This window comes from Conger conger, chromosome 7 (assembly GCF_963514075.1).
Source record: "Conger conger chromosome 7, fConCon1.1, whole genome shotgun sequence".
In the NCBI taxonomy this organism is placed as follows: domain Eukaryota; kingdom Metazoa; phylum Chordata; class Actinopteri; order Anguilliformes; family Congridae; genus Conger; species Conger conger.
Genome location: NC_083766.1, coordinates 59536445 through 59608533, shown reverse-complemented (window position 1 = coordinate 59608533; position 72089 = coordinate 59536445). Strand labels below are relative to the sequence as shown.

Here is a 72089-nt window from a genome sequence, read left to right as displayed (position 1 = left end):
ATAACAGTTCAGTTTTTATCACTTGCTATGAAGGTGATCTCTTAAAAGTGCAAAAAACCATTCTGAAATGACACTGAATAACTGTGTGTGTGTGTGTCTGCATGTGTGCGTGCCAGTCTACACACCACATGTGTGTTTTACAAATTTAGGCCTATTTCTTGCACATGGTGCATGCGGTCTGTGTCTTCCTGATAGTCTTTTGATCATATTTATGGATTACGGAAGACAGAGGCGTCATGCCAATCAATTTAGGTGCGGACATGCCCACCCAATATGTAAAAATGTATAAATCGCTTATTCAATCAATCAATCAATCAATAACCTGCCTACATTGTTAAGGTTGCAGTCAGTGTAAACAGGCCACACAAAGAGAGAGAGAGGCACACACCCAGGAAATAAATTCTGCAACATGTTCTGTTCTGTTTCTCTCTCAGGGCCCAGAGGAAAAGCAGTCACGTGGAGGTCTTGAAAGCCGGACGCATGCAATGGGAATTCTCGCCACTTCGATCACAAATGACTCCATCATTATTCCAGATGGATTTTACGTAACCGGATTTACGTATTTAAAGTTTGCTGATTTATATTTACTTTTCCTCGGCTTTGTTTATTTTGAAACGGTTTTGTGCAATTCATTTATAATTTCCACTATATGGATGGATCATCGCCTCCACACTCCAAAGTACATTGCGGTGGCTAATTTAGGCGTCGTTGACTTGATATGCAGTACATCCTTTATTCCTAGCACAATAAAGACTGTTGTCGCGAGAGATACCTTCATGTCCTACAATGCATGCTTCGCACAGATTTTTTTTTATTTCACTTCAATTGTACTAGAATCATTTTCCCTCAGTGTACTTGCCTATGACAGATTCATTGCTATATGTTTCCCGCTGAGGCATAGTTCTATCAACACTCCGACAAGCATGATTATTATGCTTGTGAGCGTTTGGCTGTTTTGCGCAAGTAACCTGGTGTTTCTGGTTTCGATCTTGACAAAACTGTCATTTTGTGACTCACTGACTGTGCACCACTTTATCTGTGATTACGCTGGCGTGTTCTTTCTGTCCTGCGATGATCACACCCTGCAGTGGGCTTCTGCCTCTACTGTGGCTGTTGTGCTTCTGTTTGGGCCACTATGTTTAATTGTCTTGTCATATGCCTGTATTTTGAGAGCCGTGTTTAAAATGAAAACTTTGGACAGCAGATACAAAGCACTTGCAACGTGCTCAGAACATCTCATTCTTGTGGCACTATTCTATGTGCCGACCCTAACGCTCTACCTCACTGAACTTTTCTCATTCTACATCGAGCCAAACGTCAAAATGGTCAATTTGTCGTTAGCTGCCTGCATCCCGTCCTGTCTGAACCCCATTGTGTATTCCCTGGCAACCAAAGAAATCAGGAACAGAATACTGGCTATGCTCCAGAGAGCCAAAGTAGCAGTGTGGACAGGGCAGGTGTAGAGGCAATGGTTTCAGGAAATTCATAAAATTATTTTATTACGGAGTGTGTATATGGCCTCAGTCTCATATATAATATGTGATGTACAATTCTTGTCGTTCAATATAGAAGAACCTAAATGAGAGTCTAATGATACCATCGATGTGAATAGCTTTTAAGACCGCATACATCCCCAGCAAGTTTCAGAGCGAGGCAGCATTTAATGAAATATGCCACTTTTTCATACAGAAATAGCCAAAGCAATCCATTAATCGGATTCTCATACCTGCATGAAGGAAGCGATAGAATACACCTGACTATTCAGAAGCAGCTGAGAAGCCAACCGTCCAATTACTTTTGGTCCCCTAAAATGAAGGGGGTCTATGCATAAAAATGGATGTGATTCCTACATGCATCATCTGATATGGATGTAAATACCCTCAGATTAAAGGGGACAGTCTGCACACATACACTCACCGAGCACTTTATGACATATTTATTAGACATATTTTCTAGACTTCTACTGCTGTAGCCTATCCACTTAGAGTTATGATGCGTTGTGTGTTCAGAGATGCTCTTCTGAATACCACTGTTGTAATGTCGCAGAACTGCTCACTGGATTTTTAAAGTTTTTTTCCCACCATTCTTTGCAAACTCTAGAGACTAGTGCGTGTGAAAATCTCAGGAGATCAGCGGTTTCTGAGATACTCAAACCATTCCACAGTCAAAGGCACTTAGATCACATGTTTTCCCCCATTCTGATGGTTGATGTGAACATTAAGTGAAGCTCCTGACCCATATCTACATGATTGTATGCATTGCACAGCTGCCACACAATTGGTTGATTAGATAATCATATGAATAAGTAGGTGTAATAAAGTAATTTAGTAAGTATTTAATAAAGTGTTAGTTCCTAATAAAGTGCTCAGTGAGTGTATATTCTTTTCAGTTGAAGTCCAATGTGCTGTACTACAGAGCCAAAAGAACAGAGCTGGTTCCAACTGTCCAAATACGGACTGCGCTGCATATGCACACACACACACACTCACTGAGCACTTTATTAGGAACACTATACTAATACTGGGTAGGGACTCTCTTTGCTCTCAAAACGGGCTCAATTAATTGTGGCACTGATTCCACAAGATGTTGAAAACATTCCTTTGAGATTCTGCTTCTTGTTGACATGATTGCGTCATGCAATTCAGTTTCTCCAGACTTGTCTGCTGCACAATCATGTTGCGGATATCCCGTTCTACCACATCTACCACAAAGGCGTTCTGAGAAGGTGTTCTGTGACAGAGAAGGCCACTGAAGAACATTGAACTCATTGTCATGTTCATGAAACCAGATGACTTTCAGACATGGTACATTATTGTGGAGGAATTTGCACAATGAGGTGAACTGGAGGCTCCTACATCCTTGGCTAAACACTAATGGTTTCTTATTCTCAGTGACTCCTTTTCTTGTGGAAGGATGTCCACCCTAAACTCCCTTCACCAGCAGAATTGGACCAGGACCAAGAAGTCTGCGTAGGCCTGAATTATTCTGAACTGAATAATTCCTTGACAATTACCATACTGGATGTAGGCCATTAGAAGATGGGCCATGAATCCATGCACATGCTCAGCAACAATACTCAAATAGACTGTGATGATTCTTTGGTATTGTGGGGCCCAAAGTGTACCAAGAAAACATTCCCCACATCATTATACCACTGCCACCAGCCTAGACTCTTGACACAAAGCAGGTGGGGTCCATAGATTCATGCTGTTGGTGGCAAGTTCTGACCCTACCATGTCTATGCATTGAGATTCATCATATGATGCCACGGTCTAAATCACTGAGATAATATTTGTTCCTGATTCCGATGGTTGATGTGAATATCAACAGAAGCTCCTGACCCATATCTGCATCATGCATTGCATGCATTGCACTCCTGACACTCAATTGGCTGATTTAAATAACCCAACGTTTGGAAAAAGATCGTAAGTAGCCTAGTCTTACTGAAAAATAATGATAGACTTTTTAGAATATAAAAATATATTGCGTACAGTCTAACGACAGTACACCGTCTTTTCCTTGATATCGCTATTGAATTGTTTCCAAAAAGTCAGCGCCTTCAACAGACAAACGCAATCATTTCAGCTGGCTATATTCAGGCATAATTGAGACAGTATGTGACAAGAACACAACGGAAAAGTAATAGCAGAATGCGTCTGCTGTCATACGGTTTTGTGCTTGTTGAAAGCATTTTTAGACTTCAATTACGCGTATATTTAGGGCTACATGCAGTCTGGTATTGAGCACAATGAATGGATCATACTTAGACTTTACTCTTAACATTTTCGAGTACCACAATACCATTTGAATATTGCATTTGGTGGTTTGGGTGTGGCTATTTTACACACACACACACACACACACACACACACACACTTTTTGTTTTAAAATATACACAATCATTGTACTTTCATTATTGTCTGGTCCTCATTATTTATACCCAACGCGCTCAACACCTGATCACTAAATGTAGGTTACATACTACCCCCGCACCAATAGAAGCCTGAAGGACGTAACAAATATCTCTATACCAAAAGGGATTATATACATTCGACAGCCAATGGAGGGCAGTTGCGGATTTTAATTGGTGTCCCAGAAGAATTCCCAAGTAGGCGCATTTCACACACGCCAGGACATAAAGTCTGCAGTGTGAGTGTAGAGCACATTAGGCGAACGCGTTTCTACATTGACGCTGAGGAGAACTGGTGAGTAGCGTTTTACTGCTGCGCTATTTCTTCGCCTAAATTCGCTCCGTTTCTTTCACATTTCATTCAGACGCCAGGGCTGACTGTGAATGTTTTCACACTCTTCTCCAAGTATCATGTGAAATGCACACAGCAATGCTTCAATGCAACACTCAAAGGGTATACTGGAACTGGAATATAAGAGCGAGGCCTAAAATATGATACATTGAAGGCGGCCAATAACGGGATGAGTGTCAGCCTAAATATACGCATGATTGAAGTAAAATGTTTTTAATGTAAATGTTTGTTTATAAAATGTGAGCTCAATGAATTTGATTGTAAATAGTCCATGAATGCATTTACCAAAACAATGTGGAATTTATCAAAGTTTTCATGCGCCAGTCTTTTTGTGAGTTGCACAATTATCATTAATATAAATAATTCGATTGTAATTAATGTTTATATTTCAAATTATTACTTTAAAAAAGCACAATTGGATTCAACATTAAAACAAGCTATGCTTCATTTACACTACAGAAAAAAAAAAAAAAAGTCAAAATACATTAAAAAAAAAAAAAAATGTCTTTATCTCTTTCCCAAACAATATAGCAATATAGATAGATATATGGTTAATGCCTGCCAATTACCTCTGCTAGATCACATTTATCAATTACAGAATCATTCGTTTTTGTGAAATTAAACGAGAACTGGGTGGCATAAATCATGAAAACATCATGACACAAACAAGAAGCAAATGTAACTGTAACTGTGTTTACCAGACAGGCTCTGTGTAGGCACTAGTATCAAGTAAAGTTTATAATATCTCTCACTGGCTTCACTCAAGGAGTATCTTATCTTGCAGTAGTGCTTAATAATATTAAGAATTTCACCCAAACCCACAATAACAACAGCAGACCAATCAGCTCATGTGTCAAAGATAAGATTGTATTAACAGCATTGACACATCAAATCAGTGTATTAGAAAAAAAATGTTGAATATGAATATGAACATGTATGTGTGTATGTTGTATTTGAAATATCAATGTGAATCTCAGAGTACCACGAGTAGAACGTGTGGTGTATAATGTGAAATAGCAATACAGATCATAAAATTCAACCTTATCTTGTAGCACACAAAAGTTCAACCTTATTTTGTAGCACACATATAATGAACAACATGAAATATCAATTCAGATCATATAAATCATCACCCTATGTTGGATCCAACAACCCCAAAAAATATATATGAATGTCTTTTTGATATGAGATCTCATTTAAGAAAAATGGAGAGAAAAAAAAAAATATATATATATATATATATATATATATATATATATATATATATATATATATATATATATATAGCTCGAGCTGAGATGAGTACTAAGGGGGAAATTTTTGCGTGTTTCAATATGAAAGTTCTCATCATACAGTCCCGATTAGAACATGTCCCGTCCTACCACACTCTTGTGGGGAAAAGAATCAGTCCATGGGATGACGTCCTACTCTCGAAGGAAACCTCTCAGTCCATCGAACGCAGGCAGGCTAATAGTAGACGGACCACACTTCGAATCCAGCCTGCACACACGCCGTACAACGATTAGCAAAACTACATTTTAGAACTACGCGGTTCAGCGACGTTTGGAACAAATAATTAATTCCCCACATCATTACATCTTAACATGAACATACAGCAAATGTGTACACCAAAAGGCACAGGTATTACTTTTCTTCATTCAAATACGTATCCTAGCTTATTCTGCGATAGCACCATAGCTATGTGGCTAACACAGCTAGCTTACATGAGCGTATAACACCGTATTATATGAGGTTTGCAATTTCCATGACAGTGACACATCACGCTTCTAGTAGTCAGCCTATGTTGACTGGTTTACATTGCAATTAATTTTGTTCAACATGAAATCTGTCGTGAACAAATTAGCTAAGTGTCCACGTTTCAACTTTCAACTCACCAGGATAAGTTCAAAATAAACCAAACTAGCTCTTCTTATGAATCTTCAAGATGTCAGTCAACTTCTACTTCACTCTATGAGTTTTGTGTTGTATTAACCTAAGTGATTATAAGATATTTGTCATAAATCTTATCAAATGTCTCTGTCTAATCTCTGTATCTGGGTGGATGGTGTCAGTCTGGGAAAAAGAAAAAAAGATCGTTTCTCCGCACGAGGAGGGTCTTAGGGAGTGTCTACAAATACCCAACTACTAATACTAGTGCTAAAGTGAGGGACTATTCACTTTAAGTATGTGAAACTAATGAGGGTTACATAACAGTTCAGTTTTTATCACTTGCTATGAAGGTGATCTCTTAAAAGTGCAAAAAACCATTCTGAAATGACACTGAATAACTGTGTGTGTGTGTGTCTGCATGTGTGCGTGCCAGTCTACACACCACATGTGTGTTTTACAAATTTAGGCCTATTTCTTGCACATGGTGCATGCGGTCTGTGTCTTCCTGATAGTCTTTTGATCATATTTATGGATTACGGAAGACAGAGGCGTCATGCCAATCAATTTAGGTGCGGACATGCCCACCCAATATGTAAAAATGTATAAATCGCTTATTCAATCAATCAATCAATCAATAACCTGCCTACATTGTTAAGGTTGCAGTCAGTGTAAACAGGCCACACAAAGAGAGAGAGAGGCACACACCCAGGAAATAAATTCTGCAACATGTTCTGTTCTGTTTCTCTCTCAGGGCCCAGAGGAAAAGCAGTCACGTGGAGGTCTTGAAAGCCGGACGCATGCAATGGGAATTCTCGCCACTTCGATCACAAATGACTCCATCATTATTCCAGATGGATTTTACGTAACCGGATTTACGTATTTAAAGTTTGCTGATTTATATTTACTTTTCCTCGGCTTTGTTTATTTTGAAACGGTTTTGTGCAATTCATTTATAATTTCCACTATATGGATGGATCATCGCCTCCACACTCCAAAGTACATTGCGGTGGCTAATTTAGGCGTCGTTGACTTGATATGCAGTACATCCTTTATTCCTAGCACAATAAAGACTGTTGTCACGAGAGATACCTTCATGTCCTACAATGCATGCTTCGCACAGATTTTTTTTTATTTCACTTCAATTGTACTAGAATCATTTTCCCTCAGTGTACTTGCCTATGACAGATTCATTGCTATATGTTTCCCGCTGAGGCATAGTTCTATCAACACTCCGACAAGCATGATTATTATGCTTGTGAGCGTTTGGCTGTTTTGCGCAAGTAACCTGGTGTTTCTGGTTTCGATCTTGACAAAACTGTCATTTTGTGACTCACTGACTGTGCACCACTTTATCTGTGATTACGCTGGCGTGTTCTTTCTGTCCTGCGATGATCACACCCTGCAGTGGGCTTCTGCCTCTACTGTGGCTGTTGTGCTTCTGTTTGGGCCACTATGTTTAATTGTCTTGTCATATGCCTGTATTTTGAGAGCCGTGTTTAAAATGAAAACTTTGGACAGCAGATACAAAGCACTTGCAACGTGCTCAGAACATCTCATTCTTGTGGCACTATTCTATGTGCCGACCCTAACGCTCTACCTCACTGAACTTTTCTCATTCTACATCGAGCCAAACGTCAAAATGGTCAATTTGTCGTTAGCTGCCTGCATCCCGTCCTGTCTGAACCCCATTGTGTATTCCCTGGCAACCAAAGAAATCAGGAACAGAATACTGGCTATGCTCCAGAGAGCCAAAGTAGCAGTGTGGACAGGGCAGGTGTAGAGGCAATGGTTTCAGGAAATTCATAAAATTATTTTATTACGGAGTGTGTATATGGCCTCAGTCTCATATATAATATGTGATGTACAATTCTTGTCGTTCAATATAGAAGAACCTAAATGAGAGTCTAATGATACCATCGATGTGAATAGCTTTTAAGACCGCATACATCCCCAGCAAGTTTCAGAGCGAGGCAGCATTTAATGAAATATGCCACTTTTTCATACAGAAATAGCCAAAGCAATCCATTAATCGGATTCTCATACCTGCATGAAGGAAGCGATAGAATACACCTGACTATTCAGAAGCAGCTGAGAAGCCAACCGTCCAATTACTTTTGGTCCCCTAAAATGAAGGGGGTCTATGCATAAAAATGGATGTGATTCCTACATGCATCATCTGATATGGATGTAAATACCCTCAGATTAAAGGGGACAGTCTGCACACATACACTCACCGAGCACTTTATGACATATTTATTAGACATATTTTCTAGACTTCTACTGCTGTAGCCTATCCACTTAGAGTTATGATGCGTTGTGTGTTCAGAGATGCTCTTCTGAATACCACTGTTGTAATGTCGCAGAACTGCTCACTGGATTTTTAAAGTTTTTTTCCCACCATTCTTTGCAAACTCTAGAGACTAGTGCGTGTGAAAATCTCAGGAGATCAGCGGTTTCTGAGATACTCAAACCATTCCACAGTCAAAGGCACTTAGATCACATGTTTTCCCCCATTCTGATGGTTGATGTGAACATTAAGTGAAGCTCCTGACCCATATCTACATGATTGTATGCATTGCACAGCTGCCACACAATTGGTTGATTAGATAATCATATGAATAAGTAGGTGTAATAAAGTAATTTAGTAAGTATTTAATAAAGTGTTAGTTCCTAATAAAGTGCTCAGTGAGTGTATATTCTTTTCAGTTGAAGTCCAATGTGCTGTACTACAGAGCCAAAAGAACAGAGCTGGTTCCAACTGTCCAAATACGGACTGCGCTGCATATGCACACACACACACACTCACTGAGCACTTTATTAGGAACACTATACTAATACTGGGTAGGGACTCTCTTTGCTCTCAAAACGGGCTCAATTAATTGTGGCACTGATTCCACAAGATGTTGAAAACATTCCTTTGAGATTCTGCTTCTTGTTGACATGATTGCGTCATGCAATTCAGTTTCTCCAGACTTGTCTGCTGCACAATCATGTTGCGGATATCCCGTTCTACCACATCTACCACAAAGGCGTTCTGAGAAGGTGTTCTGTGACAGAGAAGGCCACTGAAGAACATTGAACTCATTGTCATGTTCATGAAACCAGATGACTTTCAGACATGGTACATTATTGTGGAGGAATTTGCACAATGAGGTGAACTGGAGGCTCCTACATCCTTGGCTAAACACTAATGGTTTCTTATTCTCAGTGACTCCTTTTCTTGTGGAAGGATGTCCACCCTAAACTCCCTTCACCAGCAGAATTGGACCAGGACCAAGAAGTCTGCGTAGGCCTGAATTATTCTGAACTGAATAATTCCTTGACAATTACCATACTGGATGTAGGCCATTAGAAGATGGGCCATGAATCCATGCACATGCTCAGCAACAATACTCAAATAGACTGTGGAATTCAAGTGATGATTCTTTGGTATTGTGGGGCCCAAAGTGTACCAAGAAAACATTCCCCACATCATTATACCACTGCCACCAGCCTAGACTCTTGACACAAAGCAGGTGGGGTCCATAGATTCATGCTGTTGGTGGCAAGTTCTGACCCTACCATGTCTATGCATTGAGATTCATCATATGATGCCACGGTCTAAATCACTGAGATAATATTTGTTCCTGATTCCGATGGTTGATGTGAATATCAACAGAAGCTCCTGACCCATATCTGCATCATGCATTGCATGCATTGCACTCCTGACACTCAATTGGCTGATTTAAATAACCCAACGTTTGGAAAAAGATCGTAAGTAGCCTAGTCTTACTGAAAAATAATGATAGACTTTTTAGAATATAAAAATATATTGCGTACAGTCTAACGACAGTACACCGTCTTTTCCTTGATATCGCTATTGAATTGTTTCCAAAAAGTCAGCGCCTTCAACAGACAAACGCAATCATTTCAGCTGGCTATATTCAGGCATAATTGAGACAGTATGTGACAAGAACACAACGGAAAAGTAATAGCAGAATGCGTCTGCTGTCATACGGTTTTGTGCTTGTTGAAAGCATTTTTAGACTTCAATTACGCGTATATTTAGGGCTACATGCAGTCTGGTATTGAGCACAATGAATGGATCATACTTAGACTTTACTCTTAACATTTTCGAGTACCACAATACCATTTGAATATTGCATTTGGTGGTTTGGGTGTGGCTATTTTACACACACACACACACACACACACACACACACACTTTTTGTTTTAAAATATACACAATCATTGTACTTTCATTATTGTCTGGTCCTCATTATTTATACCCAACGCGCTCAACACCTGATCACTAAATGTAGGTTACATACTACCCCCGCACCAATAGAAGCCTGAAGGACGTAACAAATATCTCTATACCAAAAGGGATTATATACATTCGACAGCCAATGGAGGGCAGTTGCGGATTTTAATTGGTGTCCCAGAAGAATTCCCAAGTAGGCGCATTTCACACACGCCAGGACATAAAGTCTGCAGTGTGAGTGTAGAGCACATTAGGCGAACGCGTTTCTACATTGACGCTGAGGAGCGTCAATGTAAAAATAAACCAAACTAGCTCTTCTTATGAATCTTCAAGATGTCAGTCAACTTCTACTTCACTCTATGAGTTTTGTGTTGTATTAACCTAAGTGATTATAAGATATTTGTCATAAATCTTATCAAATGTCTCTGTCTAATCTCTGTATCTGGGTGGATGGTGTCAGTCTGGGAAAAAGAAAAAAAGATCGTTTCTCCGCACGAGGAGGGTCTTAGGGAGTGTCTACAAATACCCAACTACTAATACTAGTGCTAAAGTGAGGGACTATTCACTTTAAGTATGTGAAACTAATGAGGGTTACATAACAGTTCAGTTTTTATCACTTGCTATGAAGGTGATCTCTTAAAAGTGCAAAAAACCATTCTGAAATGACACTGAATAACTGTGTGTGTGTGTGTCTGCATGTGTGCGTGCCAGTCTACACACCACATGTGTGTTTTACAAATTTAGGCCTATTTCTTGCACATGGTGCATGCGGTCTGTGTCTTCCTGATAGTCTTTTGATCATATTTATGGATTACGGAAGACAGAGGCGTCATGCCAATCAATTTAGGTGCGGACATGCCCACCCAATATGTAAAAATGTGGAAAGGGCAGGTGTAGAGGCAAAGGTTTCAGGAAATTCACAACATAATTTTATTACGTAGTGTGTATATGGCCTCAGTCGCATATATAATATGTGATGTCCAATTCTTGTAGTTGATTATAGAAGAACCTACACCAATCCTACCCCACCAACCCCCATAACACATCAAATCCCTTTGAAAGTTTAAGCATTGAGAGCAGCATGGAAATTTTATTTTGTGCCATTTTCTCCTTTATTTTAATCCTGTAATACTACGAGAGGATGTTCTGACCTGACATGCCCGACTAAATAAAGGTAATTCTATTTTTTTTAAACTTCATTACATTACATGTTATTTGGCTGAAGCTTTAATCCAAAGTGACTTACAGTTGATTAGACTAAACAGGAGACAATCCCCCTGGAGCAATGTGGGGTGAGGGGCCTTGCTCAAGGGTCCTCACTATGCACCCCAGAGTCTAATGACACCATCGATGTGAATAGATTTTAAGACCGCATACATCTCCAGCAAGTTTCAGAGAAATAGACAAAGCAATCAATTAATTACTGGCTTCTCATACCTGCATGAAGGAAGCGATTGAATACACCTGACTATTCAGAAGCAGCTGAGAAGCCAACCGTCCAATTACTTTTGGTCCCCTAAAATGAGGGGGGGTCTCTGTATAAAAATGGATGCGATTCCTACATGCATCATAAATGGTAAATGGCTGGCATTTATATAGCGCCTTTATCCAAAGCGCTGTACAATTGATGCTTCTTATTCACCCATTCATACACACACTCACACACTAACAGCGATTGGCTGCCATGCAAGGCACTGACCAGCTCGTCAGGAGCATTTGGGGGTTAGGTGTCTTGCTCAGGGACACTTTGACACAGCCCGGGCAGGGATCGAACTGGCAACCCTCCGACTGCCAGACGACTGCTCTTACTGCCTGAGCCATGTCACCCCCAGTCTTCTGATATGGATGTAAAATACCCTCAGATTAAAGGGGACAGTCTGCACACATACACTCACTGAGCACTTTATGACATATTTATTAGACTAGACTTCTACTGCTGTAGCCTATCCACTTAGAGTTATGATGCGTTGTGTCTTCAGAGATGCTCTTCTGAATACCACTGTTGTAATGTCGCAGAACTGCTCACTGGATTTTTAATGTTTTTTCTGCACCATTCTTTGCAAACTCTAGAGACTAGTGCGTGTGAAAATCTCAGGAGATCAGCAGTTTCTGAGATACTCAAACCATTCCATGGTCAGTCACTTAGGTGACATGTTTTCCCCCATTCTGATGGTTGATGTGAACATTAAGTGAAGCTCCTGACCCATATCTGCATCATGTTATGCATTGCGCTGCTGCCACTCAATTGGCTGATTAGATAATCACATGAATAAGTAGGTTTCCTAATAAAGTGCTCAGTGAGGTATTTTGTGATAAAATATCCCAGCCAGGCAAAATGCAATGTAAACTTTCAGTCCATCATTATCTTTTGTTCTAGCTTGGTTTGGTTTTGTTTTTTTCATTTATTTGGCAACATCCATGTCCCTTGGCCTTGCAACCTGAATGAGTCTTGGGTTTTGTTTAAATATCTGTAAAAATGGTAAACAGCACTTCACTTGCACGTTTTGTTTTAAAATATACATATTGATTGTACTTTCATTATTGTCTGGTCCTCATTATTTACACCCAACGCGCTCAACACCTGGTCACTAAATTTAGATTACATACTCCACCCGTACCCCTTGAAGCCTGAGGGACGTAACATATACCTCTCCACCAAAAGGGATTATATACATTCGACAGCCAAAGGAGAGCAGTTGCGGATTTTAATTGGTGTCCCAGAAGAATTCCCAAGTTGGCGCATTTCACACACGCCAGGACATAAAGTCTGCAGTATGAGTGGAGAGCACATTAGGCGAACGCGTTTCTACGCTGAGGAGAACTGGTGAGTAGCGTTTTACTGCTGCGCTATTTCTTCGCCTAAATTCGCTCCGTTTCTTTCACATTTCATTCAGACGCCAGGGCTGACTGTGAATGTTTTCACACTCTTCTCCAAGTATCATGTGAAATGCACACAGCAATGCTTCAATGCAACACTCAAAGGGTATACTGGAACTGGAATATAAGAGCGAGGCCTAAAATATGATACATTGAAGGCGGCCAATAACGGGATGAGTGTCAGCCTAAATATACGCATGATTGAAGTAAAATGTTTTTAATGTAAATGTTTGTTTATAAAATGTGAGCTCAATGAATTTGATTGTAAATAGTCCATGAATGCATTTACCAAAACAATGTGGAATTTATCAAAGTTTTCATGCGCCAGTTTGTCCGTAGTATCCAAACAGATTTCAGGAGGGCTCTGCACTATGCACACGAGTCTTTTTGTGAGTTGCACAATTATAATTAACATAAATAATTCGATTGTAATTAATATTTATATTTTAAATTATTACTTTAAAAAAAAATCACAATTGTGATTGAATATAACTTGCATTAAACACGTAAATGACGTTAGATTATTATTATTATTTTTTTTTTTTTACTTTCCTTTATAGTTGATCATTGATCATTAATTTTCATTGCTTGATAAGCGTGCCGCCGATCTCACTCATTAATTAAAATAAGTAACATACTGCTTCTTCGTGTCGTGTTAGGGAGATTAAATGATTCATTCAATTTCGAAAGATCAATTTTAATCACCATGTAGGCTACACTTCAGAAAAAATACCACTCTGTGAACTACCGCGTTAGCAGTTAGGCATCTCTTATACTAATATATCTGTCCTGGCTGTGAAGCACCTGTTGCATGCTCCTTTTTTTAGCTGGCTTGTAGCGCGTTAGCATTCAGCATAACCAGCAACGAAAAAATACTGCGGTTCAAGATTGTTTAAAAGAAGAACCTGTTTACCAGCCATTCTCATTCATTGTTTATCATCCTTTTTTTATTGGAAATTAATGAAAAGAGTTTGAAACCAATGAAGGGAAATTTGAGTTTGCGTTCCAGGTCACAGGATCACGCTGAACAAGGCCCAATATTAAGCAATTTCCCCGCGTATTTTCAATGTTCTATGTTTTAACAGTAAAATGTATTACGTAGCCTATTTCGAAATGTTTTGAATGTTACTTAACCCTTATGTTCTGTTCATTTGTTGGACACGTTGGTCTATTATTTACCGGGTCAAATTGACCCAGGATATTATTGGGATTTTAAAGCACTACAGAAAAAAAAAAGTCAAAATACATTAAAAAAATAAATAAATAATAAAAAATAAAAAATTGTCTTTATCTCTTTCCCAAACAATATAGATAGATATATGGTTAATGCCTGCCAATTACCTCTGCTAGATCACATTTATCAATTACAGAGTCATTCGTTTTTGTGAAATTAAACGAGAACTGGGTGGCATAAATCATGAAAACATCATGACACAAACAAGAAGCAAATGTAACTGTAACTGTGTTTACCAGACATGCTCTGCATAAGCACTAGTATCAAGTAAAGTTTATAATATCTCTCACTGGATTCACTCAAGCGGTATCTTATCTAAGATTCGTACAGGAGGATTGCAGTATTGCTTAATAATATGACGAATTTCACCCAAACCCACAATAACAACAGCAGACCAATCAGCTCATGTGTCAAAGATAAGATTGTATTAACAGTATTGACACATCAAATCAGTGTATTCGGAAAAAAATGTTGAATATGAATATGAACATGTATGTGTGTATGTTGTATATGAAATATCAATGTGAATCTCAGAGTACCACAAGTAGAACGTGTGGTGTATAATGTGAAATAGCAATACAGATCATAAAATTCAACCTTATCTTGTAGCACACAAAAGTTCAACCTTATTTTGTAGCACACATATAATGAACAACATGAAATATCAATTCAGATCATATAAATCACCCTATGTTGGATCCAACAACCCCAAAAAATATATATGAATGTCTTTTTGATATGAGATCTCATTTAAGAAAAATGGAGAGAAAAATATATATATATATATATATATATATATATATATATATATATATATATATATATATAGCTCGAGCTGAGATGAGTACTAAGGGGGAAATTTTTGCGTGTTTCAATATGAAAGTTCTCATCATACAGTCCCGATTAGAACATGTCCCGTCCTACCACACTCTTGTGGGGAAAAGAATCAGTCCATGGGATGACGTCCTACTCTCGAAGGAAACCTCTCAGTCCATCGAACGCAGGCAGGCTAATAGTAGACGGACCACACTTCGAATCCAGCCTGCACACACGCCGTACAACGATTAGCAAAACTACATTTTAGAACTACGCGGTTCAGCGACGTTTGGAACAAATAATTAATTCCCCACATCATTACATCTTAACATGAACATACAGCAAATGTGTACACCAAAAGGCACAGGTATTACTTTTCTTCATTCAAATACGTATCCTAGCTTATTCTGCGATAGCACCATAGCTATGTGGCTAACACAGCTAGCTTACATGAGCGTATAACACCGTATTATATGAGGTTTGCAATTTCCATGACAGTGACACATCACGCTTCTAGTAGTCAGCCTATGTTGACTGGTTTACATTGCAATTAATTTTGTTCAACATGAAATCTGTCGTGAACAAATTAGCTAAGTGTCCACGTTTCAACTTTCAACTCACCAGGATAAGTTCAAAATAAACCAAACTAGCTCTTCTTATGAATCTTCAAGATGTCAGTCAACTTCTACTTCACTCTATGAGTTTTGTGTTGTATTAACCTAAGTGATTATAAGATATTTGTCATAAATCTTATCAAATGTCTCTGTCTAATCTCTGTATCTGGGTGGATGGTGTCAGTCTGGGAAAAAGAAAAAAAGATCGTTTCTCCGCACGAGGAGGGTCTTAGGGAGTGTCTACAAATACCCAACTACTAATACTAGTGCTAAAGTGAGGGACTATTCACTTTAAGTATGTGAAACTAATGAGGGTTACATAACAGTTCAGTTTTTATCACTTGCTATGAAGGTGATCTCTTAAAAGTGCAAAAAACCATTCTGAAATGACACTGAATAACTGTGTGTGTGTGTGTCTGCATGTGTGCGTGCCAGTCTACACACCACATGTGTGTTTTACAAATTTAGGCCTATTTCTTGCACATGGTGCATGCGGTCTGTGTCTTCCTGATAGTCTTTTGATCATATTTATGGATTACGGAAGACAGAGGCGTCATGCCAATCAATTTAGGTGCGGACATGCCCACCCAATATGTAAAAATGTATAAATCGCTTATTCAATCAATCAATCAATCAATAACCTGCCTACATTGTTAAGGTTGCAGTCAGTGTAAACAGGCCACACAAAGAGAGAGAGAGGCACACACCCAGGAAATAAATTCTGCAACATGTTCTGTTCTGTTTCTCTCTCAGGGCCCAGAGGAAAAGCAGTCACGTGGAGGTCTTGAAAGCCGGACGCATGCAATGGGAATTCTCGCCACTTTGATCACAAATGACTCCATCATTATTCCAGATGGATTTTACGTAACCGGATTTACGTATTTAAAGTTTGCTGATTTATATATACTTTTCCTCGGCTTTGTTTATTTTGAAACGGTTTTGTGCAATACATTCATAATTTCCATTATATGGTTGGATCATCGCCTCCACACTCCAAAGTACATTGCGGTGGCTAATTTAGGTTTTGTTGACTTGATGTGCAGTACATGCTTTATTCCTAGCACAATAAAGACTGTTGTCGCGAGAGATACCTTCATGTCCTACAATGCATGCTTCGCACAGATGTTTTTTTATTTCACTTCCACTGTACTAGAATCATTTTCCCTCAGTGTACTTGCCTATGACAGATTCGTTGCTATATGTTTCCCGCTGAGGCATAGTTCTATCAACACTCCAACAAGCATGATCATTATGCTTGTGAGTGTTTGGCTGTTTTGCGCAAGTAACCTGCTGTATCTGGTTTTGATTATGACAAAACTGTCATTTTGTGACTCAGTCACTGTGGACCACTTTATCTGTGATTACGCTGGCGTGTTCTTACTGTCCTGCAATGATCACACACTGCAGTGGGCTTCTGCCTCTACTGCAACTGTTGTGCTTTTTTTTGGGCCACTGTGTTTAATTATCTTGTCATACGCCTGTATTTTGAGAGCCGTGTTTAAAATGAAAACTTTGGACAGCAGGTACAAAGCACTTGCAACGTGCTCAGAACATCTCATTATAGTGGCACTTTTCTATATCCCGACGCTAACGCTCTACCTCACTGAAATTTTCTCATTCTACATTGAGCCAAACGTCAAAATGGTCAATTTGTCGTTAGCTGCCTGCATCCCGTCCTGTCTGAACCCCATTGTGTATTCCCTGGCAACCAAAGAAATCAGGAACAGAATACTGGCTATTCTCCAGAAAGCCAAAGTAGCAGTGTGGAAAGGGCAGGTGTAGAGGCAAAGGTTTCAGGAAATTCACAACATAATTTTATTACGTAGTGTGTATATGGCCTCAGTCGCATATATAATATGTGATGTCCAATTCTTGTAGTTGATTATAGAAGAACCTACACCAATCCTACCCCACCAACCCCCATAACACATCAAATCCCTTTGAAAGTTTAAGCATTGAGAGCAGCATGGAAATTTTATTTTGTGCCATTTTCTCCTTTATTTTAATCCTGTAATACTACGAGAGGATGTTCTGACCTGACATGCCCGACTAAATAAAGGTAATTCTATTTTTTTTAAACTTCATTACATTACATGTTATTTGGCTGAAGCTTTAATCCAAAGTGACTTACAGTTGATTAGACTAAACAGGAGACAATCCCCCTGGAGCAATGTGGGGTGAGGGGCCTTGCTCAAGGGTCCTCACTATGCACCCCAGAGTCTAATGACACCATCGATGTGAATAGATTTTAAGACCGCATACATCTCCAGCAAGTTTCAGAGAAATAGACAAAGCAATCAATTAATTACTGGCTTCTCATACCTGCATGAAGGAAGCGATTGAATACACCTGACTATTCAGAAGCAGCTGAGAAGCCAACCGTCCAATTACTTTTGGTCCCCTAAAATGAGGGGGGGTCTCTGTATAAAAATGGATGCGATTCCTACATGCATCATAAATGGTAAATGGCTGGCATTTATATAGCGCCTTTATCCAAAGCGCTGTACAATTGATGCTTCTTATTCACCCATTCATACACACACTCACACACTAACAGCGATTGGCTGCCATGCAAGGCACTGACCAGCTCGTCAGGAGCATTTGGGGGTTAGGTGTCTTGCTCAGGGACACTTTGACACAGCCCGGGCAGGGATCGAACTGGCAACCCTCCGACTGCCAGACGACTGCTCTTACTGCCTGAGCCATGTCACCCCCAGTCTTCTGATATGGATGTAAAATACCCTCAGATTAAAGGGGACAGTCTGCACACATACACTCACTGAGCACTTTATGACATATTTATTAGACTAGACTTCTACTGCTGTAGCCTATCCACTTAGAGTTATGATGCGTTGTGTCTTCAGAGATGCTCTTCTGAATACCACTGTTGTAATGTCGCAGAACTGCTCACTGGATTTTTAATGTTTTTTCTGCACCATTCTTTGCAAACTCTAGAGACTAGTGCGTGTGAAAATCTCAGGAGATCAGCAGTTTCTGAGATACTCAAACCATTCCATGGTCAGTCACTTAGGTGACATGTTTTCCCCCATTCTGATGGTTGATGTGAACATTAAGTGAAGCTCCTGACCCATATCTGCATCATGTTATGCATTGCGCTGCTGCCACTCAATTGGCTGATTAGATAATCACATGAATAAGTAGGTTTCCTAATAAAGTGCTCAGTGAGGTATTTTGTGATAAAATATCCCAGCCAGGCAAAATGCAATGTAAACTTTCAGTCCATCATTATCTTTTGTTCTAGCTTGGTTTGGTTTTGTTTTTTTCATTTATTTGGCAACATCCATGTCCCTTGGCCTTGCAACCTGAATGAGTCTTGGGTTTTGTTTAAATATCTGTAAAAATGGTAAACAGCACTTCACTTGCACGTTTTGTTTTAAAATATACATATTGATTGTACTTTCATTATTGTCTGGTCCTCATTATTTACACCCAACGCGCTCAACACCTGGTCACTAAATTTAGATTACATACTCCACCCGTACCCCTTGAAGCCTGAGGGACGTAACATATACCTCTCCACCAAAAGGGATTATATACATTCGACAGCCAAAGGAGAGCAGTTGCGGATTTTAATTGGTGTCCCAGAAGAATTCCCAAGTTGGCGCATTTCACACACGCCAGGACATAAAGTCTGCAGTATGAGTGGAGAGCACATTAGGCGAACGCGTTTCTACGCTGAGGAGAACTGGTGAGTAGCGTTTTACTGCTGCGCTATTTCTTCGCCTAAATTCGCTCCGTTTCTTTCACATTTCATTCAGACGCCAGGGCTGACTGTGAATGTTTTCACACTCTTCTAAAAGTATCATGTGAAATGCACACAGCAATGCTTCAATGCAACACTCAACGGGTATACTGGAACTGGAATATAAGAGCGAGGCCTAAAATATGGTACATTGAAGGCGGCCAATATCGGGATGAATGTCAACCTAAATATACGCGTGATTGAAGTAAAATGTTTTTAATGTAAATGTTTGTTTATAAAATGTGAGCTCAATGAATTTGATTGTAAATAGTCTATGAATGCATTTACCAAAACAATTTGGAATTTATCAAAGTTTTCATGCGCCAGTTTGTCCGTAGTATCCAAACAGATTTCAGGAGGGCTCTGCACTATGCACACGAGTCTTTTTGTGAGTTGCACAATTATAATTAACATAAATAATTCGATTGTAATTAATATTTATATTTTAAATTATTACTTTAAAAAAAAATCACAATTGTGATTGAATATAACTTGCATTAAACACGTAAATGACGTTAGATTATTATTATTATTTTTTTTTTTTTACTTTCCTTTATAGTTGATCATTGATCATTAATTTTCATTGCTTGATAAGCGTGCCGCCGATCTCACTCATTAATTAAAATAAGTAACATACTGCTTCTTCGTGTCGTGTTAGGGAGATTAAATGATTCATTCAATTTCGAAAGATCAATTTTAATCACCATGTAGGCTACACTTCAGAAAAAATACCACTCTGTGAACTACCGCGTTAGCAGTTAGGCATCTCTTATACTAATATATCTGTCCTGGCTGTGAAGCACCTGTTGCATGCTCCTTTTTTTAGCTGGCTTGTAGCGCGTTAGCATTCAGCATAACCAGCAACGAAAAAATACTGCGGTTCAAGATTGTTTAAAAGAAGAACCTGTTTACCAGCCATTCTCATTCATTGTTTATCATCCTTTTTTTATTGGAAATTAATGAAAAGAGTTTGAAACCAATGAAGGGAAATTTGAGTTTGCGTTCCAGGTCACAGGATCACGCTGAACAAGGCCCAATATTAAGCAATTTCCCCGCGTATTTTCAATGTTCTATGTTTTAACAGTAAAATGTATTACGTAGCCTATTTCGAAATGTTTTGAATGTTACTTAACCCTTATGTTCTGTTCATTTGTTGGACACGTTGGTCTATTATTTACCGGGTCAAATTGACCCAGGATATTATTGGGATTTTAAAGCACTACAGAAAAAAAAAAGTCAAAATACATTAAAAAAATAAATAAATAATAAAAAATAAAAAATTGTCTTTATCTCTTTCCCAAACAATATAGATAGATATATGGTTAATGCCTGCCAATTACCTCTGCTAGATCACATTTATCAATTACAGAGTCATTCGTTTTTGTGAAATTAAACGAGAACTGGGTGGCATAAATCATGTTTATCTTCAGAAAATGTAAATGGTTTTCATGACAATTGATGTCGTCATGAAAACAAGAAGCAAATGAAACAGTTTTATCACTTGCTATGAAGGTGATCTCTTAAAAATTATCAAGTGCAAAAAACAATTCTGAAATGACACTGAATAACTGAGTGTGTGTGTGCATGCGTGCGTGCGTGCCAGTCTACACACCATGTGTGTTTTACAAATTTAGGCCTATTTCTTGCACATGGTGCATGTGGTCTGTGTCTTCCTGATAGTCTTCTGATCATATTTATGGATTATGGAAGTCAGAGGCGTCATGCCAATCAATTTAGGTGCGGACATGCCCACCCAATATGTAAAAATGTATAAATCACTTATTCAATCAATCAATCAATAACCTGCCTACATTGTTAAGGTTGCAATCAGTGTAAACATGCCTAGGTTTAGCTGAAATGTTACAATTTTACATCATTAGGATAGGATAGGATAGGAACATTTTGCACGTGTTGATGCCAGGAGGCAGAAGCGATACTGCCATCTCAAAATAAAGTAAATTTAAAAAATAAACAAAATAAATAAAATGATTTCAAAATAAAATAATTTTACCTATTGGACAAAGCAATTGTTTGATTGTTAATCAGGAAAAGTATTCAGAAACCGGTTGAGAATAATTAGTACGCTAAAAGGTAAGAAAAGCAATGTGCAAAGGCTGTATATCCTTTTTAACACGAGGTCGGGAAATACCAGGGTTGTTGGAAGTAGTCGAGTCGCAGTGTTGCCTAAACAGTAAACACATTATGCAGTTACATTACTATTTAGTAAACAATCATGACGAGGCATTGCATTTTCATTCTGTCTCATTCATAAAATTAGCCATTGTAGAGCGATATTTTCAATGTAGGCCGACCTTGTTTATTTGGTACCTCTGTGCGCACGTGCATATACTCACTGGCAAGGCTAGAACTCCACCAGAGATCCCAAAACACGCTTCTACCAAAAACATAGCAAACATGGCGTATGTCTACATAATTTGAACTGAAAGCAGATAATAATGCGTCATTAAAACATAAGCTTGCCTACACGCTATGAGCTAACAAACAAACTCCCAACAGCGAATGAAACCAGGCAGTAGCTGTCTAACGCTATGCCTGAACAAATAGCTTATATACAGATATGAAGTGGAAGTGTCAGTGCAATCAACATACAGCTGGTACCACTGGTTACATACTTACATGGTGTGTTTTTGTCGATTTATTTATGAGCCAGATGTATTTTTGGATGTGTAATTGTTCTGCGTGCCTGCCTTGTTCCTTTTTCCAATCTGAACGGTAGCCTATGTAGGCTATGCACAGGGCACAGAATTTGACTGTTGGTAGAAATGAAGCAGACAAAGTTAGAGACATTTTAGGGATCAAGAAAAGGGAAAACAGGACAGGACACGGCAGTTTTGGTCGAAACAGAAGATGCTCCTGAAGTTTCTTGCTCCAGCAAGGGGCAGCTATCTGGTAGGCTATTCAGGTTATGAGATTAATAATAATAATAATAATTTATTTGTATTTTTATTATTATTAATAATATTAATAATACATATTATTTATATTTTATTGTCAATAAAAAAATGAATAATAATAATTATTTTTATTTTTATTATTAAATCGTTGTGTTAGTACAATTAAGTCAAAAAAAACTTTTTGTTTGTTTTTCACACTAGACAAGGATCCAGATTTCATAATTGCTACAGACAGGCTTGCAAGGAATCAGTATATAAGAAAGGGTCCTATACAGCCATATCAATAAGTGTACCCACTTGTTGTATGTGGCAAGAAATGTAGGAGTTTCAAAAGCAGTTGGTTAAAGAGCTATCCATGGCTGGAGTATAGCAAGTTTGCTGATGCAGCATTTGGCTTTTGTTGTCGAGTTTTTGAAGCCAACACAAATAGCAAAATCCCATTTGCTACAGAAGGCTTTACGAATTGGAAACAGGCCTTCGATAAAAATCATGGCTTTCAAAAACATAGTTCCAGCCTGAAGGCATGAAAAAATGGCACATGTACTTAGGCACCACACCAGTTGACCAACAGTTATCAGCACAAATGGCAAAACAAATAGAGCTCAGGACAAAGGAAAAGAGAAAACAGATATGACGCTACTCTCAGACTGACTAACATTTGAAAAACCCTTGCTCGGCTACGTTTACCATTTTGAGGGAAACAGAATATGAAACAGAAAACAGAGGCATATTTAGAGATAGTCTCCTTGGTAGGGCGCTATGATCCAGTACTTAGAGAACTCCTGCAGCAAGCAAGTAAGAACCCAAAAGGTTATCCAAGCTATCTCTCAGCTCAGAGACAAAATGACAGCACAAATCATTGAACAAGTAAAACAGGCAGAATTCTTCTGTGTGTTTAGACACCAGGAACGCCTGGAATACCCAACTTAGCCTACTGCCACCGCGACCCGACTCCGGATAAGCGGATGAAGATGGATGGATGGATGCCCTGGATCTTTGCCTGTAGAGCATAAATGATCGCTTTAGCAAAGAAACTTTACCTTTACTACAGCGTACACATGGCCTGAGCAAACCTGAAGAAGCAAAACTTCAAAATTTGCAGTCCCTCTTGCCTTTCTACAAAGGAGATGTGAATGAAGAACAGGTTGTTCTAGAGTACAGTCTTTTTCTTCAGAGACTGGAAAGGGAGTCTGAGCAGCCAAGCACAGTATCAGGCATCTACAGATTAATTTGCAGTAACTCACTGCTGGAGGTTTATCCACAGATATCAAGATTGTCCCAGCTTGTACTGACATTACCTGTCTCCTCCTGCAGTAATGAGTGAAGCTTTTCAGCACTCAAATTTTTTTTTTAATTAAAGATATTTCTTTAGCCCTTTTTCAGCTTTATTGGACAATATATATTATAGAGAGACCGGTAGAATGGGAGCGAGAGAGAGGGGAAGACATGCGACAAATGTCGGACGGTCGGATTCGAACCGCCGACGTCGCGGCTCGCAATGAGCGTGCGGTCAGGCTGCACCACCGAGACACCCTTCAGCACTCAAATTTGTGAAGAACAGTCTCAGGAGTACCATGAGACAAGACCGCTTGAGTGATCTCCATGGTCAGTGCCATGGAAGCAGACAGGTCCCACTCAGTAAATCTTGAAAGGGTTAGAGATGCCTTTTGGGCATCAGCTGACAGAAGGTGAGTAGCAGTGGATGTCATTTGCTGGACATGTATGAATGTACAAGACTTTGACCCTTTGTGCAGGCCACCTAGTGGTTGGGATGCCTGCGTCTCCAAAACTTACAGCAGTAATGACTAGGCTAGGTATGTAGGTTACCACAGCGTGTCACATGCCTTTGACATTATTTTTCAATGTGATATCAATGTTTCACCATAAGGGGACAACGTATTTTGCTTTATAATGGACAAAAAGCATTCGATTCATTTTTGGTTAGGTTTGAGACCCCTGGATATTTTAAGATCCTTTGCTGTTCAAATGATCATAATTTTCACTTGGAAATTATGCAGAAGTGAGTTTCATGAATCAGAGTTGATTTGTTTATTTTACAATTCACAGCAATGACAAATGTAACCATTTGTATACTATAATATACACCAGGGTGGTACACTGGTTACATTTTGCCTCATAAATATTTGTAGTTCTGTCCATCACCCTCAGAATGTGCAGACTTGTAGTCAAGGAATTTATAATTCAGAAAATGTAGGCTATAGGTTTACCAAATTCTTTTTTTTTTTTTTCACCTACTTTTTTTGTATTCACAGTATTTTATTTATACCTACACAATGAAAAGAAACTAAATTAGGTAGTTTGTAATGGTATTGTAAATGGTACGAGTGTCTTGCTTCATTTAAGCCATTTTTCAAATTATAACACTGCATTGGACTTGGCTTGATAAATTGGGAGTCTGCACAAAAGTAACATTTAAAGATCATTAATATATGCAAATAGGTATTTGTGTATAATATATGTGTACGTTGATTCAAAACAACACACAAGACATAAAACATACACATATAGGAACATGTCTGAAAATGGTGCCCACCCGCAAATTTGGTTTGCATGACACCCCTGATGGAAGTGACCCACAGACTGTCATGCAAAGCAATTTTTCTGTTTTATCCAATATGCAGGTGTGAGGGGTACAGTGCGGGAAAATGTTGAATAATTAAAATGCTTTGAATTAATATTGTGCATGTTCACATACTAAAGAGGGTGAGAAAGTGGGAGCAGGTTGGTTCTTGTTCTTTGGAATGTAACAATGTGGCAACCTTATGGCAGTTGTGTGCATGCGTGTGAGCATGTGTGTGTGTGCACGTGTGTGCATGTGTCAGTGTATGAATTTGTGTGTGTGAGTGTTTGATATCCACAGAGAAACTGAGAGGTGAGTTTGAAAAGATATGCGCTGAGAGAGTCCTTATGGATCAGGAGTTGGGGGAGGGGGCATGTGGGGGTGAAGGTGGATCACTAGGCTAAGGACATTTTCTTTTGGCAATATGTCTATAGCATGGTGGAGAGTGCTGTGTGTACAATCCATGAAATTAGGCAAATCTGATTGAACGAAAGGCAAAAAGAATATACACTATTTTTTATTAGGTACAGCTGTACACCAGCTTGTTTTTTTCCTTGTTTTTTTGTAAACAGCTAGTCTATGTCTCGACACTACACTACACTCGACACTTACACTACTGAAAAAAATTATTTGGTTTGTACTTTCGTGAACCGCATCCAAGATCTCCGGCATTTCATTGATTGCTATTCGTCTGTTTCTCTCTCAGGGCTCAGAGGAAAGCAGTCACCCGCAGGTCCAGAAGGCCACACGCGTGCGATGGGAATTCTCACTGCTTCCATCAGAAATGACTCCTGCATTAGACCAGCGGGATTTTACATTACTGGATTTACAGATTTAAAATTTGCTGAGTTCTATGTCATTTTCCTCTGCTTCATTTATATTGTAACCCTTTTGTTCAACTCTGTTCTTATTTCCGTTATATGTATAGATCATCGGCTGCACACTCCAAAGTACATTGCGGTGGCAAATTTAGGGATTGTTGACTTGATGTGCAGTACATCCTTTATTCCTAGTACGGTCAATACTGTTCTCACGAGAAATACCTTCATGTCCTACAATGCATGTTTGACACAGATTTATTTTTATTGCATTTCGGTAACATTAGGGTCAAGTTCCCTGAGTATACTTGCCTATGACAGATTAATCGCGATATGTTTCCCACTGAGGCATAATTCAATCAACACTCCCACAAGCATGTTCTGTATTTTAGCGATTGTTTGGTTGTTTTGGGGAAGTACTATGTTGTTCTTGGTCGTGATCTTAACAAAACTGTCTTTTTCTGATTCACTGACTGTACACAATTTCGTCTGTGATAATGCAGGCGTGTTCACTCTTTCGTGCGATGATTACACCTTACAGTGGGTCACTGCCTCTGTTATGAGTATACTGTTTTTGTGTGCGCCCCTGAGTTTAATCCTACTGTCATACGCCTGTATTTTGAGAGCCGTCTTTAGAATGAAGACTGTGGAGAGCAGGTACAAAGCGCTTGCAACGTGCACAGAGCATTTAATTCTAGTGGCGATTTTCTACGTGCCGACCATAATTGTGTACATCATTGAACTTTTCTTATTCCACGTCGATCCAAACATAAAAATGGTGAACTTGTCGTTAGCTACCTGCATCCCATCCTGTCTGAACCCCATTGTGTATTCCCTGGCAACAAAAGAAATCAGGAACAGAATACTGACTATGTTCCAGAAAGTCAAAGTAGCAGCGTGGGCAGAGGAGGCATAAAGCCAAAGGTCGCAGGAAATTTTAAATTTTTATTTGGCTTCAGTTGTGCTTGTATGTGATGTCCAATGTTATGACATTAAATTGTATTTTGTTGGAAGTAGAAGACCCCTGAAGCTGAATTTCAAGCACGACAGTCTCTCGGGTTTGCATGGTGCGAAAAACAAAAAACTTCCAGCAGCAGTTCTGCGGAAAAAAACACGTTGTTAATGAGAGAGGTCAGTGGAGAAGAGCCAGACTGGCTGAAAGGAAGGTGACGGTAACGCAAATAACCACACATTACAACAGTGGTATGCAGAAGAGCTTCTCTGAACACACAACGCTTCAAACCACTAAGTGGATAGGCTACATCAGCAGAAGTCTGAAAAATGAGTCTAATACATACCTAATAAAGTGCTCACTGAGTGTATATTTCCTGGATACCACTATTGTGATGGGCTAGTTGTTTGTTTGCTCGATGTATTTAGTTTAATTGTGGTTTTGTTTTCTAATTTGGGTCTGCTTATAATTACATTTATATTTTATATTTTCTGTGATGATATTGTCTTTTGGTTGTTTTCTCATGCAAATACCTTGTTGTGGCAAAAATATGAATAAAAGGCTGTGTGCTGTAAAATACAATGATTTGACTTCAACTTTTTCTCTTTTTTGGGTCTTATTGCAGTTTACACAGATAGTGCAGTCCGTATATTCTGTATATACATATGTACTGTATGTAGTTTCATATTTTCTAAATGTTTATTTTGTAACCCATACATTGTTTAATTAACACATACACTCACTGAGCACTTTATTAGGAACATTTTACTTTATTACATCTACTTATTCAGCCAATTGTGTGGCAGCAGTGCAATGCATACAATCATGTAGATATGGGTCAGGAGCTTCAGCTAATGTTAATCCAGTGAGCAGCAGTTCTGCAGACAGAAACGCCTTGTTAATGAAACACATCAGAGGACAATGACCAGTCTGGTCAAAGCTGACAGGAAGGTGACAGTAACTCAAATGACCACACATTACAATAGTGGTATGCCTGTAGCGGCCTGTAGCGTAGTGGTTAAGGTACATGACTGGGACACACATGGTCAGTAGTTTGGTCAGTGGTTCGATCCCCGGTCTAGCCACACAGCCATTGGACCCTTGAGCAAGGCTTAGTCTGCTTAGTCTGATCAACTGTACGTCACTCTGGATAAGAGCGTCTGCCAAATGCCAATAATGTAATGTAATGTATGCAGAAGAGTAAGTAGATAGGCTACAGCAGTAGAAGTCTAAAAGATAAGTCAAATAAATACCTAATAAAGTGCTCACTCAGTGTATAGTTAAATAGCTTCTTATAAGGTTATAATCTTCCTAAATGAAATATCTGTTTAGCTATTTCACCATATTTCTAAAAGGCCAGCGGAAGTGCACCTATTCAAGTTCAACGGCAAACCACTATGTAAGTCAGTCTGGATAGGAGAGTTTGTTAAATGTCAACTTTTAGTACATCATGAATGCCACTATACCAAAAGGGATTGTATACATTCGACAGCCAATGGAGGGCAGTTGCCGATTTTAATTGATGTCCCAGAAGAATTCCCAGGTAGGCGCATTTCACACACGCCAGGAGATATATCTACTGCATGAGAGCAGAAGCACATTAGACGAACGGGTTTCCACAGTGACGCTGAGGAGAACTGGGCTGCGATTCCCGAACGCTACTTCGTTCGTAAGTTATACCTTAAGCTCTACCTTAACGTTTCAGTGTGTTTCCCGAAACGTTCTTAGCTACGTTTACCTTCTGTACGTCGTACTTTCGTAAGGTTGGATAGTTAACTTTGGTCACTTTTGCTCTGTTTGTTTGTTTCTTTGTTCTCAAAACAATCTTTGTCCTTATCTTTGTTGTACAGGTAGCAGTTGAAATTGTACTTCCCTCTAGGGTCTTTCAGCAAACCTATCCCTGGTTATGGGTATGCACTTTGTTGTACGTCGCTCTGGATAAGAGCGTCTGCCAAATGCCAATAATGTAATGTAATGTAAAAAGGTTGGTCTGGACCACTCTTTGCTATACCTTATCGATGCTGTCAGCTCACTCCGCTAGTGGCCACCACTGTTACGACCGCACACAAAAATACCATATTAATGGGACCGTTTTCATGCAAAGAAAAAAAGTGTACATTACGAAGGATGCATGTTGCACTTTATTGAACATGTTTCCCAATTTCCTTTTAAATGATATTTATAAACCGACGATTTCCCACTCTCTCTGTGGACTGGAGCGATGTTTAACCATATTTCTTTCTTTCTTTTGTTGGACACCGTAGTCCTAAAACTGGAAAATAATTTCCAATATCTCAATTTCTGGCCTGTCTGAAAATGCTCTGAACTGGTTTCGAACATATTTTTTAGAGAGAAAATGTGATGTTAGTCTAGGAGACTATGTGTCAGAGAATTACGACATGGCCTTTGGTGTTGCACAGGGAAGTTGTCTTGGCCCTCTTCCTTTTTCACGATATATGTTTGGGTGATATTATTAGAAAACATAACGTTAATTTTCATAGTTATGCCGACGACACACAATTGTACATCTCTGTTGAGCCGAATGATTCAAGTGCTCTATGCTCCCTAACTACCTGTCTGTCTGCAATCAGTCAATGGCTGAATAATCCTTTTTTTTATTAAATGAGGATAAGACAGAAATTCTTCTGGTTGGCCCTAAAGCAAAAAGGGATGCCTTTTCAATTAGGCTAGGAAATCTAGCCCATCAGATTAAACCAGAAGTAACTAGCCTCTAAAATTTTAGACTCCGACCTAAGTTTTAAAAAGCACATAAAGAAGGTGACTAAAGTAGCATCTAAGAAATATTGCCAAAGTGCGATTGGATTATTGTAATACTCTTTTTACCGGTCTGCCAAAAAAATCAATTGAGAAATTACAGATGATTCAAAACTCTGCAGCCAGAATTTTAACAAAAACACGGAACAGAGAGCATATCACTCCTGTTCTAACTGTACTTCATTGGCTCCTTGTCTCTTTTAGAATCGACTGAAAGTTATTATACTTGTGTATAAGGCCTTAAATGATTTAGCACCATTTTATATCACAAAGTCTCTGCTGTTTTACACCCCTTCGAGAACACTTCGAGTTTTTGTCCCTAAAGTGCCCCACAGAAAAATGGCTTTCATTACGCACCGAAAATGTGATACACTCTCCCGAAAGAAATCAGAGAGGTGGGCTCAGTGGACCTTTTTAAACAGCGTTTGAAAACATCTATTTTTAACATGGCTTTTAACTGTAATTAGTAATGCCTATTGTTTGAACCATTTTTATTTGTATTATGTTACTGTTTTTGCGCTTTATCATTTATTTTATTATTTGTGCTCTTTAATCTGTCTCCTGAGTCCTGCATTTTCTTCTGTCTTATTATCAAAACACTCTAAGCTGCTTCCATTGCATGAAAAAGTGCTTTACAAATAAAGTTTATAATTATTATTGTTATTATTATTATTATTATTATTATTATTATTATTATTATTATTATTATTATTTCGTTTGCTGTGAAGCTGTGGGACCGCTTATTTCTTTATTTTTGTACGCTATAGTTTACGTTATTTTCCTGTTGCGTTTTGCTTGTTGGTGCGCTTTTATTGAAAACGTCATCCAATCAGAGAAAATAGTGAATTACACCAGTCATGTGAGGGTCCTTCATGGCAAATCAACCCTGATTGCAAAGTAATTTAAGGCACCATGACAAAGATATAAAAATAATGTAAATAAAACATGACATGCTAAAGAATGCGGAGCGGGACGCGCTGTAATGCCTCCATTTCCTCTCGAAATTACTCTCGAACAGAGTTTGAGGTGTAACTTACGAACGACGTAGCGTACGTGAACCGCACCTAAATCTCCGGTATTTGATTGACTGCTATTCTTTTGTTTCTCTCTCAGGGCTCAGAGGAAAGGCAGTCACGCGCAGGTCCAGAAGGCCGCACGCGAGCAATGGGAATTCTCGCCACTTCGATCGGAAACGACTCCTCCTTTATACCTGCGGGATTTTACGTTATCGGATTTACATATTTAAAGTTTGCTGATTTATATGTCATTTTTCTTTGCTTCATGTATATTGTAACAGTTTTGTTCAACTCTGTTCTCATTTCCATTATATGGATGGATCATCGCCTACACACTCCGAAGTACATTGCGGTGGCTAATTTAGGCGTTGTTGACTTGATGTGCAGTACATCCTTTATTCCAAGTACGATCAAGACTGTTCTCGGCAGAGATACTTTTATGGCCTACAATGCATGTTTGACACAGATTTTTTTTTATTACTTTTCCGTAATATTAGAGTCAAGTTCCCTCAGTGTACTTGCCTATGACAGGTTAATTGCGATATGTTTCCCACTGAGGCATAATTCAATCAACACTCCCACAAGCATGAGTATTATGTTAGCTCTTGTTTGGCTGTTTTGGGGAATCGCCATGTTGTTCTTGGTCTTGATCTTGACAAACCTGTCTTTTTGTGATTCACTGACTGTGTACAATTTTGTCTGTGATTATGCAGGTGTGTTCACTCTTTCGTGCGATGATTACACCTTACAGTGGGTCACTGCCTCTGTTATGAGTATACTTTTTTTATTCGCGCCCCTTAGTTTAATCGTCCTGTCATACGCCTGTATTTTGAGAGCCGTCTTTAGAATGAAGACTGTGGAGAGCAGGTACAAAGCGCTTGCAACGTGCACAGAGCATTTAATTCTTGTGGCGATTTTCTACGTGCCGACCATAACTGTGTACATCATTGAACTTTTCTTATTCCACGTCGATCCAAACGTCAAAATGGTGAACCTGTCATTAGCTTCCAGCATCCCATCCTGTCTGAACCCCATTGTGTATTCCCTGGCAACAAAAGAAATCAGGAACAGAATACTGGCTATGCTCCAAAAAGTCAAAGTAGCAGCGTGGGTAGAGCAGGCATAGAGCAGGACATTTTCCATTTAAAATTATTAACATCAATTTAATTTTAGTTCTTGGTGTTTATTTGACTTCAGTTATGCATGTATATGTGACGTATAATATTATGAAGTTGAACTGTATTTTCATGGAAATAGATGACGCCCATCACCACTACTGCACCCATACCCTTCACACATTTTTTTGTAACCCTCTAATTTCAACTTGAAAATATAATTTAAAAAATATATGCTCTGTCATTACTATGATGCACTGGCAAGCTGGGTCTGTATTCTTTTGATTATATTTTATTATATTAAAACAAATATCTAAACAATATAAAATGCTGTTCTTTAAAGCTAAATGTAGCAAACAAGACAATGCCTCATTTATCAAAGTCACTTTATAATATTTATTTGTTTATTTATTCGGGACAGTAATCAACATGTTCTAAACATTTAATTATAGCATAATTAGAAGCCATTTTGATTCTTTAGTACCTTAAATCGATACAGTGATATCCGTATCCGTATATATATATACATATATAAATATACAGTGCATCTGGAAAGTATTCACAGCGCTTCACTTTTCCCACATTTTTTTATGTTACAGCCTTATTCCAAAATTGAATAAATTCTTTTTTTCCTCACAATTCTACACACAACACCCCATAATGACAACATGAAATAAGTTTTTTTGAAATTTTTGCTAATTTATTAAAAATAAAAAACTAAGAAATCACATGTACACAAGTATTCACAGCCTTTGCCATGAAGCTCAAAATTGAGGTCAGGTGCATCCTGTTTCCACTGATCAACCTTGAGATGTTTCTACAGCTTAATTGGAGTCCACCTGTGGTAAATTCAGTTGATTGGACATGATTTGGAAAGGCACACACCTGTCTATATAAGGTCCCACAGTTGAGTGCATGTCGGAGCACAAACCAAGCATGAAGTCAAAGGAATTGTCTGTAGACCTCCGAGACAGGATTGTCTCGAGGCACAAATCTGAGGAAGGGTACAGAAAAGGTTCTGCTGCTTTGAAGGTCCCAATGAGCACAGTGGCCTCCATCATCCATAATGGAAGAAGTTCGGAACCACCAGGACTCTTCCTAGAGCTGGCCGCCCGTCTAAACTGAACAATCGGGGGAGAAGGGCCTTAGTCAGGTAGGTGACCAAGAACCTGATGGTCACTCTGTCAGAGCTCCAGCATTCCTCTGTGGAGAGAGGAGAACTTTCCAGCAGTCCACCAATCAGGCCTGTATGGTAGAGTGGCCAGATGGAAGCCACGCCTTAGTAAAAGGCACATGCCAGCCCGCCTGGAGTTTGCCAAAAGGCACCTGAAGGACTCTCAGACCATGAGAGACAAAATTCTCTGGTCTGATGAGACAAAGATTGAACTCTTGGCGTGAATGCCAGGCGTCATGTTTGTAGGAAACCAGGCACCGCTCATCACCTGGCCAATACCATCCCTACAGTGAAGCATGGTGGTGGCAGTATCATGCTGTGGGGATGTTTTTCAGTGGCAGGAACTGGGAGACTAGTCAGGATTGAGGGAAAGATGAATGCAGCAATGTACAGAGACATCCTGGATGAAAACCTGCCTCAGAGCGCTCTTGGCCTCAGACTGGGGCGACGGTTCATCTTTCAGCAGGACAATGACCCGAAGCACACAGCCAAGATATCAAAGGAGTGGCTTCAGGACAACTCCGTGAATGTCCTTGAGTGGCCCAGCCAGAGCCCAGACTTGAATCCGATTGAACATCTCTGGAGAGATCTGAAAATGGCTGTGCACCGACGCTCCCCATCTAACCTGATGGAGCTTGAGAGGTGCTGCAAAGAGGAATGGGCGAAACTGCCCAAAGATAGGTGTGCCAAGCTTGTGGCATCATATTCAAAAAGACTTGAGGCTGTAATTGCTGCCAAAGGTGCATCAACAAAGTATTGAGCAAAGGCTGTGAATACTTATGTACATGTGATTTCTTCGTTTTTTAATTTTTTATAAATTTGCAAAAATAAAAAAAAAACTTCTTTCATGTTGTGTTGTGTGTAGAATTTTGAGGGAAAAAAATGAATTTATTCCATTTTGGAAGAAGGCTGTAACATAACAAAATGTGGGAAAAGTGAAGCGCTGTGAATACTTTCCGGATGCACTGTATATACAGTCAGGTCCATATATTTTGGGACATCGACAAAATTCGCCTCTTTTTGGCTCTATACACCACCACAATGGATTTTACAAGGAGCAGATAAAAGGTTTAGAGTTCATTTCAAGTGTGCTATTTGCATTTGGAATCTGTTGCTGTCAACTCTCAATATGAGATCCAAAGAGCTGTCACTATCAGTGAAGCAAGCCATCATTAGGCTGAAAAATCAAAACAAACCCATCAGAGAGATAGCAAAAACATTAGGTGTGGCCAAATCAACTGTTTGGAACATTCTTAAAAAGAAAGAATGCACTGGTGAGCTCAGCAACACCAAAAGACCCGGAAGACCACGGAAAACAACTGTGGTGGATGACAGAAGAATTCTTTCCCTGGTGAAGAAAAACCCCTTGACAACAGTTGGCCAGATCAAGAACACTCTCCAGGAGGTAGGTGTATGTGTGTCAAAGTCAACAATCAAGAGAAGACTTCACCAGAGTGAATACAGAGGGTTCACCACAAGATGTAAACCATTGGTGAGCCTCAAAAACTGGAAGACCAGATTAGAGTTTGCCAAACAACATCTAAAAAAGCCTTTATAGTTCTGAAACAACATCCTATGGACAGATGAGACAAAGATCAACTTGTACCAGAATGATGGGAAGAGAAGAGTAGGGAGAAGGAAAGGAAAGGCAAAGAAGTGGAATGTTATGCAATGGCCAAGTCAATCAACTGACCTGAAACCGATTGAACATGCATTTCAGTTGCTGAAGACAAAACTGAAGGGAAAATGCCCCAAGAACAAGCAGGAACTGAAGACAGTTGCAGTAGAGGCCTGGCAGAGCATCACCAGGGATGAAGCACAGCGTTTGGTGATGTCTATGCGTTCCAGGCTGTAATTGACTGCAAAGGATTTGCAACCAAGTATTAAAAAGTGAAAGTTTGATTTATGATTGTTAGTTTGTCCCATTACTTTTGGTCCCTTAAAAAGTGGAAGGCACATATACAAACTGTTGTAATTCCTACACCGTTCACCTGATTTGGATGTAAATACCCTCAAATTAAAGCTGAAAGTCTGCAGTTAAAGCACATCTTGTTCGTTTCATTTCAAATCCACTGTGGTGGTGTATAGAGCCAAAAAGATAAGAATTGTGTTGATGTCCCAATATTTATGGACCTGACTGTATATTTTATATATATATATATATATATATATAGAGAGAGAGAGAGAGAGAGAGACTGTTCTATTATTAAAACTTATGTAACATGTATACCAAATAATAAGAATGTATTAACAACAATGATTTATATTAACAAAGATTTATATTATAGTATTAATGAATGATAAATATTCATTCATTCATTCATTATCCTAACCCACTTATCCTGAACAGGGTGACAGGGGGCTGGAGCCTATTCCAGCATACATTGGGCGAAAGGCAGGAATACACCCTGGACAGGTCGCCAGTCCATCGCATGGCACACACACCATTCACTCACACTCTCATACTCACGGGCAATTTAGACTCTCCAATCAGCCTAACCTGCATGTCTTTTGACTGTGGGAGGAAATCGGAGGACCTGAAGGAAACCCACGCAAACACGGGGAGAACATGCAAACTCCACACAGAGAGGCCCTGGCCGACGGGGATCCGAACCCAGGACCTTAAATCTCAAAATTGGGCATTTCAAAATGAGAAACTGTGATCCTGATCCTAAAAATTGGGATAAGGATTTTGTAATCCAATCCTACCTTGAATCTAGACCAAATGTTTGTTGTGGGTATTTCAAAATTCTAGAGATTAGGATAGGTTAGGCTACTAAAAATCAGGATAATCTTCATCCCACTGAAAGGGTGGATTCAGGATGGATTTGGCACACACACCATTCACTCACACTCTCATACTCACGGGCAATTTAGACTCTCCAATCAGCCTAACCTGCATGTCTTTTGACTGTGGGAGGAAACCCACGCAAACACGGGGAGAACATGCAAACTCCGCACAGAGAGGCCCCGGCCAACCGGGATTCAAACCCAGGACCTCCTTGCTGTGAGGTGGCAGTGCTACCCACTGCACCATTCGTGCCACCTGAATGATAAATATGTATCGGCTAATGTAAACACTTATGAATTGTTTACCAAAGAATAAATACACCCTGCAAAGATACCTAACAACTTATCAGCACAACTCAGAACTAGAGAGAGTTGGGAGGCGGCTGAGCCGGCATCTGGTGACTTCTGAGGGGCCGCTGGCATTGTGTAAAACATTTTATTCATGGCCTCTGACAAAACAAGCCCTCTTCCTGTGAAAAATATATAAATATTGAACTGACCAGGAGATGTTTTGCAATGTGTTAAGCTGTGTATTGTGCATTGCTCTTCTGGACTGGAATATAACCATATTTCATATATTCACCAGCCCTGGACTTTGACTCTTTTCCCGAGAACCGACCTGTCAACTGGTAATTTGCTAAATGTATGACTTGATTTAACTTCTTTCATCCCACAATTGTAATTGTCTCTGTTCCCCTCTTCATCAATGCCACACTGCCTGGTGAAACAAAAGCCTCATAATTTCATTTGGGTAACGTTTGCACAAGCTTTACCTGCTCGTCACCAGACAATGGCGCCAGTGCTGGCATAACCAATCACACAGATGTCATATTTAATACAAATACCCTACTTACATAACTTTCGTCGCAAGGTCGTGGTTCTAATCCCGGTGTAGCCACAATAAGATCCGTGCAGCCAATGGGCCCTTGAGCAAGGCCCTTAACCCTGCATTGGTCCAGGGGAGGATTGTCTCCTGCTTAGTCTGATAAACTGTACATAAATCTAGATAAGAGTGTCAGGAGCCTGGCGGCTGGGCTGGATTTGCCAGAGTTGGGTGGGGTTCGGTGTGCACATGGATCCACGCATGTGACGTGCCGGCTGACGGGTTTGGGGATGTGACGCAGCTGTTTCCTGTTTGACTAATAAGTCAGGAGTTTAGCCGTGATTGCCTTTGTGTGTTGTGTGATGGGTTTACGCTCTACCTGTGCCGGGCTCTGGGTACAGGAGGGGGGGAAGTGTTGGTGTAGGAGTAGTGGGGAAGTCGAAGGGGGGTGGGGTTGGTGCGAGTTGTGGCGTGCTCTGTGTTTTTTGAAATAAATAAAATAAAGCTTTTTGCCCTTTACCTGCTTCGTCCTGAGCTCCTTGTGGTGGGTGGGTTCTACATAAGAACAATGGGAACCCGTGGAGGGGGCGGGAGTCAACTGGTGCTTTTCCCGCTCCCGACAAGAGCGTTTGCCAAATGCCAATAATGTAATGTAATGTACCCAGGAGCATCTTCTAAATTGCTCGAAACATTGTACATTAAAGTGCAGTTCTTTGTATGTCGGTCTGAATAAGGCAAACTGTGACGTAATCAACGCCTCTGTATGTACCAAAGGGATTACACATTCGACAGCCAGGGGAGGGCGGATTTTAATTGATGTCCCAGAAGAAGTCGGCGTATTTCAGACGCTACACAGGATATAAATTATGCAGTTTGATCTGAGAAGCACACTAGGCTGACCTTTGCTAAAGAGAACTGGTAAGTAGTCTTAATTGCTCCGTTTGTACGCTATTCTTTCAAAAGCGATGGCTGAGTGTAACTATTTCCACGCGTTTACCTTCGACAATGATACATATAAAGGAAACTTTTGTCCAGTTTAACAATTTAATAATTATTTTGCATATTTAGCGATATGATATTTTAAATTAAACGACTAAAAAAAGTTGCAACGTGAATTAGCCGCCCAACCATGTTCTCTAGTCCAGATTTATCAACTGGTCAGGACAATTTGATCTTGGTTCTCTTATTGTTTGGTGGCACTAGGCTTACAACGCAAAGCTGGTGAGTTCCAAGATGGGCTGCTGACAATAGACGATGAAAAAATATAGGCCACGCGGTTTGAACTGCTTCAGAAAAATAGCTTCAAGTGTGACGTGGTTGCATATTTTCATGAGCGACTCATTTGTTTCTCTCAGGGCTCAGAAGAAAGCAGTCACGCGGAGCTCCTGAACGCCGCACACGTGAAATGGGAATTCTTGCCACTTCGAGCACAAACGACTCGATCATTAGACCTGCGGGATTTTACGTTATTGGATTTACGGATTTGAAGTTTGCTCATTTTCATATCATTTTCCTCGGCTTCGTTTATACAGTAACGGTTTTTTGCAATTCATTACTCCTTTCCGTTATATGGTTGGATCATCGGCTACACACTCCAAAGTACATAGCGGTGGCTAATGTAGGCGTTGTGGACTTGCTGTGCAATACATCCTTTATTCCAAGTTCGATCCACACTGTTCTCACAGGAGATACATTCATGTCCTACAATGAATGTTTGACACAGATGTATTTTAATAACGGTTCTATGGTACTATCGTCGGTAATGCTAACCATACTTGCTTATGACAGGTTAATTACTATTTGTTTCCCACTGAGGCAAAGTTCGATCAACACTCCAAAGCGCATGATCTGGATTTTAGCAATATGTTGGTTGTTTATTGCAAGCATCTTGCTGTTCATGGTCTTGATTTTAACAAAACTGTCTTTTTGTGATTCACTTAACGTGGACCACTTTAACTGTGAAATGACTGCCGTGCTCAGTCTATCGTGCAATGATAATAGACTGCAGTGGACAACTACCACTACGATGGCTTTACTGCTTACGTTTCCGCCCCTTGGTTTTAAAGTCGTATCATACGCCTGTATTTTGAGAGCCGTATTTAAAATGAAAAATATGGACAACAGGTACAAAGCACTTGCAACATGCACAGAACACTTGATTATAGTGTTGATTTTCTACGTGCCGAACACAACTCTGTATATCACTGAATTTTTCTCATTCCACGTCGATCCACGCTACAGAAAGGTGCACTTGTCGTTGGGTGCCTGCCTCCCGCCCTGTCTGAACCCCATTGTGTATTCCCTGGCAACCAAAGAAATGAGGAGCAGAATACTGGCTATGCTCCAGAAAGTGAAAGTAGCAGTGTGGGCAGGACAGGCGTAGAGTGTTTCAATTGTCTTGTAGTGTGCTTGTGTAATACCGTGATATAATACAGTAAAAACTTTCCTCGACTGACCAACCTGGTTAAATAAAGGTAACAAATTATACATTTTATGAAATAAACCATTGACATTTTTTGTTGAAATGGAAGGTATGAATGGTTTGATGTCAATTGAATTGTCTGATACAATTTTATTTTTTACTTCAACCCAAAAGCTATGTTTTAAAGAAGAGTTAATGATTGGCAAAAGCCGAAAAGGACAGGTAATTCACAGAAGCACTGAGAACATTATCTTGACCTATGCACTGACAAGGCTTCCAACACACAAGGCATTGATACCTGCTGTGGGTACTTCAAACAACATCTACCACAGGGCAGGCTGCTGAGAATCAACAACCAAATAGATTATTTTCAGAGGAACGCAGGAGTTCATTAATTTCTAGAAATAAATTAGGGAGGTATTTTGTTGCTAAAATTGACCAATTATGTGTCTTGTTACTTTCTTGTGCTCTGAAGAAGAAAGATTATAGCCTATATCACTGTCACATTCAAGGTATGACAATGAAAATAATAGTCATCGAGGTCATCAAGGAATATCAACATTTGTTTCAGTCAGTATATATCTCCATATCTTAATTTGAAATATACATATGTATTTCTGAATGGTAAACTGTTAAATGTAATCTTGACTTGAATAACACATATGTAGACTTTATTGATTAAGTGAAGTCGTTTCTCTACCATTACGAGTACTCATTAAATAAAGTAAATTCATATTTCACCCCAAAATGAAAATGTCTTAGCTGTTCTATTATCTTGACAATCGCCTAATCGCTAAATTAATCCATATTGCATAGTAGATTCTGTACTAGTCTTCATATCAAAAACAGTGGAAAAAACATGAACCATCTCATTTCAGCCCAAACGCTTTCCTAGCTTCACCATTAATTTGTGATTAAGATTAAGGTAATGTGTGTATGGAAAAGATCCATTTGAATGTGAATTAGACTATTTTCGAGACAAGAAATCAGCTGATGATTGGTGAACTATTGCTTTAAGGCTCCATCTTCAAAATATAAATGCTCGTACAGTTCTGGGTGCATTTATTTATTTTTTTATTTCGACATTATCTCTCACTTTAAACGTAGTTTTTGGGTTGAATTTCCAGACTTTTTTTTTTTTAACCAGAAGGTAATGTAATCATGTCTATATAAACAGTGGTTGCCTTGATTGATGATATCTTGTGTTTTCAGAAAGTAAACCATTTCAAAAATCTGCCTTTTACAATATTCCACTTGCATTCTGAATAAACTGTAAACTTTGCCATAATCACTTGAACTATTAATCAATTATATCATTTGCATTTGACCATTTAAAAAGAAAAGAGAACCGTAAGTAGTTTAAGACTGTTACCTATCAAATAAATTATGGCCCTTACACGTGAACATCACAGCAGCAAGAGATTCAATGAAGTAGCCAACAAGCCCATGAACCACACTCTTTTCCGCCTTTTCCGGACCGAGTCAAAAATGAAAGTTACGGTAATTGTCCGGAAGCACTGCGGCGGCTGATTTTCAGCTACCGTTCAGCTACCGTATGCCATTACAAGGGGACTTTTTAACGTTTGTTTTAAACAAAGTAGTTAGCTAGGTCACTAAATTAGCACAAAAAGTGAAGAGGTTTCATCATGCTCACACCCAAGTGAAGTGTTTACTTTCTATAATTTGATACCCAGGACCATGTAGCTAAATATCATGGGTCAGTCGCAGCTACTGTAGCTTCTCAAATCAGCACCTTTTAATACAACAAAGTAAACCTCAAATATGACCACTGATATGAAGATATCTGTAATAAGTAAATATAGTGTTATATACACCAATCACCAAATGTCTATAAACTTGTCTATAAACACTTACTATTTCATTATATGATATGTGTACTTACAAGCAGATAATCAAGAGAATTGCATTCAAAAGTTTAATTTTCAAATGAAAATAGAAATCTTGTAAACTCATCGGGCCGGGGGGTGCATTGTTTTTTATTTATTTAAATATCTTGGTACGTACTGGTGTTCATGATTAGTCTTACCAGGTGCTCCAGAACATTTAATAAATGTAGCGGTTGGCAGTGAAAGAGAATGAACAGAGAAGATGTCATGCCAGGATGTGCTAGCTGTTGATATCTGTAGGAAACATAAAGCAATGTTGTTTGTAAGTCTGGTGGTTTAATGAATATGCTTTAAACCACCTGCTGTTGTTGGTTTAACGTATATGCTTTAAAGGACTTTATAACATAGCTTGTGTTGCACCCTTAAGCAGACATGACTTCGTCTCATCCATTTGGCAACTTTTATTCTTCTCAGTTCTTTGTTGAAGTTATTTTACACAGAGAAGACTGGCGCGAACATCAGTACACAACAACGTATGTTCAACGTGACTCAATTTTTCTCTCGCTCTACTGCGCTAATTGATGACATGACTGTCAATACTGAACTCTGACCTCTACTTAGTAACATTAATCAGAATCATATTTAGAATATTAGCAATGTCAAAATACAATGAAAATAGAATATATTCTCCTTAAAGAGATTAAATCTATTTCAGCTCATTTCAGTTTAAATGATCAACATGCAAATTCCCCAAATAATTCTAGGTCGCAACACCAGCAAGCTAAAAGTTTTACATTACATTACATTACAAGGCATTTAGCAGATGCTCTTATCCAGAGCGACGTACAACGAAGTGCAGATCAAACACAAGTACAAGCCAGAATACCCCAAATACAACAATAGTTGTCACCGTAGCAAAATTGTCCTATTTTACATAGCTAACTAGCTAACGCAATTACTTAGTAATTTTAACGTTACTTTACCACCAAGCAGATATAGACTAGCTAAGCATAAAGCTAGCCAGCTAACCAGACAAGACACGGCAATAGACATTTGATGGCTAGAATAGCTACAGACTAACCAGAGATGCTGTTTTTTTGTGGTGTAAAGTATGAGTATGTAAAGACATAATAATACATAACGTTAGTTATTTGCGGAAATCAGATCCTAGAGCAGCAGGGCAACTTAAGCCTGAAGTACAGATCGATAGCTAGCTAGCTAAGTAACACATTATTTGGGGTAACACATATATTTGTTCAAGTTCAATAGCTTAATTCCAGCTTTGTCCTGTTGTGTCGCTAGCTACTAGTAACTAACAGGCCAGCTAGCTATCAATAGCCAATGTTAGCTGAGCTAACTGCCATCTTAAAAGAGGTCAGATATAACCTGTCATGACAACGGGTGCGTCCCATTAGCCGGAAATTGCAAACTCCTTAAATCCACAACCAACCTCCTCCACTCCGTGCCCCGGAAGCCGATCTTTGTGGACTCCCTCCATTGCATTGTCCCATTTTTCGAAGTGTAGGAACAAAACGGCTAAAATTCCCCCCTCCTCCACTCTTGCAGAGTAGTATACAACAATGTATGTTTCAGCAGAAGTCTTTTCACATTCCTGGGTGTCTTCATCATGCTCACACCCAAATAGGCTACGATGAAAACCCCACCCACAAAATCTAGATCAAGAAAGCGGAACTTGAATTCCCTTAAATTCCCCAATTAGGCCATGCAAAAAATACTTAGGCACATGTTTGTGTCGGGTGGCACGGATGGTGCAGTGGGTAGCACTGCCGCCTCACAGCAAGGAGGTCCTGGGTTCGAATCCCCGTCGGCCGGGGCCTCTCTGTGCGGAGTTTGCATGTTCTCCCCGTGTCTGCGTGGGTTTCCTCCGGGTACTCCGGTTTCCTCCCACAGTCCAAAGACATGCAGGTTAGGCTGATTGGAGAGTCTAAATTGCCCATAGGTATGAGTGTGTGAGTGAATGGTGTGTGTGCCCTGCGATGGACTGGCGACCTGTCCAGGGTGTATTCCTGCCTTTCGCCCAATGTATGCTGGGATAGGCTCCAGCCCCCCTGCGACCCTGTTCAGGATAAGCGGGTTCAGATAATGGATGGATGTTTGTGTCGTTATTATTACAAATATTATCCTACTCATATTGTGAAATGTCAGATTGTTTTTGTGGGTCATAGGCAACAAATAAATTTTGCAACTTAAAACGGGGGATAAATTATACAGGATAAATGTTTTTACTGCCAGTCAATATGGGAAGGGCCTTGTGTCCCAACATTGTGAGGAAGCCCCGCAGAATTGCGCTCTACCTCTGGTTGTAGCCTACATAAAACCAGCATGTCTGTTGAAGGGCAGGGCAGCTACCATTATTTAAACCGTCAAATGCAATTAATGTATCTTAGACCTTTACTGAGCCTGGCTTCATCATGGCATGTATAGATATTTTTGAAATAATGTAGCATAAATTATTGAAACATGAAACGTGAAATACTTAAGAATAATTAATACCTTGTTACATCTAATTAACACTGGACATTTTTCTTAAAATCATTCAAATGTAGCATTGATTAGCACCATTTTATATCACAGAGTCTCTGCTGTTTTACACCCCTTCGAGAACACTTATATCCACTGAAGCAAGTTTTTTAATTGTCCCTGAAGTGCCCCACAGAAAAATGGCAGAATCAGCCTTCTTTCATTACGCACCGAAAATATTTGCCCTAACGGAGACCTGGATCATACCTGACAACACCGCCACTCCCGCTGCCCTCTCATCCTCCTTCTCCTTCTCGCACACTCCCCGGCCTTCCGGTCGTGGCGGTGGTACTGGTCTTTTAATTTCCCCCTCATGGAAATTCTCTGTTCTCCCCCTCTCTGACCTGTCCATATCCACTTTTGAATTCCATTCTGTTGCAGTATCCTACCCTACTAACCTTTTTATTGCAGTTATCTACCATCCTCCAGGGCCCCTGGGAAACTTCCTTGATGAGCTAGACACCCTTCTCAGCTCCTTCCCTGAGGATGGCACCCCACTGATTCTCCTTGGAGACTTCAACATCCACCTTGAAGGCTGCTGCCTTCCTACCGCTACTCCACTCCTTCGGCCTCTCCTTGCAACACTCTCCTCCAACCCACAAGGCGGGCAATGTCCTAGACCTTGTCTTTGTGAGGAACTGCTCATGATCCGATTTCACGGTTACCCCTCTGCATACATCTGATCACCACTTCATCTCATTCTCCCTCCCTCTTCCTCCCCATCCTCCTCCCCCTCCTCCCACCCACACTTCCTCAGCCTGCTATAACCTCCACTCCCTCTCACCCTCTTCCTTTGCCACCACTGTCACCGCCTCACTCCCCCCTCTCGAATCCTTCTCCAAACTCCCCACTGACTCTCCATCTGCCACCCTCCTTTCATCTCTCTCCTCTGCCTTTGACTCTCTCTGTCCCCCTGTCTCAAAGCCGCCTTGCACATCCCCCCCAGTCCTTGGATATCTGACACCCTCCGTACCTCCAGGACCAGCCTCCGCACAGCGGAGAGGAAGTGGGTAAAATCCAGAGACCCTTCAGACCTCACAACTTACCAGTCTCTCCTGGCGGCATTCTCTTCCGCTGTCACTGCCGCCAAAGCAAAATACTATCAAACACAAATTCAGAACTCCACTTCTAACCCCCGGAAACTTTTCTCCATTTTCTCCTCTCTCCTCAACACACCGCCTCCTCCACCTCAGTCCTCCTTCGCTGCTGATGACTTTGCTGATTTTTTCGATGAGAAGGTCACAGTCATCCGCAGATCCTTTACAACCACCGCCCCCCTTACTGTGCCCTTCCCCCCCCTCTAGGCCCATCCCTTCCTTTTCCACTTTCTCCCCCCTTACAGACTCTGATGTTTCTCAACTCCTGCTCTCCCACCACCCTACAACCTGTGCCCTTGACCCTATCCCCTCTTCTCTTCTCCAGACTATCACACCTGACATTCTCCCATTTGTCACCTCCCTTGTCAACTCCTCCCTGTCTTCCGGCTGTTTTCCAGCATCCTCCAAGAGGGCCCACATCACTCCGCTGCTAAAAAAAAGCCTACTCTGGATCCCTCCATCATCCAGAACTACCGCCCGGTACCTCTTCTTCCTTTTCTTTCTAAAACCATAGAACGAGCCGCTTCTACTCAACTTTCTTCTTTCTTTTCTAACAACAACCTGCTAGACCCCCATCAGTCTGGCTTCAGATCGGGCCACTCGACAGAGACCGCGCTCCTCTCCATCAGTGAGTCGCTTCATGCTGCACGAGCAGCCTCCCTCTCCTCTGTCCTCATTCTTCTAGATCTCTCTGCTGCCTTCAACACTGTGGATCACTCCATCCTCCTGTCTGCCCTGTCAGCAATGGGCATCTGTGGCACAGCCCTGGACTGGATTGAGTCCTACCTCTCTGGTCGCTCCTTCCAGGTTGCCTGGGATGGTACAGTATCGACACCTCGGCCCCTTGCCACAGGAGTTCCCCAGGGCTCAGTCCTAGGCCCGCTTCTTTTTTCTCTTTACACTTGTTCCCTTGGCCCTGTGATCACTGCACATGGGCTATCCTACCACTGCTATGCAGACGATACCCAACTCTTCATCTCATTCCCACCATCTGATACACAGGTTTCAGCCCGTATCTCTGCTTGCCTGAGTGACATCCAGAGCTGGATGGACAACCACCATCTAAAGCTCAACCCAGGTAAGACTGAAATGATATTCATCCCTGCTAATACCTCTCCCCATCTGGATCTCTCCATTTCCCTCGGGGATACCACACTCATGCCATCACCCAGTGCAAGGAACCTCGGCGTGGTGATGGACAGCAAACTGTCCCTTTCCGAGAACATTGCGGCGGTGACCCGGTCATGCAGGTTCTTCCTATACAACGTACAGAGAATCCGCCCCTTTCTCACCCCCTACTCGACCCAGCTCCTGGTCCAAGCGATGGTTCTGTCCCGTCTGGACTACTGCAATTCCCTCTTGGCTGGCCTCCCAGCGTCCGCCATCAGACCCCTCCAACTTATCCAGAATGCAGCAGCTCGTCTGGTCATAAAAACAGAAGTAATAAAAACAGAAGTAAGCATAGTCTTAATTAATTGAACGATATTGAACGAATATATACACATATATATATATATATATATATAGAGAGAGATAGAGAGAGATTGTTCTATTATTAAAACTTATGTAACATGTATACCAAATAATAAAAATGTATTAACAACAATGATTTATATTAGCAAAGACTTATATTATAGTATTAATGAATGATAAATATGTATTGGCTAATGTTAACACTAATGAATTGCTTACACCCTGCAAAGAATAAATACACCCTGCAAAGATACCTAACAACTCAGAACTAGAGAGAGTTGGGAGGCGGCCGAGTCGGTATCTGGTGACTTCTGAGGGGCCAGTGGCATTGTGTCAACATTTTATTTATGGCCTCTGACAGAACAAGCCCTCTTCCTGTGAAAAATGTGTAAAGATTGAACTGACCAGGAGATGTTTTTGCAATGTGTTAAGCTGTGTATTGTGCATTGCTCTTCTGCACTGGAATATAACCATATTTCATATATTCACCAGCCCTGGACTTTGACTCTTTTCCAGAGAACCGACCTGTCAACTGGTAATTTGCTAAATGTATGACTTGATTTAACTTCATTCATCCCACAATTGTAATTGTCTCTGTTCCCCTCTTCATCAATGCCACACTGCCTGGTGAAACAAAAGCCACATAATTTCATTTGGGTAACGTTTGCACAAGCTTTACCTGCTCGTCACCAGACAATGGCGCCAGTGCTGGCATAACCAATCACACAGATGTCATATTTAATACAAATACCCTACTTACATAACTTTGTATTCTCAGATTTCTCTGCAAAATGACAACTGAGCCTGGCATCATCATGGCATATATATGTATTTCTGGAATAATTGAGCATATGAGGGTAAATAACTGAAACATGAAACGTGAAATACTTCAGAAAAATGAACACCTTGTTACATCTAATTAACACTGGACATTTATCTTAAAATCATTCAAGTTTAGCATGTCACAAAACGACAAAGGGGACTTTCAAACAATTGTATATTTATACCCAGGTCGGGGCACTGCCCTTGTACCCAGGAGCAAGGTTATCTTCTAAACTGCTCGATAAATACATGTATTCAGACCGACATTGTATGTCGGTCTGAATAAGGCAAACTGTGACGTAATCAACGCCTCTATATGTACCAAAGGGATTACACATTCGACAGCCAGGGGAGGGCAGTTGCGGATTTTAATTGATGCCCCATACGAAGTAGGCGTATTTCACACACTACACAGGATATAAATTACGCAGTTTGATCTGAGAAGCACACTAGGCTGACCTTTGCCAAAGAGAACTGGTAAGTAGTCTTAATTGCTCCGTTTGTACGCTATTCTTTCAAAAGCGATGGCTGTGTGTAAATATTTCCACGCGTTTACCTTCGACAATGATACGTATACTATTTCCACGCGTTTACCTTCGACAATGATACATATAAAGGAAACTTCTGTAGACCCCCAATTTCAGCTCACCCACCGCTAACTGTATATTATCATACTTGCATTCCGGTATTGCCCAGAAGGAAATCAACGTGCGTTCTTTTTTTTTTTTGTAATGTCAACGATGCTTGGATTAACACATCAAGTTGGTTTGGTAGTTCGAGCAAAAATACACATTTCTCTAACACCCAATGTTTTGTCTGAATGTATTTCCATAGTTAAGCTGAACAGTTTAATAATTATTTGGCATATTTAGCGTGATAGATATGATATTTTAAATTAAACGACTAAAAGTCGTAAATTGCAACGTGTATTAGCCGCCCAACCTTGAAACATGTTCTCTAGTCCAGATTTATCAACTGGTCGGGGCAATTTGGTTCTCTTATTGTTAGGTGGAACTAGGCTTACAACGCAAAGCTGGTGAGTTCCAAGCTGGGCTGCTGACAATATACGATTAAAAAAATATAGGCCACACGTCTGGAACTGTGTGACGTGGTTGTATATTTTCACGAGCGACTCATTTGTTTCTCTCAGGGCCCAGAAGAAAGCAGTCACGCGGAGCTCCTGATCGCCGCACACGTGCAATGGGAATTCATGCCACTTCGATCACAAACGACTCGACACTTAGACCTGCGGGATTTTACGTTATTGGATTTACGGATTTGAAGTTTGCTCATTTTCATATCATTTTCCTAGGCTTCGTTTATATAGTAACGGTTTTTTGCAATTCATTACTCCTTTCCGTTATATGGTTGGATCATCGGCTACACACTCCAAAGTACATAGCGGTGGCTAATGTAGGCCTTGTGGACTTAATGTGCAATACATCCTTTATTCCTCGTTCGATCCACACTGTTCTCACGAAAGATACATTCATGTCCTACAATGAATGTTTGACACAGATGTATTTTAATAACGGTTCTCTGGTACTATCGACGGTAATGCTCACCATACTTGCCTATGACAGGTTAATTACTATTTGTTTCCCACTGAGGCAAAGTTCGATCAACACTCCAAAGCGCATGATCTGGATTTTAGCGATAGGTTGGTTTCTTATTGCAAGCATCATGCTGTTCATGGTCTTGATCTTAACAAAGCTGTCTTTTTGTGATTCACTCACTGTGGACCACTTTAACTGTGAAATGACTGCCGTGCTCAGTCTATCGTGCAATGATAATAGACTGCAGTGGACAACTACGACTACGATGGCTTTACTGTTTACGTTTCCGCCCCTTGGTTTTAAATTCCTATCATACGCCTGTATTTTGAGAGCCGTATTTAAAATGAAAAATATGGACAACAGGTACAAAGCACTTGCAACATGCACAGAACACTTGATTATAGTGTTGATTTTCTACGTGCCGAACACAACTCTGTATATCACTGAATTTTTCTCATTCCACGTCGATCCACGCTACAGAAAGGTGCACTTGTCGTTGGGTGCCAGCCTCCCGCCCTGCCTGAACCCCATTGTGTATTCCCTGGCAACCAAAGAAATGAGGAGCAGAATACTGGCTATGCTCCAGAAAGTCAAAGTAAGGTTGTGGGCAGGACAGGCGTAGAGTGTTTCAATTGTCTTGTAGTGTACTTGTGTAATACCGTGATATAATACAGTAAAAACTTTCCTCAACTGACCAACCTGGTTCGAATGATACATTTTATGTAAAAAAAAAAATCGAATTAAACCATTGACATTTAAATTACCTTTTTTTCCCCCTTATTTTGTTGAAATGGAAGGTATGAATGCTTTGATGTCAATTGAATTGTGTGATACAATTTAATTTTTTACTTCAACCAAAAAACTACGTTTTAAAGAAGAGTTAATGATTGGCAAAAGCCGAAAAGGACAGGAAATTCACAGAAGCACTGAGAACATTACCTTGACCTATGCACTGACAAGGCTTCCAACACACAAGGCATTGATACCTGCTGTGGGTACTTCAAACAACATCTACCACAGGGCAGGCTGCTGAGAATCAACAACCAAATAGATTATTTTCAGAGGAGCGCAGAAATATATAATTTATAGAAATAAATTAGGTAGGTATTTTGTTGCTAAAATTGATCAATTATGTGTCTTGTTACTTTCTAAATTAGACTATTTTCGAGATAAGAAATCAGCTGATAATTGTTTGGTGAACTATTGCTTTAAGGCTCCATCATCAAAATATAAATGCTCGTACAGTTCTGGGTGCATTTATTTATTTTTTTATTTCGGATTTTGCCAACCATTATGACATTATCTCTCACCTTAAACATCGTTTTTGGGTTGAATTTCCAGACTTTCTTTTACCAGAAGGTAATGTAATCATATCTATATAAACAGTTGTTCCCTTGATTGATGATATCTTGTGTTTTCAGAAAGTAAACCATTTCAAAATCTGCCTTTTACAATATTCCACTTGCGTTCTGAATAAACTGTAAACTTTGCTATAATCACTAGAACTATTAATGACTTATATCATTTGTATTTGACCATTTAAAAAAAAAGAGAACCGTAAGTAGTTTAAGACTGTTACCTATCAAATAAATTATGGCCCTTACACGTGAACATCACAGCAGCAAGAGATTCAATGAAGTAGCCAACAAGCCCATGAACCACACTCTTTTCCGCCTTTTCCGGACCGAGTCAAAAATGAAATAGTGGAAGTTACGGTAATTGTCCGGAAGCATTGCGGCGGCTGATTTTGCAGGAGTTCAGCTACCGTATGCCATTGCAAGGGGACTTTTTAACGTTTGTTCATTATATGTAGAAGATGCTCTTATCCAGAGCGACGTACAACGAAGTGCAGATCATACACAAGTACAAGCCAGAATACCCCAAGTACAACAATAGTTGTCATCGTAGCAAAATTGTCCTATTTTACATAGCTAACTAGCTAACGCAATTACTTAGTAATGTTAACGTTACTTTACCACCAAGCAGATATAGACTAGCTCAGCATAAAGCTAGCTAGCTAGCTAATCAGACAAGACACGGCAATAGACATTTGATGGCTAGAATAGCTACAGACTAACCAGAGATGCTGTTTTTTTGTGGTGTAAAGTATGAGTATGTAAAGACATAATGATACTTAAATCAGATCCTAGAGCAGCAGGGCAACTTAAGCCTGAAGTACAGATCGATAGCTAGCTAGCTAAGTAACACATTATTTGGGGTAACAGTAACACATATATTTGTTTAAGTCCAATAGCTTAATTACAGCTTTGTACTGTTGTGTCGCTAGCTACTAGTAACTAACAGGCCAGCTAGCTATCAATAGCCAATGTTAGCTGAGCTAACTGCCATCTTAAAAGAGGTCAGATACTCCGTGCCCCGGAAGCCGATCTTTGTGGAGTCCTTCCATTGGATTGTCCCATTTTTCGAAGTGTAGGAACAAAACGGCTAAAATTCCCCCCCTCCTCCACTCCCGCAGAGTAGTATACAACAATGTATGTTTCAGCAGAAGTCTTTTCACATTCCTGGGTGATATCATCATGCTCACACCCAAATAGGCTACTATGAAAAACCCACCCACAAAATCTAGCACTTTCCAGATCAAGAAAGCGGAACTTGAATTCCCTTAAATTCCCCAATTAGGCCATGCAAAAAATATTTAGGCATATGTTTGTGTCGTTATTATTACAAATATCATCCTACCCATATTGTGAAATGTCAGATTGTTTTTGTGGTTCATATGCAACAAACATATTTTGCAACTTAAAACGGGATAAATTATACAGGATAAATGTTTTTACTGTAAGTCAATATGTCCCAACATTGTGAGGAAGCCCCACAGAATTGTGCTCTACCACTGGTTGTTGCCTACATAAAACCAGTCTGTTAAAAAGCAGGGCAGCTACCATTATTTCAGTTGCCTAAGTAAACATGCATGGATGAATTTATTCAACCAACCGTTTCCAGGTGGCATATTTATTACCAATACATTTCTTACAGATGTTACAGTGGGAAATAATTGTTTATCAATGCGAACACTCTTAGGAAGCGACATACAGCAAAGGCTACGTTTCACAAATGTGCAGAAATGTTTCTGAATTAGTGTATTTGAGATGCAACTGACAATTGCCCATTGGTTTGGGGGTGGAAGCCGTCGAGAACTGTGGTTTGGCTCAGTTTGGCTCCAATGAGCATGCAGAATGCCTTCCAGAACTGACTGGAGAACTGAGGGCCATGGCCCAAGGTCACCTCCAGGGGAAGGCCGTGCAGGCAGAAGACGTGTAGGAACAGAAGTTCAGCAGTTTCTTTAGAGAAAGGGAGCTTGGGCAGGGCGACTAAGTGTACGTACTTAAATGTGTACGTACCTTCAATGATGCTTCGTTGACCGTTCATTTTTTACCAAAAGTTGTAGTTTAGGTTAGTACAGAGCCCACTGCAGGAAAAGCGGACGGACCGCTTCAGGAATGAACAGTCGGTTGGTAGTGTCGTCCGGGACAGGACAGCCCCCCCCCCAGGGCTGTCAAACTGTGTGGCAGCGACCAGGATACAGGGAGGCAGGATGGTGGGAGGCTCTCCATCGATTTGAAGAGGTGCTTCAGGCGTTATGTTCTGGTGGACCCTGCTGCAGATGGCGCCATTCCTTGAATTCCAACTTCATGTAATCTTTCTCATTACATTACATTACATTACATTAATGGCATTTGGCAGACGCTCTTATCCAGAGCGACGTACAACAAAGTGCATACCCATAACCAGGGATAAGTGCGCTGAAAGACCCAAGAGGGAAGTACAATTTCAACTTCTACCTGCACAACAAAGATAAGGACCAGGGCCTATTTTAATTTTTTTAAACAAACAAACAAACAAACAAACAAACAAACAAACAAACAAACAAAGCTAAAGTATGACCAAACCCCTTACCTTACCTAGCCAAACTAAAATATCTCTCCGTGGGTGAGAGGCGGTGAGAGAAGAAGGGACAGGGATGGACCTTGCTATCCAGGGATCTCTGGGCTAAGGAAGCGTTGAAGCTCCTTACAGTGGGTGGGAGGAGGACAATTAGCTACTGCGGAGGTCTTAAGCATTTGGTATTTGCACCTAGATGTGTTAAACTACTTAGAAGATAGCACCTTCGGTATCAGATAACCCAATTTTTAGTATTTGAACAGAGAGTATTTAAGTAAATGAAAGTAAATAACACTTAATATTTGGTAGCATATCCCTTGCCTGCAATAACTGCATCACCAAACCATTGCATTCTTCTTTTGTGATGCATTTCCAAGCTTTTACTGCAGCCTTTTCCAGTTGTTTTTATTTGTATTTATATATATTTTATTTTCATTGTATGTTATTTGGGGGGGGGTTCCCTCCAATCTCCTCTTCAGGAGGTGAAATGCATGTTCACTTGGGTTAAGGTTTTTCTCCCTAATGAAGTCCTTTCTTGTGTTGGCAGTGTGTTTTAGGTCACCTTCTTGCATGATGAAATTCCCCGCAATTTGTTTGGACGCATTCCCCCGTAAGTTGGCAGACATCATTTTCTATGCTCTCTCATTACTATGCAGAATTTTCAACTTGAAAATATTATAAAAATATGCTCTGTCATTACTTTTTTTTTTTTATGCCGCTGCTGGCATAACCAATGCCACTCCTTGTAACACAGATTTCATATTTAATACAAATACCCTATAACTTTATATTAGCAGATTTCTTAATCTGAGAAAAAAAGCACAATGGGTATGCAAAATGTTTATTTTTCAAGTTTATAAACCGTCAAATGCAATTAATGTATCTTAGATCTTTACTGAGCCTGGCTTCATCATGGCATGTATAGATATTTTTGAAATAATGTAGCATAAATAATTGAAACATGAAACGTGGAATACTTAAGAATAATTATCCTTGTTACATCTAATTAACACTGGACATTTTTCTTAAAATCATTCAATTGTAGCATGTCACAAAACCAAAAAGGGGACTGCGTGAGAAAGCACCCTGTTCAAAGTCAATTTGTAAATACATTTTTTATAACGGGCTCTGAGTGAACAGTAGTGTATAATTGTGTTGCAAGATCAATTCATTCAGCTTCAACAATTGTACGTTTATATCGAGGTGGGGGCACTACCCATGAGCACGGTTATCTTCTAAATTGCGCAATAAATGCACTCTCCATTAAACTGCAGTTCTCTGTACGTCGGTCTGAATACGGCGGTCTGCTAAATGGCACATGTGACCTAATCAGCGCCTCCATAGGTAGCAAAGGGATTACACATTCGACAGCCAAGGGAGGGTAGTTGCGGATTTCAATTGACGTCCCTGATGAATTTCCAAGTAGGCGCATTTCACGCACAAGACATAAATTATGCAGTTTGAGCGGAGAAGCACATTAGGCGAACGGCTTTCAACGCTGACCTTTGCTAAAGAGAACTAGTGAGTAGTCTTTAATAACTCTTTAGTCTTTAAGTTTTTACGTTATGCTTTCAAACGCGATGGCTGAGCGTAACTATTTCCACGCGCTGGCCTTTGGAAATGAGGCATTGAAAGGAAACTTTTGTCCACCAACAATTTCAGCTCACCAACCGCTCACTGTATTTTAACATCCACGAATTCCGGTATCACCCAGAAGGAAATAATCGTAGGCTTTTTTTTTTCTTTTCTTTTTTTTATCAATTATGCTTGGATTAACACATCTCATTAGTTTGGCAGTTTCAGCAAAACACACATTTCTGAAAACATTAGCTGAACAGTTATTTTGTATAGTTATGGAGATGATATTTAGAATGATAAATTAAGAGCTAAAAATAAAAGTTGCAGCGTGTATTAGCCGACCAAACTCTAAATATATTCTGTAGTCTAGATTTATGAACTGGCCGAGACAATGTGAGTTTGACTCTAATTGGTTGGGGGAACTGGGCTTCCAGGGGTGAGTTCTATGTTCGGCTGCTCACAATGTACAATTAAAAACATAGGCTACTCGCCTTGAACTGCGTCCGGAAAAATAGGCTTAAACAACTCTATAAATTGATTGCATGACAAAATGCAATATGTGTAAGTGTAGATAACATCGTCTGCTCTACTATAATGCAAATAACCCAGTAGATACAGAACGTTAGCTTCAAGTGTGACGGTGGTTGTATCTTTTCATAAGCGATTCATTTGTTTCTCTTTCAGGGTCCGGAAGAAATCAGTCACGCGGAGGTCCTGAATGCCGAACACGTGCAATGGGAATTCTCGCGACTTCGATCACGAACGACTCCATCATTCGACCAGCGGGATTTTACGTTATTGGATTTACGGATTTAAAGTTTGCTCATTTACATTTAATTTTCCTCGGCTTCGTTTTTACAATAACAGTTTTGTGCAATTCATTTCTCCTTTCCGTGATATGGACAGATCATAGGCTACACACTCCAAAGTACATCGCGGTGGCTAATTTAGGCGTTGTGGACTTGCTGTGCAACACATCATTTATTCCTAGTTCGATCAATACTGTTCTCACGAGAGAAACATTCATGTCCTACAATGCATGTATGACACAGATGTTTTTTAATAACGGTTCTTTGCTATTATCGTCGGTAATGCTCAGTGTACTTGCCTATGACAGGCTAATTGTTATATGTTTCCCCCTGAGGCATAGTTCTATCAACACTCCCGTACGCATGGCCGTGATTTTAGCGATGGTTTGGTTGTTTACTCTAGGCACCATGCTGTTCATGGTCGTGATCTTAACAAAACTGTCTTTTTGTGATTCACTCACTGTGGACCACTTTAACTGTGAGGTCACAGCTGTGCTCAGTCTGTCGTGCAATGATAATACACTGCAGTGGACCACTACCACCACTGTGGCTATACTGTTTTCGTTTCCGCCCCTTGGTTTGATACTCATATCATACGCCTGTATTTTGAGAGCCGTATTCAGAATGAAAAATATGGAGAACCGTTACAAAGCACTTGCAACGTGCACAGAACATTTCGTTACAGTGGCGATTCTCTACGTGCCGAATACATCTCTGTATATCACTGAATTTTTCTCATTCCACGTCAATCCAAGCTACAGAAAGGTGCACTTGTCATTGGGTGCCAGCCTCCCGTCCTGTCTGAACCCCATTGTGTATTCCCTGGCAACCAAAGAAATGAGGGACAGAATACTGGCTATACTCAAGAACGTCAAAGTAACATTGTGGGCAGGACAGGCGTAGAGCCTTGGGTTGAAAATGTAAATTTTCAAATGAATAACTATAAATCAATTTCTAGGTCTTTGTGTTGAACATGTATAAGTGAAAAGCAATGCTGTTCTGTTGAGTTTCTTGGAAATAGAAGACACCCCGCCAACAATACCACACCGACACCCGGAAATTCCGAAAGCTGATATCAAAGTTCCAGAAATTGAAATCAAATTTAATGAAACTTGATATCAAATTGACCAAACCTGATTTACCAAACAACTTCCCAAAGTTGATATCAAATTCCGAAAGTGCTGACATCAAATAATGTTATTACGTTATTTATAGTGTTGTATTATTTCAATGTGAGTCCTTGACATGACTGAATGTTTCTGATCTGCAGAGAGTCTATGTGGCTACAGTTGTGTGAAAAAAAATTGCAGTACAACATCAGTGACCGGATGAACCAATGTTATTACTAGTAGTAATATTTCTGAATGGCAAATAATTTACTTGTAGTAGTGTAATAGAAAAACAACAGGCCCAACTGTCATGACATGCACGCTGCTTGTTTCAGTAATTGACAATGAAAGGGGCGTGTTCAAAATAATAACACTGTGGAGTTAAATTTGAGAATTCATTCATTCTGTGAAAAAACAGGTGTCATTAATTGTCCTTTATTGAGGAAGAAGGGAAGAAAATGTTTCACACATTGTTATAAAATATATTTCCTTCTGAATTGCTAAGTAAAATGGGCCATTCCAAACATTGTTCGGAGGAACAATGTCATTTGATTAAAAAGTTGATTGGAGAGGGAAAACTTAGTACAGAAAATTATAGGATGCTCAGCTAAAATGATCTCAAATGCTTTAAAATGGCAACAAAAACCCAAAACACGCAGAAGAAAATGAGCAACTACTGTTAAAACAGATCGAAGAATAGTCAGAATGGCAAAGATTCAGCCATTCATCAGCTCCAGAAAGATCAAAGATGATCTACAGTTACCTGTAAGTGCTGTTACAGTTAGAAGACGTTTGCTATCAGCAAGAAGCCCCCATTGTTGAAAAAATGGCATGTGCAGAATCGGTTAAAATTTGCCAAGGAACACATCGATTGGCCCAAATAGAAATGGCGTAACATTCTGTGGACTGATGAGAGTAAAATTGGTCTGTTTGGGGCTCGTGGTTGTTGACAGTACGTCAGATGACCCCCAGGTACTGAATTCAAGCCACAGTGCACTGTGAAGACAGGGAAGCATGCCAGGGTTCGTATACCAGGGATCATGGATCAGTTTGAATACATGAAGAGATTATGTTGCCGTATGCCGAAGAGGAAATGCCCCTGAAATGGGTGTTTCAACAAGACAATGACCCCAAATACACAAGTGAGCAACATCTTGGTTCCAGACAAAAAGGATTGGAGTAATGGAGTGGCCAGCTCAATCCCCAGACCTCAACCCCATTGAAAACTTGTGGGTGACATTAAAAATGCAGTTTCTGAAGCAAAACTCAAAAATTGAGCCAGAAGTTGGTTGACGCAATGCAATGCAGACGTGCAGCAGTTATCAAAAACAATGGTTATGCAACTAAATATTAGTTCAGTAATTTAAAGTGAAGTTAAATCTTGAAAAATGTTTATATAGCAAGTGTTTGAGTTTGAAGAGAAAAATGTCGACACTGCCATTTTTTTTAACAGATTAATATTCTTTTTCTTTGCTTCCTGTAAAAGAATAACTTAGACTTGATTACATTTGTTAATTATTTGGAATTGAATGTATAATGTTTCCACTACATTTGAAATATGGAACTAAAAGCAATTTAAAAAAATTTGTACTTTATTCACTTTTTTAATGCACTGTTATTTATTTGAACACAACTGTATATTTGGTGAGTGCTTGCGTTACTTGAACAGAGGAAAATAAGAATTAATTTGATTTCCGAAACTCTATCTAAAGTCTAGTAACTATACAGACAGTTAAGAAATGTTTGTTAAATTCAGCCTAGCTCCTACGGTATTTGAAGTGTTACATGAGGTAACTGCACCCGAACAAGTAAACAGTCAACAGTCAACAATTCCAGCACTGTCAGCATTGGGGAAGTTGCGCTTTCATAGCTAAACGATTATTGTATAGGCCTACTAATGTTAGCTAATGTAAAACGACAATCAGTGCTACTGTAGGCTATTGATATTTTAAGTACTGAAGTCAGGCAAGTCAAGGTATTTTGTTAATTATTACACCATTATTTTACACCACCGTTTCATTAAACTGCATGTACAAGCAATGTTTCTTGTGAGCTCCTTTTGTGAGCCTATTGTCTGTTGGCATGTGTTTTGCATAATAAGAACAACAACAATAATAATAATAATAGCAATAATTAATTTTGATGGTAAATGGCAGGCATTTATATAGCGCCTTTATCCAGAGCGCTGTACAATTGATGCTTCTCCATTCACCCATTCATACACCGACGGCGATTGGCTGCCATGCAAGGCCCCCGACCAGCTCATCAGGAGCATTTTGGGGTTAGGTGTCTTACTCAGGGACACAGCGCAGGCAGGGGATCAAACCGGCAACCCTCCAACTGCCAGACGACTGTTCTTACTGCCTGAGCCACGTCGCCCCCCCTTTGATAAAAGTAGTAATTGCAATGAGCCATGGAATAACCCAATGTTTTGGTAAGGTTTAACCCAGCAACGTAGTTATTTTCACTCAAGGTATGGGACAAATAGTCACCTAGCAGTGTGTTTGTGTGTGTGCGTGTGTGTGTGTGTGTGTGTGATTAGCTAGCTACAAGCAGACTCGAGGGCAGAGTTAACATTAGCTTTTGTTTTGGGTCGTGATTCCTGTTTCAGAAATAAACATTAGTTATTACGTTAGTAAGTTTGTATTTATTTGGGGAGGGTTAACAATAAATCATGTACTGGTGCCCGTCACAACAAGCTTCCGCGACTGATAGGCCTAATGCAACTTGCAGTACATGAGACCATGTTCCACAAAACAGCGACATTCCCTTAATTTTCCTTTCACACTTACCGGAAAATATCATATTATGAGAACAGGAGGGGGAAAACCCATCGCCTCCCCGTCTGTTCTCCCCACCCCAGGACACCGCCACTTCACTGTCCTTTCCCCCCTTCTCTGCTGAAGCTTTTTCATCTGAATTTCACGACTGGATTATCAAATATCAAAAAACATATACAGTGGATAGAAAATGAATACACCCCCTGAACATTTTTTCAGATTTACTTGACATATAGCCTGTAATTAAAGTGCAATTAATCTATGTGTTTTTTCTACAAATCTACATACAGAACTTAACCCTTTCAAAGTGATAAACCAATAAAAAAATTGTTTTAACATTAATTAAAAATGAACAATTGCAATAAATTGGTTTGATAAGTATCCACCCCCTTTCCTGAATCATGAAACAATAGCTAAAAAAAGCACACCTGTGTGAAATCACAGCAATTAACCTGATGACATGAATAAAAACAGCTGTTTCCCATGGTCCCATAGTATGCAAGAGCAGGCTCACTGAAAGGCAGAAGCATGGGCTCCAAAGATCTCACAAAAGAAGTCTGTGACAAAGTTGTGGAAAGGTACACATCAGGTGAGGGATATAAGAAGATTTCTAAGGCTTTGAAGATACCTTGGAGCACTGTTAAGACCATAATTAAGAAATGGAAAGTGCATGGCACCACTCACAGTATGCCAAAATCAGGGCGTCCATCTAAACTGGATGACCGGGAGAGAAGACAACTGGTCAGAGAGGCTACCAAGAATCCAATGGCAACATTGAAAGAGCTCCAGGATTTTATGGCCAACAGAGGGAAACTTGTCCATCATACAACTATATCAAAGATATTGCACACATCTGGCCTGTATGGAAGGGTGACAAGAAAAAAGCCATTTCTCAAAAAGGTCCACCAGGAGGCCCGCGTGAAATTTGCAAAAGAACACCTTGGGGAACCTGCAACAAACTGGCAGAACGTTTTGTGGTCTGATGAAACCAAAATGTAACTTTTTGGCATGAATGCCAAACGCTATGTTTGGCGAAAACCCAACACCGCTCATCACCAAAAAAACACCATCCCGATTGTGAAGCATGGTGGTGGCAGCATAATGTTATGGGGATGTTTCTCATCTAAAGGGACTGGGGAACTTGTCAACATTGAAGGGAGGATGGATGAGGCCAAATACAGGGATATTCTGGAGAAGAACCTGAAGAAGTCTGCAAGGAGACTGAGAATGGGTCCAAAATTCATATTCCAGCACGACAATGACCCAAAGCAGAAGGCCAAAGCTACCACTGAGTGGCTTGCAAAGAACAAGGTGGTTGTGCTGGAATGGCCAAGCCAAAGCTCTGACCTAAATCCAATTGAAAACTTGTGGAATGACTTGAAGGTTGCTGTCCATCAGCACAAACCAACAAACCTCTCACAGCTTGAACAGTTCTGCAAAGAGGAGTGGGGGAAGATCTCCAAGTCCAGGTGCGCCAACCTTGTGTAGAGCTACCCAAAAAGACTGGTAGCTGTAATTGCTACCAAAGATGCTTCCACCAAGTATTGACTCAGGGGGGTGTATACTTAAAAAATTAGGAAATTTCAGTTTTGTCCATTAAATGCACTCTTTTTTTCAAATTAAAATAATTTCACTGCATTCATATGGTATGTTGTGTTCTTTGGGTCAGGGAAAAGCAAGTCCCATTTTAATCCATAAAATTTACATTCCGTGACACAACAAGACACAAAAATATCGAAGGGGGTGTATTCATTTTCTATCCACTGTATATATGAAACTGAGATTGTAGAATGGTTTTTTGATTTTACTTTCTTGTAACAAAATCTTTGATCCAGAAATAAATGTTTAACTTAAATGTAAATCTTGTATACTTTGTCAGATTGACTCAATTTGAATGTAGATTCCCATTGTAAAAATCTACATAATATAGCTGAATTATTTAATATAAAAATCCCAGATTTAACATATCAATAAATAGTATTAATAAAACACATATTTCACTTGCAGTTATGTATTTATATTATTTAATACATCTTTGGTCCACAAATAAATGTTTAATGTGAAATTTACATCTTAGATGTATACTTTGTCACTATAGTTTGTTACTTAATTTGAATGTAGATTCCCATTGTAAAATGTGGCAAAGTGAAAAAGTAACATTTAGATAGAACTTGTTATTTAATATAAAAATTATCTTCTAAATTGCTATGTAAATACATTGTACATTTAACTGCAGTTTTTATGTCGGTCTGAATATGGCGTTCTGCTAAATGGCAAAATGCAAAGTAAATTGTGACCTGGTTAACGCCTCTATATGCACAAAAATGATTACACACAAGACCAAAGGAGGGCAGTTGCGTATTTGAATTGATGTCCCGGGCGAATTCCCACACAGGATATAAATTATGCAGTTTGAGCGGAGAAGCACATTAGGCGAACGGCTTTCAACACGGACCTTTGCTAAAGAGAACTGGTGAGTAGACTTTAATAGCTCCGTGTTAACGCTATTCTTCCAAACGCGATGGTTGTGTGTAAATATTTCCACACGGCCGTCGCTATTATCAACTGTAATTTTCATTCTAGGATATATGAGTTTAACATAAATAGGCCGAGAACGGACCGAGTGCAATGACACTTTTGTCACCCCCGAGCGGAATGAAAGTAACACAGGAATGGGTCGAAAGTAACGGTAAACTAGGGTTTGCGCAATGTGTGTCATATCTTTGTTTTTCGGATTTGTAATTCTCTTCACTATTAGATATAATTTCATGTTTGTATCGATTCAATAAATGCTATATGATCGAAATCCATGAAAATTGTGAAAGTTTATGAATGCCTGAACATCGCCTGAAGTCGCTCAACCATCCATCCATCCATTATCTGAACCTGCTTATCCTGATCAGGAGCCTATCCCAGCATACATTGGGCGAAAGGCTGGAATACACCCTGGACAGGTCGCCAGTCCATCGCAGGGCACACGCACCATTCACTCACACACTCATGCCTACGGGCAATTTAGACTCTCCAATCGGCCTAACCTGCATGTCTTTGGACTGTGGGAGGAAACCCACGCAGACACGGGGAGAACATGCAAACTCCACACAGAGAGGCCCCGGCCAACCGGGATTCAAACCCAGGACCTCCTTGCTGTGAGGCGGCAGTGCTGCCCACTGCATCATCCGTGCCGCCACAAGTCGCGCAACCAATAACATGTTTTGCGCTTGTTTTGCGACATTAATCGGAGTGAAATTCATTATTGAAGTTTAATAGCTACACTAGATCCTCGAATATAATTTATTTATGATACCTGTCAATACAATTTGGCTATATCGTCAGTTTGTCATGTTTCTAGACTAATGTTCAAACATTATGTCAGTTGATTTTGGCAACAGTGACCCTCGAATCGTAGTATAACGTTTTATTAAACCTGGAGATAAATGTTTGACGTGAAGACTCCAAACTTATCAAGCAGTCACAATTTTAATTTTCAAACATTAGGCAGTTGATTTTGGCAACAAAGAATGAACTAGAGGAGGCAAACTTTATTTTTTACTGCAGGCTTAAACGAGCAGAAAACGGGTAAGAGTAGTCATAAGAAAATGCAAGAAAAAGAAACATCTGGAACTACAAACGATTAGTTAACTTCATAATTTTTTATAAATCTAGAAAGCGTCACATGATATAAGCCATGCTTATCTGCGCTTGTGCGCACAGGCAGATTTCCCACTAGGACATATGTGACTTCGCAGTGTCTGCTTAATTCTAATTATCTGCATTTGCTGTAAATGTAACAAAAGAAAACAAATTATAAGTCGTTTTAAAATGTCGCAGGACGAAAGTTATAATGTTATAATGCAATCAGGGTTGATCTGCCAGAAGCACCATCACATTACTGGTGTAATTCATTATTCTATGAGCTGATGTTTTCAATAAGAGCGTACCAATAAGCAAAGCGCACCAACACGAAAACACCAAAAGCATAAAAAAATAAGAAAGAAGCGGTCCCACAGCTTCACAGCAAACTAAATTGAAATATTGTTAGAGGACGTGGATTGGAATTATTTTACACTTTTAGGACTTCGGTGTCTAACAAAACAAAAAAAGAACTATGGTTAAACATCGCTCCAGCCCACAGACAGAGTGGGAAACCGTCAGTTTATGAATATAATTTAAAAGGCAATTAGTCAACATGTTCCATAAAGTGCAACACGCATCCTTCGTAATGTACACTTTTATTCTTTGCATGAGCAGTCCCATTGATGTGGTATTTTAGTAATATTATTAGCCAACTACAACTGTAGAATTATTAGTGTACATATTGCTTAACAGATTGAGATGTAACTAAGAGCAACAGCTGATTTCAGAGGCTTGTGGTCCTAACAGTGGTGACCACTAGCGAAGTGAGCTGACAACATCGATAAGGTATCGCTAAGAGTGATCCAGACCTTACGAAAGTAAGACCTACAGAAGGTATACTTAGCTAAGAACGTTTCGGGAAACATTAAAGTAGAGCGTAAGTATAACTTACAAACGACGTAGCGTTAAGAAGGCTGCTTATACAGTTCAATAAATTGATTGCATGTGTAGATAACAGCGCCTGCTGTATGTAGAAATGTACTATAATGTAAACTAACCAATGGATACAGAACGTTAACGTGTGACGTGGTTGTATCTTTTCATGAGCGATTCATTTGTTTCTCTCTCAGGGCCAAGCAGTCACGCGGAGATCCTGAACGCCGCACACGTGCAATGGGAATTCTCACCACTTCGATCACAAACGGCTCGATCATTAGACCAGCGGGATTTTACGTTATCGGATTTACGGATTTAAAGTTGGCTCATTTACATTTAATTTTCCTTGGCTTCGTTTATACAGTGACGGTTTTTGGCAATTCCTTTCTCCTTTCCATTATATGGTTGGATGATCGCCTCCACACTCCAAAGTACATTGCGGTGGCTAATTTAGGCGTTGTGGACTTGCTGTCAAATACATCCTTTATTCCTAGTTCGATCAATACAGTTCTCACGAGAGAAACATTTATGTCCTACAATGCATGTTTCACACAGATGTTTTTTAATAACGGTGCTTTGCTACTATCGTCGGTAATGCTCAGTGTACTTGCCTATGACAGGCTAATTGTTATATGTTTCCCCCTCAGGCATAGTTCTATCAACACTCCCGTACGCATGGTCTGGATTTTAGCGATAGTTTGGTTGTTTACTGCAAGTACCATGCTGTTCATTGTCGTGATCTTAACAAAACTGTCTTTTTGTGATTCACTCACTGTGGACCACTTTAACTGTGAGGCCACAGCTGTGCTCGGTCTCGCGTGCAATGACAATACACTGCAGTTGACCGCTGCCACCGCTGTGGGTTTTCTGTATTCGTTTCCGCCCCTTGGTTTAATACTCGTGTCATACGTCTGTATTTTGAGAGCCGTATTTAAAATGAAAAATACGGAGAACCGGCGCAAAGCACTTGCAACGTGCACAGAACATTTCGTTTTAGTGGCAATGCTCTACGGGCCGAACACAACTCTCTACATCACTGAATTTTTCTCGATCCACGTCGATCCACGCTACAGAAAGGTGCACTTGTCGTTGGGAGCCAGCCTCCCATCGTGTTTTAACCCCATTGTGTATTCCCTGGCAACCAAAGAAATGAGGGACAGAATAATGGCTATGCTCAATAAAGTCAAAGTAGCAGCGTGGACAGAGCAGGCTTAGAGCCTTGGGTTGAAATTTTGAAATCAAAACAACAATTAATTTATAGGTCGTGGTGTTGTATATGTGATGTATATGTGGGATGCAATGTAATGTGAGTTGAGAAGACACCCCACCACCACTACCATGCCCACACCTGTGAAACATCCATTCCCTTTGAGCGTTCACTGACATTTGTTGACTTATTTATTTACTTATTTAATTTTGTTTTTCAATTGTCTTGTGGTGTGCCTGTTTAATACTGTAATATGTGTTAATAGGAACTTCTCAACTGACCTACTCAACTGACCTACAAGTTAATTATACATTTCATTAAATAAATATTTATAACCATTTACATCTAAATTACTTTTTATTTACTTGTTTACTGAAATGTAAGCATTAAATGTAAGCAGGGGCATCTCTGAACACAAAGTGGATTAGGCTATAGCAGTAGAAGACCAACAAATCTAATAAATACCTAATAAAGTGCTCACTGGTGGTATTTTATCTATATTGTTTGGGAATGAGCTAAAGACAATATTTGACATTTTTATTCCTGCAGTGCCTTAAAATACCAATAATGTATTGGTAAGAACAGTACCTTGTCCAAAAAGTTAATATTTGATTAATAGACATGACTAACTGTCAAGCGACCAACATATGAACCACACACAAATGAACCACCTGGGGTCAGAAATGACCACAATTTCAAACAAATTTCATTCAATTAAAAAACTTTTTTTAAACATGTTATGTTAAAACATTTACTAGTATATATGTATATTTTTACAATTACAATTACAGCATATTTAGTAATCATTGATGTCACCTACATTGGCTTTATATCGTAACATAGGGGGAATAGTAAGCCATAACCCATGTAACACGCGTGAGGTCGATATATAATGTGACTGTGATTGAGTCCATTTTTTTGATCAATTGAATATATCCTTATTTTGAATGTGATATGACACTGTGAACTCATTCAGGGGAGTCAGTGATACTATTCACATGCTCTGCAGTTGGTGCTGCTAAACTGTTCTACAGCCACTGAGCTACAGACGTCCCCTACTTCATGGTAGAGCCCAGCATTGTTATATTTAAACCGCACTCTCTTGTGCCATGTGTTGTAGTTAATATGAAATATATAGCCCAGTAGGGCTGGGCGATGCAGCCATTAGTTGCTTCACTTTTTGCAAGCGCCGGCATGTGGTCTTTCATTTAATCGTACCTGTTCCGGAGCCTGGCGGCAGACTGAGAAAACATCCAACTCCTCCAACTCCTCCCACCCACTTCCCAATCGTCGTATGTACTCGACACTCGTAGCAAAGAGCTCAGCGAAAAGGTTCCAGCAAAATGAATGGAAGGGGATGTCCCATCAAAATCGCACTGCGACATCGCTAACGGTAAATAACAGAGCTAAATGCAGCACTCAAGTTCATTTTTCGACCGTTTCACTGTTAAAGCTGCTTATCGTAGTCTAAGTTACATGCATTGCCAATGTCAACTGATTTTGGCGCCCAAATGCTTGTCATAGTAGTACATACAGCACAATGCATATATTTAGCTTTGACCTGATACAAGTATATTCACTGCACTCATACCCTTGTCTGTAGAATAGGAATCAACAACAAACTGCTTCGTATTTATGTAACTACGATATTCAATATGAAATCATGTTCTTCTTGTTCTGCAGCTCTTGCGATTCCAAGTTGAATATGAATTTAGACCGGTGATCATAATGATAGCCTAGCAACACGGTCTTCTTACCATGAAGAATCCGGACCCTTCTATACTCTGCGACAGATTTGACGACTAAACTGATATATATATATATATATATATATATATATATATATATATAAATGTTACCCTTGTGTAGGTCTCGTCTGTCATCTTATTTCATGACAATAACTGAATTCAAGCGGGTGAGTTTGAATTATGGTGAAACAAAGGACAACAGCACCATCTAATGGTCATAAGAAAATCATAGGTTATACCATTGAACTGTATTTTAGCGACAGGGCTTTTTTTTCTCAGCCGCAGTCGTGATGGGCAGTTCGTGAACGAACCAATCATTTCGAACCAATCTTTCAAATGAACGAACTGAGCCGAGACTTCTCCATAAAAGATGAGTTCCTTTGGCTCTCTCCCCAAGAGCTGAGAGGTGGCCAAGCATTACTATTGACTGGCAGTTGCCACCCAGCTCATTGCAACTCACAGTCCATAGCAACGTATGGCCACCCCACACTGGAAACACAGCAACAATTGCTGGGAACATGATTTCACCAAACATACTGTAGAATATTAAAGATATGGGTCCACCTAACAAAGGTATACCCCCTTTCAATTATACAATTTATAGTTTTTGAGTCATAAGCTATGCAAATGAGCTGGGTGGCAACTGCCAGTCTATAGTAATGCGTGGCCACCCGACACTGGAAACACAACAACAATTGCCGGGAACATGATAATCACAGAAAGGACTGTAGAATATTAAAGATATGGGTCCACCTAACAAAGAACTGGTGACCTGTCCAGGGTGTATTCCCGCCTTTCACCCAATGTATGCTGGGATAGGCTCCAGCCCCCCTGCGACCCTGTTCAGGATAAGCGGGTTAGGATAATGAATGAATGAGCTTCCCATGTTTGCTTTTTGGAGTTGACACGGCAAGGCATTGCAGATATTTAACATTTGTTGGAGAAAATGTGAATTGGAAACTCATATGGGAAACGGGTTTAACCAGCATTGACAGATTGCCGCTAACATAATGTTAGCCCGTCAGCTTGATGAAGGTAACCGTCTCTGTAGTGACACGATAACGGAGCCACTGTGACAGTGGGTCCGCTTTATATTTGTAAATTGATTTTTTTTAAATGTAGAAAAGTAAACGAGTACCATGTGCAACTGTGATCCACTTGCATGAGTTGCGCTAGAGAAACGGAGATATGACAAACTCACTCACCTCACTACGGCCAACGGTTATAATTGACTTTAAGCTAGTAATGTAGCTAATAAATTATCCGTAAAGATAATGTAGCTACTGTATACTATACTGCATATATAATGCTACTAGCTAGATGTAGCTAACGGTAGTTCGCTGCATTTTATTGTTGACTAGCTAGCTGTCCTGGCCATTAGGTAGCTCATGGCAGTCAACTAGCCACGGTAGAAACAAAATAGCCAATTTTGCAGCCCATGAATGTGACTCCGCTGTTGACAGAATAGACTAGCGAAGTCACGGCATTCACAGTGTTTTCAATACAGCCATATTCCTAAATGCCATGGCGAAACCAGTGAAATGAGCTGCTAAATACCTCTAATGTAATGTAATGTATAGCTAGACTAAACCAACATGTCCAGGGCCGCGTTTCCCGATAACGGTGTCTCTTAGCGTTTTATGAAGACTCGATAGGTATACCTTACTATAAGTTGTTTACTTTTCTAAGTGTGTTCCCCGAACTATCACTTAGTCTGTTGCTTAAGGGATAGCTTCTACGTGCGACCTTACTAGGCCCACCGACTCGCTCTAAGATCGATTATGCAGTCCATGCAGCGACTGTCTGACGGCGTTATGAAAGTAGTGTTATTTATGAATAAAACACTGCAGGAATACTTTCAAATACTGCATTTATCACGACTGGTGGGAAAATATTAATAGAATGAATAACTTACAAACGAAATTAAGAGAATAGATTAACTCATTTTAATACCTTTACAGCCGTTGACATGAATGATACTACTGAATCTTAAATGATTTACAATACTCTTCAGTATAAACAAAATGCAGTAGTGGTCCTGTTATGAAAACAAAACAAAAGTACAATAAAAAGACTCACAATGATAACAATAGCAACATTCAATTCCGAATGTATTAAACCGGTACTTTACGCAAAACATATTTTACATTACAACTGACTTGTAGCCACGTGGGATGATGGCCTCCACTTATGTGGCTAGCAATATAACCGTCAGCAGTAGTCTCTTCTACAAATATGTGCAAGAATAAAACACTCAATCACTGTTATGTGGACCGTAACCTAATCCGAATCGTTACAAGATACACAATACATTACAATACTCAACAATCTCGAACCAGCGTATCCGTTACAAGAAAATACAAAGGTCTTGTACCGAGCATACGATGCTAACCAATAGTCTCAACATACAGTGGTGTGAAAAAGTGTTTGCCCCCTTCCTTGCCCCCTTCCTGATTCCTCCATTCCTCTGTCTCTCTAGCTAAATCTTCCTTCTTTCACTCGAAAATTAACGCGGCCGCCTCTAATCCCCGCAAACTGTTTTCAACTTTCCCCTCTCTTCTGGCCCCCCCTCCCCCCCACCCCCCTCATCACTCACACCTGATGACTTTGTCTCCTTCTTTGAAAAGAAGGTCGATGCTATTCGCAATTCCTTCTCCCAACCCTCCACCCCTGCTGACCCTCCTACCCTCCCCAACTCCCTAACCTCCTTTTCTCCCCTCTCTGATGCCGACACACTGAAACTCCTTACTTCCCACCGCCCAACCACCTGTCCTCTTGACCCCATCCCCTCTCCCCTCCTACAATCTATATCTGATGACATTCTCCCTTTTCTCTCCTCTCTAATCAACACCTCCCTCTCTTCCGGCACCATGCCCTCTTCCCTGAAGAGGGCCAGAGTCACTCCCCTGCTCAAAAAACCTACTCTTGACCCCTCTGCCCTGAACAACTACCAGCCTGTGTCTCTTCTTCTCTTTCTCGCTAAAACTCTGGAACGGGCGGTCTGCTCCCAACTGTCCACTTATCTTCTCCAGAACAATCTCCATGACCCCAACCAGTCTGGCTTCAAGAGTGGCCACTCCACTGAAACCGCCCTGCTCGCGGTCACTGAGGCACTCCACTCTGCTAAAGCAAAATCCCTCTCCTCTGTCCTCATCTTCCTCGACCTGTCAGCCGCCTTCGATACAGTCAACCATGAGATTCTGCTCTCATCGCTGTCTGGGATGGGTGTCACAGGTTCTGCACTCGCTTGGTTTTCCTCCTACCTCTCTGGTCGCTCCTACCAGGTGACTTGGAGGGGCGCAGTCTTCGACCCTCAACCCCTACGAACTGGAGTCCCGCAGGGCTCGGTTCTTGGGCCTCTCCTCTTCTCGCTATACACCATGTCTCTTGGTTCTGTTATCTCTTCCCACGGCTTTTCTTATCATTCCTACGCTGATGACACCCAACTCTTCATTTCCTTCCCCACCGACACCCAAATCACCACACGGATCTCTGCCTGCTTGACTGATATCTCTGCGTGGATGACTTCCCATCACCTGAAGCTCAACCTTGCCAAAACTGAGCTTCTCTACATCCCTGCTAAGTCCTCTCCGTCAATCGACCTCTCATTGACTGTTGAGGACTTTGTAGTTTCCTCCTCCCATACGGCAAAGTCCAGGCGCTCGTCATTTCCTGCCTGGATTACTGCAACTCCCTCCTAGCCGGTCTCCCAGCTTGTGCCATCAAGCCCCTCCAGCTGGTCCAGAATGCTGCAGCCCGCCTGATCACCAGTCAGCCCAGGTCGGCTCATGTCACCCCGCTTCTCATTGGCCTCCACTGGCTTCCTATTGCCGCACGCATCCGTTTCAAGGCCCTAGTGTTGGCATTTCAGGCTGCTAAGGGGACTGCCCCACATTACATACAATCCCTGATCACTCCCTACTCCCCAGCTAGACCACTCCGGTCTGCCAGCTCTGGTCGCCTTACGGTTCCCTCTCTACGTGCACCGGGCGGTCGAGCTGCACGTTCACGCCTGTTTTCCGTTCTGGTTCCTCAGTGGTGGAATGACTTGCCTACCACTGTCAGAACAGCAGAATCCCTCCCCCTATTTCGACGCAGACTTAAAACCCACCTTTTCAAACTCTACCTTAGTCCTCCCTCCTGATTTCCCCTGCCCCTCCTTTCTGATATCCCTATCCTTGTCTAACCCCCCCCCCCCCCAAAAAAAATTAATAAATAAATAAATAAAAAATGTACTTCTGATGACAACTATGTTTAGAACAGCATTTCCTGTGTATTTTGCTAGTTTCTGGATGTGATGCTCTGACTTATGGTAGAACCTATGCACTTGTAAATCGCTTTGGATTAAAAGCGTCTACCAAATGACTAAAATGTAAATGTAAATGTAATGATTTTTTTTTTTTTTTTTTTTGCATGTTTGTCACACTTAAATGTTTCAGATCATCAAACAAATTTAAATATTAGTCAAAGACAACACAAGTAAACACAAAATGATTTTTTTAAATTAAGGTTTTGATTATTAAGGGAGAAAAAAAATCCAAACCTACATGACCCTGTGTGAAAAAGTGATTGCCCCCTAAACCTAATAACTGGTTGGGCCACCCGTAGCAGCAACAACTGCAATCAAGCGTTTGCGATAACTTGCAATGAGTCTCTTACAGCACTGTGGAGGAATTTTGGCCCACTCATCTTTGCAGAATTGTTGTAATTCAGCCACATTGGAGGCTTTTCGAGCATGAACCACCTTTTTAAGGTCATGCCACAGCATCTCAATAGGATTCAGGTCAGGACTTTGACTAGGCCACTCCAAAGTCTTCATTTTGTTTTTCTTCAGCCATTCAGAGGTGGACTTGCTGGTGTGTTTTGGATCATTGTCCTGCTACAGAACCCAAGTTTGTTTCAGCTCGAGGTCACGAACAGATGGCCGGACATTCTCCTTCAGGATTTTTTGGTAGACAGCAGAATTCATGGTTCCATTTATCACACCAATCTTCCAGGTCCTGAAGCAGCAAAACAGCCCCATACCATCACACTACCACCACCATATTTTATTGTTGGTATGATGTTCTTTTTCTGAAATGCGGTGTTATATGTAATGGGACACACACCTTCCAAAAAGTTAAACTTTTGTCTCGTCAGACCACAGAGTATTTTCCCAAAAGTCTTGGGGAACATCAAGATGTTTTCTGGCAAAATTGAGACGAGCCTTAATGTTCTTTTTGCTCAGCAGTGGTTTTCGTCTTGGAACTCTGCCAGGCAGGCCATTTTTGCCCAGTCTCTTTCTTATGGTGGAGTCATGAACACTGACCTTAACTGAGGCAAGTGAGGCCTGCAGTTCTTTGGATGTTGTTGTGGGGTCTTTTGTGACCTCTTGGATGAGTCGTCGCTGCGCTCTTGGGGTAATTTTGGTCGGCCGGCCACTCCTGGGAAGGTTCACCACTGTTCCATTTTTTCGCCATTTGTGGATAATGGCTCTCACTGTGGTTCGCTGGAGTCCCAAAGCTTTAGAAATGGCTTCATAACCTTTTCCAGACTGATAGATCTCAATTACTTTCTTTCTCATTTGTTCCTGAATTTCTTTAGATCTCGGCATGATGTCTAGCTTTTGAGGATCATTTGGTCTACTTCACTTTGTCAGGCAGGTCCTATTTAAGTGATTTCTTGATTGAGAACAGGTGTGGCAGTAATCAGGCCTGGGTGTGGCTAGAGAAATTGAACTCAGGTTTGATAAACCACAGTTAAGTTATGTTTTAACAGGGGGGGCAATCACTTTTTCACACAGGGCCATGTAGGTTTGGATTTTTTTCTCCCTTAATAATAAAAACCTTCATTTAAAAACTGCATTTTGTGTTTACTTGTGTTGTCTTTGACTAATATTTAAATTAGTTTGATGATCGGAAACATTTAAGTGTGACAAACATGGAAATCAGGAAGGGGGCAAACACTTTTTCACACCACTGTACATGCGGTATTTTCTATATGCATATACGATCCATAAGCATCCTTTAAAAATAACCAAACATCTCA

At 40.1% G+C, this 72089-nt stretch overlaps 2 protein-coding genes and 1 long non-coding RNA gene across 3 annotated transcripts in view; 2 read left to right on the top strand and 1 right to left on the bottom strand.

Annotated features, from left to right (window-relative positions):
- LOC133132096 (uncharacterized) overlaps window positions 1-632 on the bottom strand; it is a 1948-nt gene extending 1316 nt beyond the window's left edge. The window contains exon 1 of the long non-coding RNA XR_009709067.1: window positions 1-632. This exon is cut by the window's left edge and continues 312 nt beyond it. This is a non-coding gene — a long non-coding RNA (uncharacterized LOC133132096).
- Window positions 633-30904: 30272 nt separating this feature from the next.
- Window positions 30905-31882, top strand: LOC133133465 (olfactory receptor 52B2-like). The gene has a single exon (XM_061249562.1). The coding sequence runs from the start codon at window positions 30905-30907 to the stop codon at window positions 31880-31882; it is 978 nt and encodes a 325-aa protein (XP_061105546.1).
- Window positions 31883-45258: 13376 nt separating this feature from the next.
- On the top strand, window positions 45259-70185 carry LOC133132363 (uncharacterized; the record flags this gene model as incomplete). The annotated part of the gene is made up of 3 exons (XM_061247756.1): window positions 45259-45372; window positions 45568-45885; window positions 69721-70185. Coding segments are annotated over 3 exons (897 nt in total), but the record flags the coding sequence as incomplete, so codon positions are not given.
- Window positions 70186-72089: the final 1904 nt, after the last annotated feature.

Excerpts from the sequence above, each read along its gene's own strand:
- LOC133133465 (XM_061249562.1), top strand. The coding sequence starts at position 30,905 with ATGGGAATTCTCGCCACTTCGATCGGAAACGACTCCTCCTTTATACCT.